Source organism: Takifugu rubripes, chromosome 1 (genome assembly GCF_901000725.2).
Source record: "Takifugu rubripes chromosome 1, fTakRub1.2, whole genome shotgun sequence".
Classification (NCBI taxonomy): domain Eukaryota; kingdom Metazoa; phylum Chordata; class Actinopteri; order Tetraodontiformes; family Tetraodontidae; genus Takifugu; species Takifugu rubripes.
Window position 1 is genome coordinate 9,419,719 of NC_042285.1, and position 72,089 is coordinate 9,491,807.

Genomic DNA, 72,089 nt, shown 5'->3' on the forward strand with positions numbered 1-72,089 from the left:
ATCAACGGTGTTTGCATGGAATTAGTCGTTTTTAATAAACCGTATTGGTGCTAATGCACACGACAAACATGTGTTAAAACCCTTTGACGTCTGTCTGGGTAACGGAGGCTTAAGGACTGCTTGGGCAACTTCCCATAAGACAACACGGAGTCGTACGGGTGTTTTTTTAAACACAGATGCTCTTTGTGGTTCACACAGAGTGGCCTCTGAGTCCTCAAGTCCTCCAATCCTTAAAAGTGATTCCCCCCCAAAAAAGTCTCCACCACAAAGACGCTGTAGCTATTGTAAAAGTGTGTTGTCCGCTCGTACCTATGGAAAAGTGATATTTTGGAATCTCTAAAGTGCTAGCTTCAAGTATTCAAGAGCAAAACGCAGTTTGGACACGCTGTACCTGAGCAAACCTATATAATGAGAATTATGCCTTCAGTAAGTGCAAACATTTATCCAAATGTTTACTTTTTACCTTTTGAGAATAAAAGTATGAATCTATAACCGTGTGGCTGAGGGCCTGGGTGTTTCTACAGACCCCTCAGTGGCGGTCCTTCTCGTTGGCGCGTACACACTGACGTCTTTCCAGAGCGGTGCTGCAATGCGCTTGTCTGTTTCGCAGACATCCCGCGCCCACGATGCCGGCTCCTCGCTTAGGTGCCAAGCGATTTTTATCACTGCGAAAACAGTCTCCTTCCAATCCCAGCCCTCTCAGGAGCCTATGAATACACTTTACACTCACGCAAAGGAAAACAGGTAACCTGAGAGCCAGCTTGGGGGCAGAAACTGAGCCCACAGGTGAAAAAAAAAAAAAAAAGGCAGCAGTGTGTCGCCACGGTGCATCGGAACGAGTGTGTGACTTGTGTGTGCACGTGCAGTGTTTATGCTCCGGTCGCAGTGCCACGCTTTCTCTGCAACCAGACTGCATCCATTGTTTAAATGTTCGCCCTCGTGTGTTCAGGAACATCGGCTGGGCGTGACCTTTTTCCCATAATGCCCTGTGACACATTCACACATTGACACGTGGAGGCGGCTCGGCATGGTCAGATGTTTTCCTTGTCAACCGCATGTCAGCAATCAGGCGCAAAACACTTTTCTCAAAGACAACATGGGTTGTTGAGGCAGGAGGCGACGCCATTACTTAATTTTCCAACCAGGACAACTGGGATTTGAACCCCAGAACATTTTCCTAATTAGCGAGGATGCTAATGAGTAATGTGGCTTTCCATTCTGCAGGATTTTCCAAACATTTTCAAGGTTTATCAAGAAGGATCTGATGTTACCATGTTTGCCAGACCCAACTATACATAACTTTGTTATTTCCAGAGCTGGCTAACCACGTCTTTAATGGTGAAAGTGGTAAAAAAAAAAAAAAAAGAAAAAAAAGAAAGGCTAATTGCAAAAAATGTTGAATACTCTCCTCATGGTCAGCGGGATGATGCCTCAATGCTGAAAGTCCCACTTTAAAGCAACTTAATTTAGGACTCCATAATACCATGTTGTCGCCAAATAATATAGATGCTCGCTCTGGGCAAAATGGTTATTTTAACACTCTGCTTCAGGAGAACGTTTTAGAACCATTTTCCCTCAACCGATTACAGCCAACCTCTGTGTTCACCAAGGGTTGGAACACAGAAATGATTCATCCTTACCCCAGTTGTTAGCACAGAAATAGTAACACTGCACATGGTAACAGATACAGTGTAGCAGTACAGTGATTGTGGTAAGATTTGCAATAACACTACAATAAACGCTGCTTTTGTGATCGCCTCCATGAGTGATCCTTTGTTTCAGGGTGCAGCGGACACTTGTTGAGCTTGGTGCTCAGCTTTGCTCCATTCTCCTCTCTGAAATTCTCAGCGTAATCACCTATTTAAGGTGCTTTGTTGCTTTCTTAGCCATCCTGCCCTCCTCGTCCCGGAGCTTTACCATTAGCTGTTTTTCCCTTTGCTGCTTATTATTCCTCTCCTTCATTCGCCACTACTTTTAATCACAGTTGTGCTTTAAATTAGTGTAGTTCATATGCCTGAAACAGTCACTTTGTGTAAATTGTACATGGATTTATATATTTCTGATGGTGATAATGAAATGCAGGATGAGGACTAATACTTTCAAAGGTAGTGTTATGCTGCTTCTATACCGGATCTCTTATGGACTATTGAGAAGAAAATATCCTCTGTACATATTTAGGGGGTTTAGAAATATTTGGTCAGTATGTATTTGGAGTTAAACCCAGATACGTAGTTTGTGTGTTCATATCAATCAATCAATCGATCAATCAATCAATCAATCAACCAATCAATCAATCAATCAATCAATCAATCATTTTTTTTATTTATATAGCATCTGTTACAATCAAAATTGTCTCCAGGCGCTTTCCAGAATCCCAGGGCCTGACCCCCAGCAAGCAACAGTGGCAAGGAAAAACTCATCATTAACAGGAAGAAACCTTGAGCAGGACCAGGCTCATGTAGGGGGACCCTCCTGCCAGCTTGGTAGAGAGAGGAGAGGAGAGGAGAGGAGAGGAGAGGAGAGGAGAGGAGAGGAGAGGAGAGGAGAGGAGAGGAGAGGAGAGGAGAGGAGAGGAGAGGAGAGCTGAGGAGAGAATAGGTAGAGCATGGAAATACATACAGAAATACATTATATTAAGTAAAGTAAGCTGGTAGAGTCGAGTTTAGTGGGTCAGTGGGGTCAGAGGTCAGTATGCAGCTCTGATGTCTAGATGCTGTAGATTTGATGACTTTATTTTTTTTTAAATGCCATTTTTCTTGAAAAAACAGATTTTTCTCAAATTCCTGGACAAAAAAAAATCAGAAGTAGACACAAACTTTTTAATGTAAAACTCACGACTGTTTTATGGCAGCTGAGAGTATTTTCTAATGGGTGGAATGATAAAAAAAAAGATACTGAATAATGTAAAAACAATAATTTTAAATCATTCTGATTTCAATATATAAGATACCTGTTCTGGAAATACAGAGGTACATTTGGGCAAGATACATGTTAATTGAGACAGCTCACGATTAGCATATTTATAATTTTAAAAAAAAGAAAATGTGTAGTGAAAAAAAAGGTGTTAAAAGTCAGATAAAAGTGAAAAAAGTGCGTCTGATTCAGGATTCAGGATGTTCCAATGTTCTGGCTCTGATATGATTGGAGGATTTTATGTCAAGTGTGTTGTAGCCTGTTGTGCCTTCTTTAAAGTTTTTAGTCATTTATTGCTGGTTAGAGGTGGAGAGAGTGGTGCATTTAAGAAAGATAAATGAAACGTGTGCTTATTTCTCAAAAGAAGATCATGTGTGCATTATATGATGCAATAAATGAACATCTCATCACTAAAAGGGGCCTGAAATCTGCTCAGATGACTTTAACATTCAGCAAATGTCTCATAAATCCATGCCATCATTTTCAAGGGTGATTTCCCTGTTTGTTTTAATCATATAACATGTGGAAAAGGAGACATTTTGGAAGAAAGCCACTGCTTCAACATGGAAACTTTGTCCTCAAACATCTTTCAGGTGTGACAGCCACCGTGGATTGAAGTCCAACTTCGGCCCGCCGAGAGCCTTCTCCTCATCAGTGTCTGTTTATTTAATTTGAGATTTTCACTTCTGCGCACACATGTATATGGTAATCCACAGTCATACGTCTCCATCACTCCATCCCTCCTTTCAGCAGCCCTGTTTATTTTAGATTTTTTTCTTCTTTTTTTCAGGAAAAACCTGCAGCGAAATGAAAATAAAGGTAGCTTTGCACTCATAATATTTAGAGTGGAGGGCAATTTATTTTCTTTTGATTAAATGCTGATTAATATGCAGTGTTGGGGAGGCTAATACTGCGGCTTTCATTTCCTCAGGATCCTGTGCTGAGTCAACTCTGCCTGCGAACGCACGGCAGATACCACAGCCTGGTTTGAATTAAAATAACTTTTCACTGTTGTTCTCTTTTCTGGCTTCTCTTGTGTCATTTTTTCCTCTTTCTCTGAGCTCATAATTGTTCATTTTCATGCCTTGAATATCCAGATCCTAACTGCTGCGCTTGGATTTAAATTGGATTCCTTTAAATCGGGCTGCATCACTGCGGTAGAGCGGCAGCCTTATTCTGTATACATAAAGATGGAGGGGGAAAGTCCATTGTTAACAGAAACACCAAGGATCTTGCATTTTTACCCTCCCGGGGCACTCTTAACCTGGTTAATTTTAGGGAAAAGCTGCCCAGCCACAAACATTTGTTATGTCTTAACACAAAGTCATTCATCATATATCCAGACAGTCGGATCTGACCAACATGTGAGGTTGCCAGTGTTTTCACCAACACAGGAATTTTTATTAAAATCTAATATCTTCTGTCAGTGTCCACCACTCTCTGTCCTGTCTGCCATGGTGATATATAAATATGGTATGTGGGGAAGAAAATAGCTTCACGGTCTGTTCATTCCCCAACCACCAAGTCACTGTTGGGATAATCCCATCTATCTATCTATCTATCTATCTATCTATCTATCTATCTGTCTATCTGTCTATCTGTCTATCTGTCTGTCTGTCTGTCTGTCTGTCTGTCTGTCTGTCTGTCTGCCTGCCTGCCTGCCTGCCTGCCTGCCTGCCTGTCGATATTTGTGTCAAAACAATCTTAACAAATGCATAATTTCTCCATAAAGAGCCACATATTTGATTGTTTGGTTTTAAGTTATTTCATTTCTGATGATCTCATTTTTGATTGCATATTGTGATAATTTCAGGACTGTTTGAGTCTGAATAATGCTGATAGGAAGGTTGAAGCTTGCAAGTCCTATATTGGAATTTGTGGGGGAATTTGTGTTTTCTGGTCGTTTGGCACACAAACCAGTGGGTGGGCACAGTGGCCAAGTCAGAACTGCACTCAAGCAACACAGACACATTATTAATTTATAAATATAGACACCACCTAAATATACAAGTAGCTTGTGCAAAGTGTCATGTTAAAGTCATCAGTGACACTAAAATATCAGAGAACACAGCAAAGACTTGCTGGTACTGTGTTAAAAACAATAGTTAGCAGTTCTTATGTTGCAGTTTCCATCAATAGCGCAAGTCCAACCAATGACCATCGTCACTTGAATCGGTCTTGTAAAGCTAAAAAATGCTTTGCCATATTTGACAGCTAATATTACAGCTAAAGGTCACACAACTCACTTTCCTTTTGTGTTAGTTGTAAAATGATAATTTTGACCACGGATGAAAATTAGGAGTTTAATTATCAAACATTCTGCTATGATTGGTTCAGCGTTTAAACAGGAAGTCTTTTAAAGGGCTACTGCAAAATAAAGCACAAAAATCTACTGGACTGAGTCATTCCATAGATTGGTCAAATCTTTATTTTCAATTCAATCATCTTTAATTAGGCTAAACATTTGGTGCTGGAGAAGACAAAAAAGTGCTTTAGAACACAAGGTCAAAGGAGTCTGCACTCCAACACAGTAACAATTACTCTAATGTCTCATTGCACGTGAACTCTCTTAGCTGCAAGGAGCACCTTAGAGTTGAAGGATAGGGAACTATGACTCACTTCAGTCGGTTTAGCTACGCAGGTTGACTTGTCACGTGAAAGGCCTCCTTGGAACAACTCCGTAACCGTGTTAGTGGCTGTTTAAACAGGCCTCAGAGAGATGCCCTCTCATTTCCTGCTGGAAAAGCTGATCAATCCTGGTTCTCATCACCTTGGAGCCGAGGGGGGAATGCAGATGTGGGTAGACCAGTTCAGCATTGAGTGAAAGGTGACATTAGCGAAGAAAAGACAGTGCTGATTGGTGTGGAAATACAGAATGGTCATTTGGTCAAAAACAGCAGATAACTACAACGTATAGGTACTTAGGCACTTCCTCAGTATTTTTGTTATTTTTAATGACATACAATAATTCTATTCTGATGGGTGGGACCACCTGTATGCTTCTGAAAAGTGTCTCCATCATTTTTGTAGTATGAAAAAAAAATGAACTAAATAATGTTAATTTCTAAATACAGCCACCATGTAGCCCATGCTGTCCTGAAGAATCTTGGACACTCTTTCCTCTCCAGTATATAAAAATAGTAGCTGCAGGATATAGAGGAAGAACTGACTCTGGATCTGCTTCCAAATCGACTCAGTCTTACCTCTTTAATTTGTCTTAGGGAGCTCTGTACAAGAGCTGGATGAATTGTGGGGGCTTACATCCATATATCAGCACATAACAAGAGACTCATTCTGATCCCGCTTCCCAGCAGTTGAAACAACACATTGTACCACTGGCTCTTGATTTCCACTGCTTGACGTTTTTCAAGTCCATCAGAAGCTGTTAGCCTGTAAGCAGGGCAGACCCCGGTAGCCAGCTCACTGCTGCTGCCTCTGACTCAGACCGCGCTCGGCTCCAATTTGTCCAGACATGGACCAGTGAGTGTGTCTGGGTATGTAGGTGTGTCCTGATATGCTAGATTTGTGGTGATGAAGCTGCATATTCCCGAAAAGCAGGTATATAAATAGCTGCCCCTAAATGTGATACAGCTCCCTCACAGTTTCATCTGTGCAATTAAGCATTAATTGAGACTGAGGCTGGATCCCCTTTTTTTAGTCCTCCCGGTGGCTGTTTTGATTGCTGATTGGGTCAATTTCCTCATTTGCGTAGCAACTCGTGAATGTGGTAACACTTTCTGGTCTGTACTGCTTAAAATCTTAATCCAAATGATTAACCACTACAGCCTATTAGCAACTATAAATGCCACTCTAGAGGTGGCTTTTTGTGTTTTTGATATTAAACGCATTTTGGTGTCAGCAAAGCAGCAGGAATGTGACCCTGTGTTAAAGGAGTCAACAAGCTTCTGATTAGCTTTATAGCTTCTCAGAACATTCCCCACAACTAAAAGATTATTTGTTTTTATCTAATCCAATCTCTCTGTACATGTGTACATGAGCTTTGAACAGGCTCCCAGGGGGGTTTGGGATACTTGAATTCCCTGTCCTTCCAGTTTGTTGATAGACTCAAAGGCAGTGCTCAAGATTCCAACGGTTTCAACTGAAGTGTCATAACTCACAATCATGCAGCAGCTTGATAGACATGCCAGCACAAATCAGAAACAAATGGAGGACTGGTGACAGGGGGCAACCTGTCACATAACCTGAAGAGCCGTGCTCAAGAGCGTGCAACACGGAGGTTTTGGAGCTGTCAGAGTGTTTGTCGGTGCATACCTCTCAGCCACAACATCATGTACCAGAGTGTCAAGTTCTGCCAACAAAACATAATTCTTCAGTGGCTCTGTCTGGCTGTCATTTCGCAAAGCCTGGAAGATTAGGAGAAATCACATCCATATGTGGGAAAACAAATATGAGGTAGGAGAGAAAGGCTTGGGACATGACTTCCACCTTCTGATGTGCCAGAAAACGATACTTTACGCCATTTTGGACACCTTCAGTCTGTTGTTGGCTTGCCTCTCCAACCGTCATGCTGTCATCCTCGTCCGTCGCCTTGTTTTTACTTCCTTTCACCTCGTCTCTGCCTTGAACCTCCGTCCACCCACTGCGTCACGCTGCTATTGTGCGAGTCTGAGCGATTTGTCTGACAGCCAAAATTGTAATGCTACACTGCTGACCTGCCAGAGTCAGCAGTCTGCAGTTATAGTTGGAGAAACATGTCTTGAAGCTGCCACGCTGAGTTTTTCGGGAGGCAAATGAACGCCGTGGAAAAAGCCGTAGTGGGATCTGTGGTCAGCACAGCTCAGATAAGACACCGTTTATAAATGATATGTTATGGTTGAACAAAGCCGGTCGCTGGCTGTCAAACTTCTAGCTACCTGTGCTCTCCTCTGCCACTCAGAAACCGATCCACCACGATAAAGTGTAAAAAGTAACATTAAACCACAACATTTGTAGAAAAACTGTGCTTTCATAGCCCTGCCAAAGGATTAAGATCACCACCAGATAAATCTTCCGTTGTTATATTTTACCGTATTGCTGCGATTGTGAACAGCTGTCGCTGAGTCCTACATTCCCACGCCGGCTGACTACTTGTGGTGCTTTTTTAGCAATGATCGGTTTTCCAGAAAAGGAGAAGGTATGTTCCTCGCTATATGTTACATTAACGTATGGAACCATGGAGCATTTGTGCAACTACTGTCCCTGCCAGCAGGGGGGGTCTGGAGCTCTCGTGCGAGTTTATTGTTCCACCATGTGTCTTGGAGTTTATTCCCAGTAGCAGTCAGCATGTAGACCTATCCATCACGACTCTTTCTGTTTGATCTATCAATATCTCCTTATTGGAGTTTCATTATTGGCGTCGACATTATATTAAGTGTCTATGCACACGATTCTCGCTGTGCTTTTGTGCTTTTTTTGCTGTGCTTTTTAAGTGGCCAGTTTTTTCCACTCTGATGCATCAGACTTTAAAAAGAGTACCAAATGTTCTGTGCTGATTTTAGACTCGCCCCCTGCAAAGTATTGTTTTGCCTCATACCGTTCTACATCATTTTCTGAGATAATATGATGGGAGTAATGGTGCACATCTATTGGTGTTTAGTGTATTTTGTGGTAAGAGACCATCCTGGAGAAATTATTTTCCATTTAAGTAAGGTTTATGCAAATAAGTACCCGTAGGTGTGAGAGATGGCTCAGTGGTGAGGAGGAGAGCACACCCGATCTTGATCTGGGAAGAACCAATTTTATACTAATTGAAAATATCAGATCAGAGTAGGATCCCATCTGAGGAGGTGAAACATCACAGAGCGGTATTTACAGGACACATCTCTTCATGCTCCTTTTGCAAACTTGATATGAACTTCACCAACAGCAGAAACCGCTAATAACGACTTTCACTTACACACACAGAGTTTTCATTTTTCCATGTGTGAAAACTGTGTTTGTCTGCCTCCTTCAATTTATCTAAACTGCTTCAAATAAGCGTTTTACAATGTGGGAGGTGCATTTCTTCTGCGCAGATATAACGAAGGAGCAGTTTCGGATTCAGACTGCTCCGACGTCAGTTTGGGTTTCTAAGGTTTTGGCACACGCTGATTTTTTTCCTCTCCTGCGGCGAGGGGTGCATGTTACGAGGCTGCTACCCTTCCCCATATATGTGGTTCTGTTTCTCATCCATAAATAATGGAAGAAATATGCACTCTAATGGACTTTGGGACCAGATGTTTGATTTTTTTTTTTTGCACTGGTTTTCTTTTTAAAGGGAAAATGTAAAGTGGATTGAAGGGCAAATTCAAATCAGGTCTGTTTTGATCTATTTGGCTTGGGTTCAGAGGGGAAGGCATGGGGAAAGGTCAGGGACATCATCTGGACTGCTCCTGGTGTTATGGAATAGTAGTTGAAATGAACCCGGCTGTTGTCTGGTGCTAAAGCAGGTGTCTGTCTGGTTTCATGGCTTCTTGGGTCTTTCCGGTGTCGCATTTTTGCTTGACTGACCTCAGTCCTGGATTAAACTCCAGCACTGTGGGCTTCATTAAACTCGCTCCAGGGGGCCGTGGTTAAGGCTTTTGCCCTGAGTGGTGATGCTTCCTGGATGTGCTTTACTCCGCTGTCGGCAGTTCCATATATTATTCTGGTTGGGATGAAATGATAAGTGAAGGAGGGCAGGAGGAGAAGAGCGCTCGGCGGCACGTCAGCAGTTCCAGGCGAGGACCTTGAGAGCACCGCAGAAGAATCATATTTGGTGTTCATATTGGTGTGATTCAGCAAGAAAGCAAGCGCGGGATGAATGATAGATGGGAGGAGGGGGCAGAGACGGGGAGAAGGTATGAGTCAGCAGCCAGATGGAGAAAAAGAGTAAGAAAGTGATGGAGGGGCCAGAGTAAAGATGGTGGAAACCTAAGTCAGTAATTGCACAGATGTTTTGACTGTATGTCAACGCTAGAAGAAGAATGTGTGGAAATGCAATGGACCATCTACTTTATGTAGCCTAAAAGCTTTTTTTTTTTTTTTTTTACCAACTAGTTGGTCTTTCCTGTAATGGCATTAGTAAGATTTATGTATGTTCATGACTGACATCTCGAAGCACGACGATATGTCATGTAAACAGAAGAGAAAAACGCTTGTGTGCCATGAAAAAGATGCAGCTTTTACACTTCTCCTCAGATGTTTTGCAGCATTCATTTGCCATCATTGAGGTCAACCCTCGGATCGTCCCGTGTGTGTTACCGTGGCTACGCTAACAAGCTACTACTTAGTTAGCCTTTAGTACTGAAAAATTCACATATTTCCTCAAAATGACAGCTAATTGAGAGAAAAGTTATGGTGGTCAGGTGACTGGAAGAATCTAAAGATGGATGCTGTTTCTCTTGAGCATAATATAATTTAAAAACATCCCTATGTTTAATTTTTACGCGCCCCCACCCCCCACCAACGGCCTGTTATTTCTGTCTTTACCTTTTGAGCCATACTGTTGACCACATCTTGCGCTAGCACCAGAGTTATGGTTTGCTAAGCTAAATTAAATACTGTACCTGTCAGGGCATTTGCAAGGACAGACAAATATAAAAAGCTGATATTGTGTTGCGGAGGTGTTTCACTTTTTAAGTTTTAAGTGACTGCTCTGTTTTTTGGACTACGGTCTTGTGGGATGTTTTTTATCACTGTGGGTTTCGTGCTGGCAGACTTCGCCTCACACGATTATGAAACCCAGCTGATGTGAGTGTTTATGCAGTTCATACAGGTTGATACAGGTTTATAGGACAAAAACAGCAACAAAACATTAGTAGTGACCTCAGCGGGGTTTAAACCATGGACGCCTCGTTCTGGCTATGTTTAGCAGGCAGCAGGAAGCAAAACAATCCCGGTGCTGTTTTTGGATTGCTGTGTTTTCTCGCGTTTCTGACACTGCACATTCCTATTGGACACTAGATTTTAACCCACTGTTTTTATGCAGTCTTGTGTTTCAAATTCTTCACCGGGTGTTAAGAATCTGCGATCCAAACAGTCTGATGATCAGCTGTAATACAATGTGTAGAGCTGTTAACTGTCAGATGTGCTGAACATTCTGAAGTTGTTACCCTCTATATTAACACTTGGGGCAGGGAAGGCTGCATTATTTTACCAGCATTGTTTTCAGCACCCGAAGAGCTGATGTTTCAGGGCTTTGACCACATTTTGAGCCATACATGTTATTGTTTGTTCAGCTCTGTCCCATGCTGATTTATTCTCTACAGTAAATATAACTCAGGATATAAAAGCGTTTGGCATAACGTACACATGTGTGTACCTGGATGATGTCCTGATGATCAAAATGTACAGTTTTTGATTTTTTTTCTTTTGCCTGCAGGCTGTTAAGACAGCAGTAGCAACGGTAGCAGTTTTGGCAAAGCCAGCAAGAAACATGTTCAGTATGGATCAGTTTACTTGTCTCTGCTCTGTTAGTAACTCTGTGGTTTCTCCACAGCAAAAAAGTTGTTGTAGTGACATTGCTGGAAAGCACATTTTTTCCATAGAGTCACATATAAACAACGCAGACAAATATGAAGTTTGGACTGTAGACAGTGAGGCAGAAGCTAACGTTAGCAAATTTTAATGTGATCAGGTGACACGTGTGTAGCAAATATTATAGGATACATTTATATTTGGCTTTGTTTACTGCCATCCAGTTACACATTAATTATACATAACTGTGTGACCATCTGTGTTGTTGTGAACCGTCATGTTATACAGCCTGCGCCGGGCTGAATGGACCAACATTGCCTGTGTATCTGTAGCCTGGAGAACGTCAGCTGGATGTCACCTCATCCATTTTTCCCACACAGCCTCAGGTGGCAGTTTCATTGGCAGCGGGGGACCACCCAGGACGTGTCGGGGTGACGGGGAAACACCAGCGCTAGGATGACTCCATCTGCTCGCGGTGACTCGACAGCACGCTGTTCACGGGGAATGAACTCAGTGTGTCAGCGGCTTTATGATCGCTGCAGTGAGACGGGCTCAGCGGGAGCCGCGCGCCTGTAACACCAGCGAGGCCATGATTTAACGGTGTGGCAGGGCAGGCTGGGTGCAAATCTGTTTTAAACAATTCTCTTCCTTCTCTGAATCCCACCTGATTTCCACTCGATAAAACACTGTTGATGTAACATCAATAAGCTGCTTTAACAGCATGTTTTGGCCTTTATGATGGAGCTCCTTGGTGGCCTGTGGTCATTAATCCAAAGTGTTGGAGGTCTACAAGGATCATTCTTACCAATCATTCTTACTGCATGTAGAAACTCTGTGCATCTGTGTGCGCGTCTGTGCGTGTGTGTGTATTCTTTTTGGATGCCACAGCATGAGGACAGAAGTGGCTGAACCACTTTTGTGCTGGAAAAATTAGTCTTTTATAGGTAAAAAATCTAAGTGTGTGTGAGTGTATATATATATATGCATATATAATATTTGTGGGTCTGATGTGTCATGCACTTGTCAACTGTCAAACATTATGTTAAATCCTCTCAAGGTAAACATGTGGCCCCCATCTTCTTCCCTTAATTTTGGACCTGGCAGATCTGCTGCTATACTTTATGAGCTGCAATAGAACCGGCAACTAAAATTATGACATAAAAAAATATATGCTGAATTGTGGTTGAAATGAGTAGAAAATCTAAATGTGCACATAAAGTGCAGCCACCTTTGAATTGTACTTAAGTAATTATAGTTAATTACAGACTATCAGAGTGTGTTGGTGCGTGCCCAGTTGTAATTGGGGTGCAGGTTGGCGCAGTGTGTGTCATTTTGTCCTAATCTCCTGAGCAATTCAGCCAGAAACAACCCCCTGAAGACCCTGCTTGACCCGGCACCCTGGCTGCAATTACCACACACACACACACAAACACACACAGACGCACACAGACACACACGCACACTCTGCCAAACCTGTCCAAATTCATCCTGTGCTAGACAGACACCAGGACCTCCGTGGGCGTGTGTTTCCAGAGGAGATGTGACCTTAATTGCTTAAGTCTTAAATTATCTTTAATTGTGCTCACTGTGTTGCTTTATGGTAATGGAGGGGGGTGGGGGGGTGCTCATGGTGAGCTATGGTTACAGCAGGAAACGGGCCAGTGAAAGAGCATGTTGTCACCTCCAGCTGAGTCCACACACACACACACACACACACACACACACACACACACACACACACACACAGAAACTGTAGACTGAATTGTCATTTTTGTCTTCTGGTGCTATTGTAGATTCAGAAGCAAGTGAAACATCACCATATTCCTTATATGAATATTACTTAATAGTGCGCACGTGCGCGCGTGTGTATGTGTGAACTCTGCTCTCCTATGAGAGTGTGTTTAAAAATGGCATCAGCTGTGTCGATAGCACGACACATTACTGGCCCAGCCCTAGTCCCTTTTCAATTCAATTTCTCTTTATTCATGTAGCATCGTTTACAATCAAAATTGAATCTAGGTGCTTTCCAGAATCCCATGGCCTGTTTACTCCAACATTCAGAGAAACCTTTATTACAGGGAATTTATTTAATTCGATTTTTAGAAAAACAACTGGCAATCTGTGTGGTTTGCATTTCCTCTCCACCTCAAAGGTCCTGAAAATGTATTTAAATAATGCTGATGCCATTTGGAGGAGCGGAGCAGCAGTTGGACTGTTTTGATCCTTCAGCTACTTATAAGGGATTCTGTTATTTTGAGTCAACGACTTAATTCCCATCAATTATCTGATCTGATGTTCAACTTAATTTAAAGATAACTGCAGTCACATGGCTCTGATTCAGGAACTAAAATTAAATATGTTTGGAGTCGAGTATAAGACTCGTTAATGTTTTTAGTCACATTCTTCGATGTTAATAAAATATATCCCGTTGAATGAATTTGTTAATTAATTTCATCATTGTTAAATGAATTATTTTCTAATTTTTCTTTTAGATAAGATGCAGGTTGTAGATATCCTCCTAGTTCATGATTACTGCCGCCGAGCAACTGTACATATGAAAAACAACTTAAAGAAACATGAATTCATTAGTTCAAGCTGTATTGTCAGAGCAGCAGTTCATACCGTGGTATGATAAACTCTCCGCACTTCCTTCTTCTGGGTTGGAAAGGCTCAAAATAAAGTAATGCTTTTATAAGTAAAGTGAACAAAGAGAGTGGACAAAATAAAGTTCAAGTTGCTATGACTGTGGTCAACACTTCCCCGTGACTCAACCTAAATGTCTGAACATCTGAAGCCTGGAGGCTGATCTCATCTAGCTGCTCTGAGAAGACCAGATCTTGTGATTAAAAAAACCCAAAATCTTGAGGGATATTGTCTGTCTGTGTGACCAGGTACAGATTTGAAGCAGAGCAGAGGGAGCAGAGATGCTGAGAGCCTGCGTTAACCCAGATGCTCGAGCTTGCTAGTACTGAGTGATTAGTGGGTGGAAAGCGGCTCTCTGCTGGGAGGACAAGATTCGTGCTGGATGACGGCCAGTCTGAACCTCCTGCCAGTCATTATCTTCTTGTCGCCTGCAGAGCTGCACATTTCTGCTTCAAGTCCACTCTGAGATTGATAACCGTCTCTGCGGTTGCTGGAAGGTGCTTTAAGTGTGTTTTTTCCCCCCTCTTTTCTGGGCCAGACAGCTGATTTAGGCCAGGATCCATCGAGTTACCCGGAGATGTCGTTAACGATAGGAAGCTACAGACAGTAATATTAAAATGACCTATTCGCATCCCCATAAAAAGGCTACCATTTTCTGGTTTAGCTTCAGCAGTCATCAGCATGCGAAAAAATGTTTTTTTTTTTTTTTCTGAAATGCTCTAAACCTCATAAAAATGTTTCCTGGGTTTCAAATGTGGGTGGATGCCTTTCTCCCAGTCTGCACTAACCTAGATTTAAATCCAGAACACTGAAGATTTGATGGCATTGCATCACCAAAAACACATGTTGCTGTTTCCCGTCAGTGACCACCAGAAGCCAGCGCTGACAGATCTTCACTCTGTTGCAAAGCGGAAATAGTTTGCCACAAAAACTCCACGCAGGTCCAACTTTTTCATTCACAAAGCTCGTTTATCCAGAGTGCAACAGTTTTAATGCCATTTTCCCTATTACTCCTCTTATCTGAGACGGGCTCTCGTCCTCTTATCTCCATTTCTTGTCAAACACAAATTAAAAATGTAGTTCCCTAAATCAAGGTTCAAATTTCATTAGTTTTTAACAAAAGAAATGTGATTATAGGTAAAACTAAATTCAAATAAGAGTATCAATAATATTCAGTCAGCAGAGATGCTTGCTGTCACGTGTCGGCCGATGTTGTCATGACAATCGCTGTTTATCCGCACGGTGGTGCAGCGGTCCCCTGTGCCTCCCTCCATCATCGTATCTTTTGATTCCTAGGGTCAAAGAGAGGTCGGGTGATGACACCGGGGCTTCAGGGCTTGACCACCATTTAACTGTCAGAGATCACATGATGCGTTCTTTGATGTAAACCTGCTTTCATCACTGTCTCATTAAAGCCCGATGTTTTGTGATATCATACTCAATATAGAAAGGAGTAAAAAGATCATAACATTATGCAAAATGCTCTCCTTCCATCATTGACTGGTATAAATAGGTGATTTTGGGTGAATTTGTGCTTTTTTAAGAAGCGGTTTAAAATGTGGCCCATTGCAGCTTCAATAATCATTTGAATTATTTATTTGAACAAGAATTTATGCAGGACTTCCTGTTTGAATGGACATCTGTCACAAATAAATTCCAAGAGAACAAAAATTAAATAGCTACACTTTCTCCAGGGTGCTGAGATGTTTATGGGATGGACCTGAAGCGTTGGTGCTGCTGGTGGAAAAAACTTTACATGTGCTCCAATCTGCTGCAGTAACTGTGGCACACTGTCAGAAATACACCCGTAAACTAACTGCACATTTCATGTATTTGGGCATTTAATGACACCGCATGATTTAGTAATTAAGTGTTCCTCTCTGAGTTGGGTGTATTTGCACATCAGGAGGGGGCCTCCTGCCTTTATGATTTCAGAAGGAAGCCTGAGTCTGTTAAAGGCCGTTTGTGCTGTGTGATTTGATTTGAATATGGCCACAGCTTTCCGCAGTAATGTCGGCAGGACATACATCTCAGAGTCATGGCAGCAAAAAGCAGCCGCGGCGAATGTTTGCTGAAATAGTTGATATTGACAAACATATGGGCAGGGGAGGTGCTTAATGAAAAATCTAGCACGCTGCCAGGTACATTTCTGTGGCTTTCCCAACTCTCTCTTGCTCGCTCGCTCTCTGTGGCGTGTGTGTATGTGCGTGCATGCTGACACACAAGCTGAATATTTAACAGATTTTGACTTATATCCTTAGACTTATGTGTGGTCTGTCTGTAAACTGGAAAACCTTCCACGTGCACGCACAACACAGCAAATGCTTGTTGTGTGTGCATGCACTTTATCCCTTTTCTTTCATCTTGACCAAGGCTAAGGCATGCTGTTCTTCCATATCACTCACTCACTTTCTACCGCTTGTTTCTCCACTGAGGGTCGCGGGGGGACTGGAGCCTATCCCAGCACAATGGGCGGAGGCAGGGTACACCCTGGACTGGACGCCAGTCAATCGCAGGGCTAACACATATAGACAAACAACCATTCTCTCTCACACTCACACCTACGGGCAATTTTAGAGTTTCCAATTAGCCTAATCCCCAATCATGCATGTCTTTGGACTGTGGGAGGAAGCCGGAGTACCTGGAGAGAACCCACGCAGGCACAGGGAGAACATACAAACTCCACACAGAAAGTCCCCAGCCTCAATCCCAACCAGGGATCGAACCCAGGGCCTTCTTGCCCGTTGTCCTTCCATATTTGTGTCAAAAAGCAAAGGGGAGAAATGTCAGTGAAATGTCAGTCATACCTGGACAGAAAACTCCGACTTCCCACTGAACCTCAGGTTGATGGTCCAGCGAGGTGGACGTTGCCCTTCTTTAAGATTTTTAGTGAGTCTACATAGGCAAGATATTACATTGCCCAATCGATTACATGAGGAAACATACAGATTTGGTTAAAATGATGCTGGTTTTAAAATAGCATTTATTTGTTTAACCATTGATTAGATGTACGCATCTATTAGAATGAGGAACCAATGTCTGACTGATGCTCATACTGTAATGATGGTACTCTTCTTCCTTGTCTTTGGTTGACTTTGTGATGGAAAAAAAGAAAAGCAACTGTTGCAAGTTTGGCCTGTTGTTTTGACCCTTCCTGCTGAAATAGCTGTCTTAAAGCCCGCCATTGATTCAGAGATGGAGAGTATAAGTCGGACATCCAGACGGGGAACACTGGCCCTGATTCCTCCACACAGTCTCAGATACCCCGATACATTTTCCTAAAGACCTTTGGTTTTTTGACCCCCATCAGTTGTTTCCACTGATCATTTTATTTTTTTCGTTGTTTGTTTGATGCATTCAAATGATTAAACCATGTTTGAGATGTGCTGATTGCTGAATTACCCTCATCTACAGCTCAGTTCTGGAGAAGCCCGTGAAATCCTGCAGAAAACAAGTTGCGTTGCTCAGCGCCGTTGATTAGAATGAAGAGCGAATCACAGTTTTGATGGTTGACCAGTTTGACTTTAATTCTGCCTCATCAGCCGTACGTCAGCAGAATTGATCAAGCATGCTGTGTGTGTATTTGCTCATTTTTGTTTGTTTAATTCTGTGTTTTACTTTAGGGAGTCCACCATTTTTTTCACTACATTTACATTTATAAGAAACAAATGAATGGAAATCTTTTTTCAGTTTTTTTTTTCTTTCCCCTCCTCTTTTTGGCGGGGGGAGTTTTATGGCTAGAAAAACAGAATTTGTGGTTTTGACGGTCGAGGTTTGATGCAAACGGCTTTGGAACCATTTATGCAACCTGGCGTCCAGGAGACTAAAGAAAATATTTTGCTTTCCACCCTTTTGAGCCTTTTAGCCTCTGCTAGGGGAAAAGGAGAGAGGAGCTCAAAAAAAAGTGTGGCTAGAAAAAAAAAAGTCTCCAAGGTCAAATGTCCTGAGTGGGATGGCTGCCAGATCTGCTCTGGAACCGCTTCGCGCAGACAGTTCAACACAGAACACACACAGGTGGATGAATAACGTACCGAAGTGTCGCAAAGGCGCATATACCTTCATACATAAAACAAAAATAAATAGATTGTTTGTGCACATGGAAGGCAAACAAGCGTGAAGCTCCCGGTCACAATCCCGCCTTTGTGTTCATGGGTTCATATTCTGGTTCCACTGTTTTCAGCTCACTGAGAATCTGTGATTAACCATGATGTCACACGTGCAAACGTGCAGCCTGCGGCCCCCTGTGTGCAATTAGAATGCATTAATGTAAAGGCCATTACTGTGGAGATCAGAGCCTGATTACGTGTGTGTTATTCACATGTGCCTCGCTCAGCTCCCACTCAGCCGTGCAGAGGTGGCGACAGGGTGGCCGCTTATTTGTTAACCTGCGGGTGGGGGGGCGCCGGGGATGGGGGGGACTTAAAGAGTGGAAAAGGCATTCAGACCCAAATTCATTGGTCCGGCAACATCGTTCTGATACAATTCTGTTTTATACAACATCAGATTACCTGAAATCTGATTGGCTGTTGACAACAGAATCCCTTTCCCTGCATGTCCATTCAACCCCCCCCCCCCCCTTAGATAGTTCAGACCTGAGGCGTCAGAAGTGATCAGAACACATTCGACCTAATTTGTCCAGTTGTTCTTAATAAAATTAGGTCAGATTTACAGAAACATGCTCCTAAAAATAAAAAGATTTTTCAGTGCGCAACCCAATTGGCCATGAAATCTAATGAAAGAAGTTGAATCCTGATTCATTTGAAAACAACGAATCAGCTGTGCAGGGTTTTTTAATGTTACATGAGTCCACATTAGCACCAGAAAAAGCAAAGCCTCCTTCAGTTCTGTTAGGTCCGACATCATTGTTTCCATTTTCAGTAGGTCGTTATTTTTTAAAGTTAGCAAATGTCTCCTTGTGATGACAGACAGGAGTCTCCTGGTTTTTGGGAGGTTTACTCACACCGCCACTGATGGAGAGCTCAGCATCGTAGAAGCTGGAACCAGCTGGCGCTGCAAAACAGCCGCGGCGTGCATGCGCATTGTTGATCCACCATGTTGTAATTTGCAGCCGCTCCCTCGGGGGATCGTCGAAGTGCCGCTGGTGACCTAAGAGGTGACCTCATCAGTGACATCACAGCCGATGGGGCTCCGCTTCGGCTCTCGGGCAAAACAGGAAGCCGTGATTGAGCACATGCGGGAGCACATCTGCGTGTGTGTGCCGCGCTTCTGTGTGTGGGCCGTGTCTATATTTAACGATGCGTGCATGTGCATATTTGGTGTTGGTTAGGTCATGCGCCTGTACCTGCTGCTGCAGCGCTGTTGTGTCGATTGTGGTCTGATTCTGAAAGCTGCCGACAGCCCTGCTGACCGTCCATTCTTTAAATACACAACAGACGAATTTGCAAAAAAAGTTAACTGAGGCAGAGTTAGAAGTGGGATGTCTAATTGTATTCCCGAATAGGCACTTTAAAGAGATTTTAAGGATAATTTTTAGAATTTTTGGGGGGCTAAATGTTATTCTTTCCAAACTGAAATAGTTTAAAGAAAGCATGCATGACTCGTGAATAAATCTTTACTTTCAAGCTTGATTGTTGTTATAATAAAGCTCCAAAGCCATCATCAAAAGTTGACTGTATTGTTGCCTAATCCTAATACTAAAAGATCACAGCATAATATGCTAATGTAACATGCTGTCATGTTAGATACGTGATCCTGAACTGTCAGTATGCTATACTATTCTATAGGTTTCTTCGTTGATTGATTATGTGAGAGCTTCCGTTAAGCACCTGAGGGGATGAGCTGAGCCCAACAGAAACCCGCCACACCCCCAATGCAGCAGTGACCCCGTCGACCCCTCGGGTCCTCAGCATGTCTGGCGATGACAGTCTGCCAGCCCTTTGAATCCCATTGTGAGGAGCGCGACTGCTGCAGGGCAAGCCCTTGTGGTTGAAGTGAGGGGTCAAAGGTCAGCAATCCAGCAGGGAGATGGTGATTAAACGGCGCCTTGATCTCCCTCTCTGATCCTGACCCCTCAGCTGGACACCAGGGCACAGCATTAGAAAAAAAATATTATATAGAGAGAAAACTTGTTTACAGTAGGATTAGCCAGTGTTTGAAAGGTGTTATTTTTCTTCTTTCGGAGTAGGGCTGGATTCCATCCTAATTATAGCAACATTTAATCTTAAAAATTATTTATGTCTTTCTTGTATTTTCTTTTTCCGGTGTTTATATCCTCTGAAATTGTTTCACCTTTATCGTTCTTCCCATCCAACTCTTCCGCACTTGTGCCGTTCTTACCACCCTCCCTCCCTGCAGCGGCCGTCTGCATATGAATAAACTGGTGTATGCTGTCGTTTGCCGTTAGCGCAAGATGAAATGAGGCGTGACCCTTCGGACCGAGCCCAGATACACAAGTTTACCCGCCTCCCACAGCAACACAAACCTCGGACAACAAACAGCGTGAGCCAAGAGAAAAAAACTGAGCTGTAGATACGGGTGGGGAGGAAAACTCATACGTGTTTGAAAGGAGTGCCAGCACCACTACCTGGGTGAATGTGGTCTATTTATCCTGCTGCATGCCTCCACTCGGCGCATCGCCGCTCCAGCACCGGGACTTGACCGCTGCCCTCAGTGATGCTGTGGTTTTGAAGATTTACACTTAATACTGAACTCCAAAGATGACTTATTTACTGCAGCTCTGCGTCTGAAGGAACTGCGGTCTTATTTGGCAAAGGGCTCGGCAGCAATTACTGGTGTTTCCCGATAAAAAATTGCGACAATTTCTGCTTCCACCTCCAGCAAACTCCAACAAGCTTTTGGCGGCAACAAATCAACTGACCGCTGCGCTTCCATCCGCAGGCCACCTAGGAGCAACAACCGCCCAGTACTCCTCTTCATACCAGACAGAAACACCTTCTTTCTTCACTCTTGATGCATTGCGTTACCTGCCACAAGTCCCTGATGCTCAGAAGCCACCGCCACCATCAAGTGTACACACATGCCCCTCGTTAGTCATTGTCAGACCTGATTGAAATAGCATTTTTCCATTAAAAAAACAAATTAAATATAAACTCAGGTGGTGGTGGCACCACCCACGGTCCACACGCTCTGACCTCCTTTGGTAAACAGGCAGGGCTTTTAGTCGGGGCGCTGGTGGTCCTACTGTGGTCCCACCTCGCACTGGGGCCACGCTGGCATCCATTTGAAATCCAAACCTGTTCGAGCAGAGGTGCTACACCCTTTTCAGGCCTGGCCCACAACCAGGAACCAGGAACCATAAATAAGTGGACAAACGGGAAAAAAAAAAAATCTAAATGACTACTGTGGCGAATTTCAAAATCAGTGCGTATCACAACAGAGGCAAAGCTAACAGAAAAGCTTCCTCACCCAGCCTATCAAAGAGACTATTCAAGGATCTGGCATGCAGCTCAAGGAAAAACAAAAACGATGCTCGATATGAGGGAAACCAGGGAAGCCAAATGGTTTTTAGCAAACATTCTTTTTTTCCTCATCTCCTTCAGCACCTAGTTACTCATCTCTACATTTGGAAGCAAACTGAACAAGTCAGCAACTCTTTTTTTTTTCTTTTCCAGGCTTTTGCATGACTTTGACTCTTGATATCCAGATGGAAAGGGTGGTGGGTGGGGCTGGGGAGACCTGCTGGATATGTGGCCCGGCTTTGTGTGATGCTTGCTTACATATGATACGAGCAGGGTCGCCTGCTCATTTTTAGCGGGCAGACACCTGTGGCCGACAAAGAGGCCCTTATAAGCCTTCTGCAGGATGCCACTGTCATTGAGTAGAGCCCCAGCTGCACGACAATCATGTTGCCTGCATGCAAACTATGAATGGCTGCCATGACAACACATCATGTGGTCCCTGATGCCATTTTTGCATGACAATCAAACATTGTATCTATCTATCTATCTGTCTGTCTGTCTGTCTGTCTGTCTGTCTGTCTGTCTGTCTGTGTATATATATATATATATATACATACATACATACATATACACACACACACACACACATACACACACACACACACATATACATAGAGCGAGACTCTTCACCCCACCCATGCTCAAATTATTCCTAATCGTTTCTATCTTGTCATCGCCTTTTCTTTTCTGCGCCATCTTGAGCTGGACATGGTTCAATCGGAAACAAAGGAGTTGTTGCACGCATCGGGCCGGAGCCCCCGCCTGGCCCTGTCCCACTGCCCTCCGCAACAACAAGCTCTTTCTAGCTGACAGTGCACAGCTGCACGCCCGTGCGTGCGTGCAGACTGAAACGTTTCATCACTTTCATTCTGAAGCGCAGGAGGCGGATCATGGTTAGATTTAAACGTTCGTTTTTCCTTCAGATTGAAATGTCCCCCCCCGCACAAAACCACCACCACCACCACCACCAAAAAAACCCACCACAAAACATTCATTTGCAGTGTGGTTTGTTTAGCGTTTAATCCTTTCCCCTGCAGAACCAAAAAGATTCTCCATATGATCAACTTTATATATATTAACTTTATATTTATATATTTAACAAGACTTCTTCTCTGCCCCACTTAAAAAGCAAAAAAACGCATTCCTGGTTATGGTGTTCATGCAGGTAGCACAGTCCTCTCATTTGATTCTGGCCTTTTTTACTCCAAGTTTCCTCCCACTGTTGATTTGTTTTTTTCTATTTTGATCATAATTATTTTAGTTTTCATTTATAGTTTTAAACCATTGCTTGAATTGAGTTACGTGACACATGTATGACTTGGAAGAAGGATGGCTGAATCCACTAAATAAAAAACCCTTACATTTTTGGAGAGGGTTGGACATAGTAGTGAGTCCAGGAACAACATAACGAGCAAAGTGCCCTTGCCTTTGCAAATGTGTGCACTCAGCTAATTGTCTTATATTGTTAAAAATAATAACTTAGTGGTTTACAATTGTTTTTGCTGAGTCATTTCTCAAAAGGGGACTCTTAACACTCTTCCTCACATAAAAAACAAAGAAACTCATCACAACACAAGTGCTGGAACAGTCAGAACAGCACATAAATTACTTTCAAACCAAAGTGGATCTGACCCTCCATGTTGGCACCAAGTTAAAGGAGACAAAGTTATGGAAAAGGAGTTAAACGGCAACACTGCCGATGAAATTGGGTGTTCAAGAGTGATAAAATTAAAATAAAAGAAGGAATGAGCCATTAAGGCTAATCATCCTCGCTTGGAAAGTTCTCCTGGCGGCGAATTCTTCCCAATCATCGAGCTCTAATGAAATGACTTTATGAGGCCACAGCATAATGAATATAGTGTTTAGGTGTGTAGATCCAGGCCGGGGCCGCGGTCCTCCAGAGGGAAGTGTACATTTCTGTGGCATCCTGAATTTATTTGAAATACCCTCTGTCTGCTCGTGTAAAATACACACGCAAGTGGGCATAGAAACCCTTTCTATCCCTCCATTTTCACGGGCCACTCTGGCCTAAATGGCCCTCCATATGTTAGGGAAACGAAGCATTAAAAATTCACTCTGCCTTCAGTCAATTTGTCTCGAGCTTTAGGAGGGAAAAAAGTACATTTTTCCATTTTAGGTATAGGTGTAGAATTCATGTCTCTTTAACTAGAGCTGTAATTAATGGCTCTTGAGTCTTAGCCAGGCTGCTCATTTTGCAGGTGACGCAGGCAGTTTGAGCAGTAGGAGCGATGAAAGCCCTGAAATTACATAAAATCCATCAGAGCACAATAAAATCTGCTGAAACCAGTTTGATTTTGTTCAATCAATCAATCAACTAATCAATCAACCAATCAATCAACCAATCAATCAATCAATCGATCAATCTTTATTTATATAGCGTCTGTTGTTGATGTTTGCAGTGTGTTAGAAAAAAAGGAGTCTCGCTAACAAAAGTTAAGCTATGCTATTTTTTTGGCTAACAACAGTATTTGTGTTGCTACTGGAGGCAATGCAAAAAGAAAAAAGTATTTTCTTCCTCCAACTTCAAAGTTGACAACATAACATGTGACAAGCTTTTGTGTTGCACCTGTGGCAAACAAACATAAATACTGAAGGGTTAATGGTCAGACATTTGGCGTGTTTAACAGATGTGGTGATGATAGGATAAAATAAATACGGCGTGTCTCCTCTCCCAACTGTTCCCTTGTCCTCCCCTCTGTGTCATCACTTTCCTTAAAACACACACACGGTCCCCTTGTGTCCACAATGTCCCGCTCCAGACTTCACTCATTTTGCTTCTGTTTGTTTTCTCCTAAATGCTTGTCTGAACACAACTCCTGTTCAGAAAAAAGTCACCACAGAATTTACACGATTCCCCCACCGTTGCCCTTGGTTACCACAACTTAATTTAAGCTCGTTGAATTCAGTGCAGCATGTGTTTTTTGTATCTTTAAAACCATGTCAATGTTGGACGGAGACAGTAAATAGGTCCTGTGGACTGACGCGTCTCCATCCTTTCATCTCTCACGCGTTCACCCCAGCCCCAAACGTCGGGCATGTGTTTGCAATAATGACCTGTGTCCACGCAGGGGTAAATACCACAGGCCGACATTCAATGGAGAACAGGTGAGCTGTAACCTGAGGTCATCAAGCTGTATCTCCGTTTCTGCCAGTGGCTCCTGAACCCGCTGATGGGTCAAATCATATTCAAGCTGCAGTTGCTCAGGTGCAATGCAACACGCGTAAACTGAGGCGCCACCATTCCAAATATTGGTGCTGAAAACTCCTGCTGTGCATTAGGTCAAATCCCAATGAAGCTGCTTTGCCACAGAGATAATTGAGTTGTTTGTGTACTGCTTGTAGGTACTGAAGGTTCAGTTTGTGGGCTTCATTTGAAGGTTGTTATCTGTCTAGAGATCAAAACTGTACAAAGCAGCAGAAGATAACAAAAATGGATGGTCCCATTTGGACACAAGGGATGTTTAAATCCCACTAACCAACAGATCAGCTGCCTCAAGATATTGGCAGTATCTTGCTTTAAGGTGATGAAGTAAATGTGGTTTTGTAAAGATTGTTAAGTGAAGTGACTCACTCAACATATATTGTCTGATTTTCTTTTTTTTTGTCTTTTATTTGTGATGGTACTCAGTAATCATTTTTTGGTACGTTGGGAGAAGTGAGCTGTTTTGTATTCATATTACAGTATGAACCCTTTTAATGTTTTGGATTCAAAATGATGCAAAAATCCCTCTTTCTTTTAGCCCTCACAATTCTGAAAGACGAGTGGATCGTGCACTCCATCCTCCTCCATCTGTGTCTCATTCAACCAAGATGGAATATTGCAGCTTTCCTACAGATACAACAGCTCTGGTTACTGTCCAAGTATCGCCGCCCCTCTCAGAGAGGATCTACATATTCTCACTCCATGATCTTTAGATAAAACCACCAGGGACATGTTTCAAATCAAAAGGTGTGTTTTCGTTCACAACAACAGGTAATCTATTCAAGCTGTCACAAAGAAATCTGTGCTACAACAAGCACCTGGATGAGTTGAAATGTCTTGTAAATGTCTTCTACTACTCTTCTTCACCCTGTGCGGCAGAAAGAGAAGGAGCTAAAGGCGTTCTCTGACTTGGTTCTGCCCCAGCCATGTCAGACTGAATCTGTAAAGCTAACATTGGGCAGCAGATATCTGAAGCTAGCGTCTGTGGGCTTTGACATCCTGTAATACACCTAATTGCCACCAGACATTACATCCACGTCTGTGGTGGGAAAAAAAATTAAAAGTCCTCCACAACCACCTGCTCTGTGCTCTGTTTAGCTTTAAAAATGTGGGGGGAAAGCGGGGTGAGAGGTCTTTGCTGTGCTTTTCTGACACCCGAGCTGAGGATCAGAGAACTGGAACGTCAGTCGAAATTTGAATTTGAGGCACATACGGATAGTTAAGGAGTATCCCCCTGTGCATTGTGTTGTAAGGATGCTTTTCTAATTCATGTGTTTTTGCAAGAGCGATGAAAGAAGGGGAGAAACAGGGCAAAGGTAGTATGGCGGCATAACCATAATTAGGTGATTTCTAAGTTTCGCAGCCATGTTCTGTAACACAGAGGAAACTTTTAATGAATGCTATGGCGAGAGGAGCGTTCAGATTTTCTATCCACCGCATCAGGTGTAGCCATGATTTTAACAGGGTTTATTTTTAGCTGTTTTGTTCATTTTCCCTGACCGGCATCCCGCGTGGGCTGTTTATTAGTTCCTCCCGTCCCTCAAACCTCCAAGATGAAAGATACGGAAACATTTCTTGAGAGTGTAATGATGAAATGACTTCATCGGGGTGGATCCTCTCACACCATTATCAGAAACAAGCCAAACTCCTCACTTTCTGTTAGCAGGTCAGCAAATCTCCATGTCTGCTGAGTGTGCGAGTGAGGAAATGGTGCATGTGTCCTATAATGGACTGGAGACCTGCTGGTTGCTCTCCTGCCTCTTTCCCAGAGAGTGCCGGGATAGAGTCCTGCAGATTAATGTTAGCTTGCATTAAGATGGACAGTTGGATTAAGTTGAATCTCCCTGTTTTAATCACTGCAGACATTAAACTACACACAAATGCACATGCTTGAAATAAGCTGTGGAAGGTGAAGTAGGAGCAACTGAGCATTAACCACCATTAACTGGTAACATGTTTACATTGACTTTTAACGCATTTTCAAAAATTTGCATCAAATAGAAAACAGAAACCACAAATTTTAATGATGTTCCAACACCTCTATGCTAGCTCGAGGTGATTTTGGATGAACGACTTTGCTGTTGGCTGCTGTGGATCCGAGGAGAGGGAACTTCAAGGCTCCTTCCTCCGTTTTAAGATTTACAGCCCTAATCAGAAGTTGGCCTTTGGTTGGAAATGTAGCGTGAATGATGTGATGAAACTGTCCCCACTCCGATGCTGTGATTTATCACGCAGTTCTGGGGTCGACGTAGAGCAGGAAAAAAAACCCTTCTGAGCCTGTCTTGTGTAGCCTCGGCCCTCCGCATTTGTCACAAAAACAAATAAATGCAAACTGGCATATTCTGCATGTTGCACCAATCTGTCACCGCCGGGATGATGCATCGGGTCACCAACCGTTCATCAACATGGATGATTATGTTTTGTGTGTAGCCGCATTTATAAATATTTTGCCGGGGCTCCAGCGGTTGTAGCTACGGCGGTTACACACAGTCCAGGCCTTCCTGAGATGAACCCAAGCATGTCCTGTGTGTCACTGTCTATACACGCTGAGAGGAAGCATGAACAACTGCAGTTTGGCACTTCCCCGGGGGGGCCTCAGCTGTGGTGGCGAGTCTCTGCACTGGAGAGCCTACGCTGCCCTTCCTCACGAAGTTTAGACATTTCCTGACTCCCCATTAAAGACATTATTGGACGCAGCAGAGAGGCCATAGCCAATCATCCCTTCGTGACATTTTGACAGCCCGATGAGGCAAAAGAAAAGCAGAGTTTCCCCAAAAGCCAGTTTCCCACATGCACACTAGTCCTGAGAAGGTCAGGAGTCTGTCTGGATCAGCGGTTTTAAGGTGGATGTCAACAGTTTCAGTAGTTTTGGTTCCCTTGGTTCATGTAAGGGGGAGCTCCATGTGTGAACACAGCACCAAAATAACTTCCTCCCCCTGCTACAACCTGATACCAGAAGAGTCGTCCTGATCTGGATCTGAACGTGCAGGCTCGTGCGAATAGACTCCACATTAGATCCTTGTACTGTCACGGCTGTTGTTATTTATATCTGCCACCTCCACTCATGTGATGATCTTGGTGACGAAGCTGTGACGATTGGCTCCTCTCTCCTCCCCCATTCGTCCACACACATCTCAACCTGACCCCCACCTCCTCCTCACTGCTCCTGTGTTCCATGCCCACCCAAGTCCCAGCAGTGAGCATCCCCCCCCCCCCAGTGGAAACAGGCCTGGTCTGGTTACCCACCGTGGAGATGATGGATTGACGGCTCACTTACGGGAAAGGCCGGGGGCCTTCGAGTAAACAAGTGCAGAGCTGCATTAAATATGAAGGAGGGAAAGGAAAACACGCGCTACCTTTCGGCGGCGACCGATTCGACAGGTATGCGGTTTACTCACGCACGTTAAAAGCCCAGTACTGACATGCTACCTTTTAAAGGCTGCATGTTTATGTGTTTCTCTCAGGCCAATTCTCATCTAAATAAAGTAAATGTGGCTCTGTTATTTGTAATTGCTTTTCCAAATCAGCTGATTACATTAAGATCGTATCGGGTTTAAAACAAGACTGCTACCTTTTAAAGAGCCCTGGGTGCTCTGATAGCAGTGAGAGGTTTTATCAGAATCCTGCATCAACTCTCTTCCAGGAGGACAACTAAGCAATGATGCATGGCGAGTCAAATCAACACGGAAACGGGGCTCAGTCTCTGCCCTCCTGAACGCACTATAAAAGCCATTTTGATCATTATCCTGCCATGAGGAACGCATGCCGGCATTACTCCTGGATTGGTCCTGATGGCTGTAATTTCATCTGCTCCAAAAAATCGGATCCTGACAAATTCATTTCTGCTTCATTTCTGCAGAAAGCCGAGGCAACGTTGACGCCGAGGCAGACAAAATGAGATAATTTAAGAGGTTGTAAATGATGATTGATCCAAAGCTCCACCAGTCTGGCTCTTCCACAGACAGGAAAAGCTGCCTAAAGAAAAACTGCTGTAACGTTTCAGTCATATAAATAAGAGGAAATTAATTAAATGCCGGGCGGGTGGTTTGGCGCCATGGAAAGAATACACAATTTAGTGACTTGAGCCAAGGAGCCGAATGGACGAAATGAAGGTGATCAGTCATATTTTGCTGCTTTTTGACGTTAAGCATATGCTTTTTTTCAGAGAGGTCAGCTAAGCAATTTAGACAAATTGGGCAAAATTGCAAAGGTAAACACGAGGAAAGGTCTTGTAGTGTTTCGTTCACTCCCTTTTTCTTTCCTTCGCTCTCATTTGCAGACATTATTTTGTTTGGTAAATCCCTTACCTGGATTTTCTGTGACGGTGCGACTGAAACGACTCCGCCGGGGCTATCGGAGGGCAGCGCCGCGTTTTATTGCTTCACTGCCCCCAAGTCCACGAGCAAAAGGGAATGACGTGTTATTTGTGTTCTCCTACACAGGCCGCACTGAAACTCCCTTTAGGTCGGGATTTATAGATGGGAAGTGTCTTTAAAAAAGAAAAGTTCTTTTTTAATGGCATGTCCATTCAGAAAGCAACTTGACTTTAAGTGGGGTTTAGCCTTGTCGCGACAGGGCGGTTTATGTTCCACCAGCAGCCCTCCAAACATCAAATTAACTCCACTTTCAAATTTGACTGTGGATCTTACTATTGTTTTTCCCCAAAAAAGAAAAAGATACATGAACGAGTTGTTTCTTTTCTATGTATTTTCATGTTGCGCAAATAACGGTGAGCTGAATCACTGCCTAATGAACCAGAGTGCTGAAAAGTGAGAGCGGGCAGCAGGGTGACGCCTGGGATGGATTGCAGAAATAAGTGAAACAAATAAGTGTTGCTAAGGCACCAAAAATGGAACGTGGCTGCTTTTCTTTTAAAAAATCTCTCTTTTCTCTGAAACCTGCTGGAATTCCTCATCTGTCTCCACTTTCACTGGACAGCTTCATCGAGGCAAGTGCGTCACGCCTGACAACTTTTCATGCCGCCACATGAACTTAGGGTATTATTAACATAATGATTATGGCCACGCGTTTGGTTAGAGGATAACCATCATTAAGTGTGGAGCTCCTAACCGTCCGCTTTGCTGTCATCTGTTTATCTAATGACTCTTTCACAGCGCAGACAACATGCTTGATTCGTTATGCCTAAACAAGCAGAGCTCTGCCATAACCAGAATCATCTAATTGCCTGTCCCCTCCTTGGTTAAAAACAAGTCTCACTGGAAAATTGCCTTAAGTGGCGTAAATTAATAAGAGTTTCACATTAGACACTGACTCATAAGAAGCCTTCTGCTACGTTAACTGCCAGCAGGTCATTTGGGCATCAACAGCGAGATTCTTGCTTTTTATTTGGTGAGTTTACTGTCTTTCAGTCTACCTTTTTGTCTTTTGGTAGTAGCCAATTATGATTGTGATGACCAAAGCTAATACTTGAAGAACATGCTAGGAGCCTGAAATTGGTCACAAACCGAAAACTGTTTGTTAGTATTTTCTCTGTTCATCGTCAGTTATTCCTGTGTTGTTCCGTACCCTGAGTTTAATAAAGAACTAAAATGGCAGTAGAACAAAAGTGCTTCCAGTAGGTTAGCATTGCTGGCTGCCAATAAGGCTCTAATTCCCTCTATTTCATTCCTCAGACTACTTAGCTAAAATGAAGTGAATTTCGATCACAGCTGCAGCCAGCTGACCTGTCGCCAGCCAGCTGCGACACTAATCCATTTTCTACATGTATGCAACGGTTCATTCAGTTCAGCTGTTTATGAAAAGAGGAGAATCATCTGTGAATTATGCTAAAGAGCATGCTAACTTCTAACTGCTGACTACAGCTGATCGAGTAGCAGAGCTGGGCATATGGAATCTGCAGCTCTGTGTTATTAACAATCACAACTGTCATGTTGCCTTTGGTTTGCCTGGGGCGTTTGCCAAACCTGGGGGTATTTCTAAAAAACATTTCCAAGTATTTTTATAACGTGCCTGCCTACCTCAGGTTGCATGCACCGTCATGTTAGACAGCCTGACAGGAGCATCCAGACGCCGTCATGACTTCAGCTCTGGGGCTGGCTCTGGAGATGACTTCATTAAGTTTGCGTCCATGGTGCCGCATTCCACAACACTGCCCTTTGACCCTCGTGCTGTGTCCACCAAAGACTTGTGTCTCCAGGCAGAAAGGAAGACATTAACACGTGCGGTAAACTATCAGCTCTGTCAAGATCATTATGAAATCACAGAGTGAAGAACAGTTTGGTGTCGTGAGTCTGCTGGGAGTTAGATGAAAGATTTGGTGTGTGTGTGTTTCTGTAATACTGATTATAGGTGACATATCTTCATTTTTTGTACATTCTTGACATTAACCGTCAACTTGTGCTCTATGTGCTGAAGCGTTTATGATTGTAACCTAAACCGTGAATGTTCATAACCTACACTCCATCACGCCAGCAGGGCGTCATTGAGCGCTCCTGTTATATGCCTTCACATCAACTCCACGGTCTTTGTCTTTGTCTTCATGCTGCTTTTACTGATCCTGGTCCGGGGTAGCAGGACCAGGACCAGGAAAGTAGCGACTCTGTTTTGTCTTAGCTCCTCACCCATCATCTCCAAGGCTGCGCCTGCTTGTATTCCTGATCTTGTCCTTTCGGACATTACTCAAAGACCAGAAATGTGAGGGTTTGACCACAGACTGACCGACCTCCGTGAGGTTTAGATGCAAACCTGGTGAGGTGCATGTCGAGCTCTGGGGTCTGGTGATGCTGCGGGTGTGATTCAGCCTCCAGAAATGTAACCTTAATCCCAAAAGGCAAACAAATATTGCAAACAGAGGATTCATATGGTTGCTGTTAAGCTGATGTTGCCGACACCTGTCAGAATTTGCAATTTCACGAAGCAGCATCAAATTTTAACTGAGTCATCTAATAGGATCCAGCGCTGGAGTGGACACCAGACATCAGATCTTCTCAACAGTAGTCCAAACATCTGTCTTTCATCACGTTCCCTCTGTCTGCCACCTGGCTGAAGGAGACGCAGCGCTGGTGCTAATATTACCATCAGATGCTGCCTTAACTCTGAGGAATTGTGTTTCATCCAATTATTTGGGTTTTTTTTTACATTAAAATGAAATCATTTTCCATGGGGAAGGATATCAACTAATGCAAAAGTTGGTAAAAACATGTCAGAGAAACATTGTTGCACCAACTGAGGGGGTCCAGCGTCATTTACATGTTGTTACGTCAGCCGATGCTGCAACTCCAGAGGAATTGGTGATCAGCCAACGCAGCTAACAGGACTTCAGGCGACCATTTTAAATTAAAATTAAAAGTTAAAATTAAAAATTTAAATTAAAAGAAGCGCCGTTTTGTCTCGTCTTGCATTACAGAATGAACCAGTCCTCAAAAAAGTGATCGCCTTGGCAGACTGCAGCAAATATTAACTTTCACCAAAGTTTCCATTTGCAAACCTTAAGCCGAGATGAGGTGGCGGCCATCACTGTCTCCACTGCCTCTGTCCTGTTTGATCTATTTTCCTGACTCCAGCTTGCGTCTCTATCACCTTTGACAGACAAAAGCTGCTCTCCCCCATCAGAATTTTGGGCCAGGCCTCCAAAACTAAAACCCATAAGCCCCGTAATATGGTAATTTGTAGCGGCTGGGTTGAGGAACGTAGATTTATCAATAACGATTCAAACCGGGCTCATATTAAGCTTTAAATTTGGTCTTTTGGAGGCAGATGTGGGGTGCAATGGGGGGGTTAGGTGAAACAGAGGTTATTCAATAAGGGACTGGTTGTTATTCTAAAGGTGAACTTATAGGCTGCCGGTGAGCAGCCACTGACAGCCTCGTAGGCTGACACTCCGTGTCTCTCCCAGGGGGGAAATGGCTGCATGACACGCATGCAAACATACATACATACATGTGTATATGCACACATTCAGTCAGGCTCACCGGGGTTTGTTTAAGTTTCCTACCACGAGCTTCACCTCTTTATCAGTTTGGAGGTCTCGTCTTTCATCTGACAGCCTGGCTGGAAAAATCCCCCAGTTGCTGATGGTCATTTCTGTATCATTCTGGACTGGTAAATGTGCTCAGTTTAGCCTTGGAGGCCTGACTTATGCAGGCTCAGTCCGGTTGTGACTGTGCTTATATAGTGAATTAGAGTCAATGCAGAGGTGTAGTTAATCACTCCCTCCTTCTGCTTCACTTTGTTAATTCAGGAACCCTGAAATTACCTGTGCCTAATGAACCCATTAATTATACGCTCTCTACTCTGTTTTTAATTACTCATGTACTGACCCGCAAATCAACACTTCTGTCCTGTAGCCAAGAGCACCACGTTATGTGGCGTTACTCATAACAGCCACTTCGCCATCAACGTGAGGGAGAAGATGAATGGCGCACTGGAGCGGGGGCCCGCTGCACGGCCTTGTGTCTGCTTTGTTTCCAGTGTGTTTAACAACACTTTCTGGCAGTATTTGTTGGTTGGGGGGTTGTTTATGTGCGCCTGGTGACAGCTGAGAAATGTGTCTGGGTGTCAGGACCGCAATCTGGAGATGCTGCAACCTCCAGACCCCTGAGTGATTTGTGAGGGCCGGTCAGGTTAGATGGATCTCGCCCTGGGCACAAGTGGGAATGTTTTTCCAATTTGTATATTTTCAAAGGCAGAAAGCAAACGGCTGTGTGTTAATTAGTTGACTCAAAGTGCTTCACGGTGTGGCGCATCACATCAGCCGCGAGGCCCCGCGAAGCCTCGCCAGGCGTGTGTGCCAGGGGTTTCTGCTACGGCTGCACCGCTCGGAGCCGATTTCATTTCGGCTTTGTAATGAGAGTCAGATGCAGTCGTGTTTACAGCGGGGCTGCGTCGGGCACATGTGGTCTAATTAGCTGCAAATTGGCTTGCTCCAGAGTTTTTCTTCTCAGCTCCCGTAAGTGGCTGATTAAACTCCCGTCATGGGGAAATGCATCAGAGCAGGCTTAGACAAGTAACTGTGCTCTCAGTGAAAATTAAAAATGATTAAATGAAGAAAGTGGACCAGCTCTGTGATATAGCTGAGCAACTGAGATCTGAGCCTGTGAAGGAGTCTACTAACAATCACTCAGACTAATGCAGCATCTATGCTATTGCTGCTTCTTAGCTCGCTCTCACTATATTTATCTGACATATTTTGGCAGCATGGAATTAGCTATTATATCTGAATCAATCTGGAAACTGACAAAATCTCTCGTGCCATTTTGGGATTTTGCTTACGATATTCAGGGAGCTTTTTTTATGACTCCAGTGCATTACTCTTCCTGTCATTGTCTTCCTGATTGCCTGATTCGCTTCATATGTTCCTTGTTCATTTTCCCATTTCAGAAGATTGAAGTTTTTCTGCCTTTTTCTCTCTCCCCTCCTCATTTTTTCATCATTTTTAAAAAAAATCTTTGCTTACCTGTCTGCTTGCTCTCATTGGTCAACCCAGGTAGCTTCCAGGCATCGTGTTCAGTATTTATGCTAACAAATCTTCCTCTTGTCACACAACAGAAGAGGACACCTGCAGCAAGTGCAAAATGGGGCATCAGATGGTTGACTGTACCAGCATCTGAGTAGTCTTCTTGTCTTCTGTCTTTTAATAGCAGAAGAGATGATGTTAAGTATGCTAAATGTTGCAAATGTTCCCCATAATGGATCTTCTGATGTCATCCGGAGTTAGAGGCCTTAACGGCTCAATAAAAAAGTCTATTTGCATGTGAATGAACAAGTCTGACTCAGCCGGGATCTCTACTACTGCTAATTTACGAGTGCTCTTTCTCAGCCGTTTGCCCCTGCTAGTGGCAATAAAGCAGGAATTTAACTGCTGGGAGTGACACATCTAAAGATGACCTGTGACTCTACTTCTGAATGGAGGGAAAGGAAACGGGGGTGTCCTTCCATTGTTCAATTAATCCTCACCCAGGACTACAAGGCTTCTTTCATCCATAAGGCTTGTCAGGCTTTTATTGGGCTCCCCCCAAACTATGGCCCCCAAAAGTCAAAATGAAACTTGGAAGAGGTCAGATGTCGGATGCGTAGGACCGGGAGAACAATGGAGGAAGAGGGACAGGAAGTGTCGGGGAAGGGGGGTCAGGACAAGAAAGTGGGAGGGATGGGAGATGGAAGAGGATGAAATCCCGCCTCATACACAGCAAACATGAACTTGGAAGTAAAAGTTCTGAGTAATTTAAGACACCTGGCCCGACTCATCAAAACACCTTCAACAAGGAGCCTAGAGCTGAGGAGGCCATCACCCATCTGTCTGCTTCTCAGCAAAGACGTGACGGAAGTTTTATTTTAAACAATATAATTTTGGTATTTCAGCTATTATTATTATTAGCTTTGTTGTTTCAAGGTATGCGAGTGTATACGTACTTTCAAGATTGTCCATGTGTAAAATATCCTAGCAGTGTTTATTGCTGTCTGGCGTTAAATGTTAAATTGGGTGTGAATTTTGAACTTTAAATCAATTAATTTTTTTGCAAATATGAACCAAAGCTAACACCTAGGCCATTTCAGAAGTGTTTCCATGATTTCCAACCTCTATCATACTTTTAAGAGAACTTTTTGAGCAACGAAACACAAAATAAATTGCAGAGAAATGTGTCGTAATTCTGTTGGACTGGATAACCAGTTGGGTAATTACATTAATTGATACTGAGGTGATTACATATTCATGCCTGACCATGAATGGAATTGTGGGGTGTTTCCTTTCCAATGCTGCATTTCCCACCGCACATTCCAATTTTCCTTCCAGCCTTAGTCCAGTTGCCAAGCCGCTATGGAGCCCCAAAGCCGCTGTTTCCCATCATAACCAGATGTATAACCGTGCATTCCCATGGTAGGGTGGCGGTGCACGTGCTCACGCTCGTCACAGTGTGTTATATGCTGTAGTGAGAGCCCATATTAGTCTGCTGGCCAGCCGGGAACTCTGGTGCCATTTCACCTGCGGTTGACAGTGGGCTGACTGGGTGCTCACAAAGTAGTCCTGGGGACAAGCACCTATAAGACACCCACCCACACACACACACACACACACACACACACACACACACCATCCACACTAGTGATACTGCCAGTCAGTCTGTGGAAGGTCAGATTAGAGGAGGTGCGGAACACTCATGTGTCCGTGGAGAAAGACACACTGTAGTTACCATGGACGGGTTATTATCCCGGGTTTCCTGCCTCTAAGCTTCAAGTAGGACAGTTTTCTTTTTGGTTTTCCTCTGCCTGCATCCCAGCAGTCTGGCTCGACCGCGGCGACCACCTTTCATTTGGGATGCGCCACCAGCCAGCTGCATATCCAGGCACATGATGCTCTGGTGGGCTGAAAGGGTGTGAAGTGGACGCAGGTGTCAGATGTGGCCTGGGACAGACCGGTGTACACCTGCGCTCGCTGCTCAGTTTCATGTGGCCTGCAGCGGTCAGCTGAGGAATTCAAACCAGAACCACAAATGGATCAGACACCCAGCCAGGTGACATAAAACCCACCAGAGTGGTTCCTGTTCTGTGTGCTCGCCTAAGTTCTTAGTTTACCATTTCACCTTTTCAAAGCGCTACATTTTGTTTCCAATTGCTTGACTACTTCAGTCTTTCACTGTTGTTTTGAAAACCACTGATGCTAATTCATCATGTGGGCTCACAGCGTGTATGATAGCAACTCATAATTGGACTTGTTGGTTCTTAAAAGGATACAAAGACCTGTTCTTCTGAGTCCCACATGAACCGCCCTGTAATACTGTAGATTCTGAAGGACTAGATAAATGGAAGTTCCAGGTTCGATATCCTGCAGCTTATCAGTCTGAGTTTCAGATTCAACAGTTGAATATTTTCTTTTGGGTGATTGTAGCATTTCTTTCAAGCATAGTAATAGCATAAAATGTATTCCCGACATGGAAGTTTCCTTTTAAGTCAACAGATGCTCTACAGACAGGGCAGGCTGGTAAAACAAATTATTTTCTGAATTTATTCAGCAATCAGCCCCCAGAATCCAGTGGGACTGGATGCGGTTTTCTCTGGACTTGCTTGTAGCTGGTCACAACTGTCAGTTAGGTCCTTTTTTTTTCCCACTACTGGACGTCAACATGTGATTGAGCCCATTTTTCCAGCTTTCCCAGCCTGCTGAATAGGCTTTAGTTAGACTGAAATGTATAAATAAAAGCAAATTCACAACAATCTCCATGTTTCAGTGGCCTTAATAAAGTGATTTTGACACCTTTCTGTGGGTGGGGGACTTCTGGGGAAAACTGGCAACTCTGGAAGCTTGAAATTGTCAGCAAAATCAATGTAAACACAAACTATAATACAGAGCAGGAAGGAAATGTTAGTGTTTTCAGAATTCAACCTGTCACAAGCATTTTAAAATGAAGAGCACATTAGCTACTCCTGTGCCTCCTTTTCACTGTTTTAGCGGTGCTATCATTAGCATGTGCACGTCCCCGTGACTCTGAAAGGGATAAAGCTGGCAAGAAGACGAAGACCTTGCAGATGCAGGTTTGCACATTTTGCTAACTGGGCAGTATTTTTGCCCAATACTCTCAGCCACAGAGCAGCCAGTGAAGTCCAGATATGCTAAATATCTCCTGTTGCGTGACTTTCTGTCTTAACGGAAAGACATGCTTCACCAATATGTATTTATAGACAAAGAAAGCCACAAAACTGTGACCAAGTTAGTGCTGGTGAACAATAGTTAATATTTGGGTGTTGAGGCATAACCAGACATTTCTTCTTCAATCTAAATGGTGTTTGTATAAGTAAAAAAATGGTTGGAGAGATTATGTTTGGTGCCACATTGTGGCTCCAAAAGCTCCTGACCAGCTGATTAAAGCTTAGGTGATGAAATTGATGAAAGACAACAGTGAACAAAGACAGCAGTTGAAAAAGAGGCGTCTGAATGGGGCAAATGGTGTTAAAAGGATGCTGCTAATAGTTGTTATTCTACAACGTTTTGCTGCCAGTGGAAATGGCCACCACTGCGTCTAAAAAGTGAGTCATCTGTACTGCTGAGAACCCCTCCCTCCCCCCAAAAAGTGGAAATTTGATCTAATGGGATCACCAAACCGCAGGTTTCCTGTTCGATCAGAAGCTACGTTAATGTGAACAGAGATGGTGGCCAAACTTCAGAAATGAACCAAGCATCCGCCTGATCCTCTAGATGAATTTGGCTCGCCGCGTCTTTGTCTTCCACCCTCAGTGGACTGTTTAGCCTCATTTAGATAATAACAGAGATTCCAACCACGCTCATGATCAACTCCGGGGGAAATGTGGACAAACGGTCTGTTGCACTTTGCTAAGAATTGGAAATGGGAAACACGTGAAGGGCTAAACTCCGCTCATTTCTCAATAATCTCTGTGGGACCTTGCACCCCAGCACATATCCTGGGTCGCACTTGTAATGCTTTAGGAGGGAAAACCCAGCCATGGCGCACAGTTCAGCATGATTAGCTGTGCTGATTGATTTGATCTCAATGATTTGCTCTCTTCTAATCCGCTCCTTTCGAGTCCACTCCTCTGGGTAAATACACTTAAATCAGCTGCATTCTTACAGTGAAAATTCTCTTGCACATGTTACAAAGGCCTGACTGAATCCACAGCTCAGCCCACACACTTTTTCCAGTGGTTTTTGGCCTTGGCAGACCTTTTACCAGCTCCAGCTACATGCCAGCGTCCAGACTGGGCCTAATATGAGAAGGTGATGTGCATAATTTGTTATATATGTATTGCTTCAAATCTGAAACGTAAACACAGTAAAAACGACGTGCCCACTGGCCTCAAAACCACAAAAAATAACAGTTCAGTTAAGCACTCCGGCTGCTCGCATCTGATTAAGGCAAACTCTGTATTTTTCTTCTTTTTTATATTCGCCCAAATGGTCAGAGGATTTCCATAAACACCTCAGAGAAATGTGGTGCAGAAGATGCAGTTTATATAATCAAATAGCCTGACTCCTGCACGTTAGCTCATGCTGTCTTACTTTTCGAAGTGCGTCTTAATAAAAATTGAGGTTCAGCAAAACTTTCACCTGCTAAGAATGATCTAATGGCACCGGAAGCCGAATCGGTCCACAGCTCGATTAGCCTTCAATTTTGCGGGATTGCTCCGTTGCGCGCAGGGCCTGACCGAAAGAATAACTCTAAATACCTCAATGTCTGCGTCTGCTCGCTGTAAAAACATAGTCAGAGTGCAAAGATGTACAGTGTGGTCACCGCCCGGTGCACAGACGGGCGATGTAATTGGAAGGATCAGTGGAAAAGGGGGGGACGTGCAAGGAAGCAGAGCAATTGGGGAGGGTGGTAAGTCATTGTAAGGACCTGAGGAAGTGGGTGGCAGCAGGTGAGAGTTATATTTTACTCATAAATCGTACTTTTTCTTGAAATCGAAGATTTAAACAATAACAACGCTAAGAGCGTGACTGCAGAGGCGACGGCCTCTGGGTTGTGTGTATTTGCATATTCTGACAGGGTGCAATACTTCATCATGGTGACCGAGCCTGAAAGATGCAGACGGTCATTGAGGATCACCTGTTTCAGCTCACCTCCCTCCTCCTGTGGTCATCAAGACAGCCCAAACAGGCGCTGCCAGACAGGCCCTCTGAAATCATGCTGTACTTGTTCAGCCAAAGAAGGCCGTTTCCAAGACATCCGCGGGATTAAGCACCATCTCTGTCAGCCATCCCAGCCAGAACCGGTCCAAAGTGCTGCTTCCTTTCAGACATGTTTTTTTTTTTTCTATCTGTCACATTTGAACATGTGTGCTTTAAAATTGAAAAGACTGCTCAGAGTTTATGGAAGTAATTCTTTATTATAAATGTTCTTCTCAGAAACAGGTTGTGTAAGAGTTTTGACTGTGCCCGCCGCCAAAAGTAAGAATACTAACAAAAAAAACAATGACAAGGAAGAAGGTAAACATGGAAGGAGCTGAGACAGTGTGGTATTCTTAGAGAAATAAAACTTTGCTCATGTTTTTTTTGTTCCAATCTATAGCTGTATCTATGAACACATCAATGTGTTAATAACTATTAACTAAACAGCACGCGTTGTGTTGTGATACTTTTGTTACACTAGTCAGTAGCTAATACTTACACTGGTAAAATACAACACCAGGCAGGCAGTTGCAGTGTTTCTGGTTGTGTGTTGTGTACATGTTGGATGCTATAAACGAGAGAAGTGGTGTCTGCTGGTGAGGCTAATGCTCCTCTTCTACTGTGTTCTGTGTCATACTGTGATCTAGGTTTAGCCAGATGTGATAATTCATGGAAAGAACTAGCATGAGCGAGCAGGAGGAGAGCTTCCTGCAGTGGGAGAGTGATGAGTTCTGCCTCTGCAGTTTCTCATAAAGTATGAAAAGTCCTGGCCCGGACCAATGTACTTCTTGTTCTCGCCACCTCAAGAACTCGATGACATTTCTTGGATGTGACAGCATTTGTACCAGCCTTTTGGCGAGATAATCTGCACTACTACCGTGCTTCCCATGATTCACTCGTCAATAACAGGGACACTGAAGTGTAACATGAACTGTTGACTTTTTCCAAAAATCCTGTAACTTCTTCAACAACTATACTGCATCAGGTCCTGAAAAACCACCATAAAACAGCATTTTGCCAAAAGTTCCTGGTCCTGCTGTTAAAAACAGCTTTGCTAATCATTCATGCATGAACTGCTAACCCTGTCTAGGTCATCCACCGCGCCCACATGATGCCATATCTCAAGACTCCCAGAGTCGTTTTATGATTGCCAGTAAATCACCGACTGTACCTGGTTCAAATATCTGCTCATTTCTTTCAGGTAGCGGCAGTTTTCAAAACTGGACGTGTAGTGTTTTGGAATGAAACCCGTAAAACTGTCAGTGAGAGTGAACTGCAGAATAGCAGAATGATAAAAAGCAGGTCTGTTTGAAGTTACAGAGAGGAAGTGGATGATAGAGGGAAGATGAGCTCATGAAAACTGAGAAAGAACATACGCTGGTATGAGATGATTCATGTGTGCGCAGAGCTCCCTCTGGCCTGACGGGTGCAGTAATGCCAGTCCAAAAGAATAATCTGCATTTATGGCTTAACACCCAAATACACAAATATGTGTTTTAGTCCCAAATACAGATCCATGAAACTGTTATTTTAAAGGCGGAAGCCAGATAGTATCAGCTACCGCAGAAAAACAATAACAAGCTGGGAAATTAAGCAAACTAGTAAAACGTTTATTGCATGCAAAAGTTCCGATATTGCGTCTGCTTCAGAAAAGCGGCCCATTCAACCTCCAGCTCCCAGCTGACGCCTGGGTTACACTCCGTGACCATCGGTGTGTGTGCCTGCGCGGTGGGTGAGTGTTGAAAAGCAGGATTGTTAACCCTGGTGTATGATGCCAAATGTTTCTATAAAGGAACTTTTGAGGGTCTTATCGGCTACTTGGCCAGTGTGTCTCAGCCTGCGGTGAGTGTGTGTGTGTGTGTGTTCCTTTTGATGGCACAGCATGAGGACAGAAGCAGTTGAACCACCATATTATTATTATTAGTAGTAGTAGTAGAAGTAGTAGTAGCAGTCGTAGTATTGTTGTTGTTACAATAATTATTATCACCACTTGAAGCTTCCAAAGTATTAAGAATGTACTGTGCATTAATCAAAAAAGACCTCAACACATTTGACATGATGCAGCAAAATAAGAATATAAACTGGGTTATTGGAAATCTAATAAACTACTTAATACTTGTCGTGGCAACAATTAACTTAATTAACTGGACCCTCAGCTGCTAACAGGCTGTTGAACTTCTGAACCACGGAGCTCAGAGAACTCAACAAACAAGGCAGCGATTGAGCGGAACTGACGCTGACGTGCTTCACCTTCACTTAGCTTAACGGACACTTGACCGGGGTCCCTGGGGCTAATTCAAGGGAGGGGAGCCGGTGTTTACCGCTGTTTGGCCGTCAATCTGCACGGCTCCTGCAGGTTTCACCCTGAGCTCCCAGAATGGCTCTCTAAACCAAACAGTGGGGGCCTACAGCTCTAGTTGTTGATGTTTACTCTGCCGGGACCTCGCCTCAGATCCATAGCAACGCAGATACCATTTTGGAGATTGGGGGAAAAATATTTTCCCAAGCAGACTGACTGAGAACAAAATAAACAACCCGGTTTAGGAGTGCACACGGCATCGAAAGAATCCCACCTCAGTCAGGCACATTTCCCCGAGAGATGATAGGAAAGACAGGAAAATGTGGAGATCCCAGGAGAGAGAGCCAAACTGTGCTAAAGGTAAGTACAAACTTCCTCCAAGGGGACGATGACAATTCAAACAGCATTGATACATATCTCTGAAATATTTAAAAACTGATTTACCTCTAAATTGTTCTTTCAGCCAAAAAACTATCAACTGAAAGTGCACCGTGGCCCTAATGCTAAGTTAGCTACATGCCAGACAGGTAGCTAGCTAACTTTAGTGCAGAGGGTGTGAATCCAAAAGATGTATTGCATGTATGGATTGCAGCTCTAGGCTCAGGTCATAATCCAACACCTCAGGGGTCCAGGTCACAGGTCCACAGGCATTAATCACATTAATGATGGCCCAACAAAACCTCCACAACAGGTTTTGATCAACATAATCACACCTGACTTTCATCCTAGTGGAAGGTGTCACCCTCGATAGCCAATGCTGAGAGATGTCTCTGGGATGAACTGCCTCACACCACCGAGGGAGGCAACACAATGGTTCATCCAAGTTGCAGACTCCCTGATTGTTTTCCCATCTCCATGTGGCAACATTACATCAATCTACATATGAATAAACATGTCGACGGGGAGCGTTCCCTCCAACTTTGTCCTCCTCTTGTGAGGTCCATGTGGATCACAGCCTCCAGCGTGGCTACCTGATTCTGATTGGTGCGGTCAGAATCGGATGTGTATTCTAAAACAGATTTGCTTTTTTGTTGCTAACCAGTGAGGGTTTGCATCGCTTTTTTCAACGTGTCCTGCTGTCTGTTAAACAAGTTTGACCACAGACCAAAACCGCCGGTCTATCTAATCTCTTTCAGTCGTGTTTCCTTTAGGATATGAGGGCCGTGTCTGCGTGGTGTCTCTGACCTTCCTTTGGCACCTCCCCAGAGTCCCATTCTCTCCTCCATTCTCCTGTCTTTCCTTTGCTTTCCTCCTCTTTACTTCACTGCATTTTCTCTAGAGCAAAGCTTCGAAATTTTTAAATATTTATCCACCCTTCATCTTTGCCACAGGCCCTCAGTCCAAAATCATGCCCCTCGTTTCACACAGCAGGAGCTTGATCCCATTTTCACCGGTTCGGACCCTCCAAACCTCAGGCCCTTATAATCCCTCAATCCAGAACGATGATGTCAGAATTTAGAAAAAGTGAAAGAAGACACATTGGTGGTAGAACAACAACATACTTGGCAAATATGAGGGTGAGAAGCTCAGCGGGAGGGTGTAGTGGCAGATATAAACGATGCGGTGCTTGTTTGTGTCAGTAGGCTGTTGTGTCTCTTGCCTTTTTCTGTCAAACAGAAGAAAATAGTGTTGCTTTTTATTGTTGTGGCTGTTGGCACCCTGGGTGTGATTGAGACTGATGGGGGGGATTATTCTGTCACAAAATGCCATCCTGTATTTTTTACTCATAAAAAAAAATCAGGGCAAATGTATTTCCAGATGTTCTGAAGGAATCCTCTGTTGTCTTGTCATTTTGACCACACGTGGATGCAGATTGCGACAGATATTGTGACGTCTCAATACTCGACAGCAGCAGACAGATTTTTGGACAATTGCTGATTTTTTTCCGTCCTTTTTTTCGGTCCACAAAAACAGCGAGCATGAGCTGTCATTACACTTACAGGCGTTTAAACAGTGTACTTGCAGGCACATTTGTAAAAAGAACATCCATCTGAGAACATTTTAGGCAACCTGTCAGGAATCTGTGTAATTGTGTAATTGAAACTGGTTGAGGGATGCTTGGAGGGAGGTATAATTGACTTCCACCAAGCGCAAGAATCCCATTTCTACCTTGACACTAAGAAAAATAAAAAGATGCAAACAGTAGATGAAATCTACTGTGACAACAGGACTCTTGCCTGTGCTGCAGCCCACCACCAGAGGGCCACAAAGCTGCTTCACTTTAAGTCGCTCTTATTGTCATGCCTCTCTACGCCTCAGTAAACAACGTACAACATTATCTCTTCTTTATAACATTTGTCGCTAGAGCTGCTGTAGCGTCGAATGGCAAGCCTCTGTGTCCCGCTGCTGCCAGGCCTCCTTCCACGCAGACACGTGAGAGCGAAACAGCAGGTCAGTTTTTATGGCTCTGCGCTAACGAGCCCCCAGCTCTGTCCGACACGAAGTTAAAAAACAGCCGATGATTAATGATCACCGCGACGAGCCCGAGCGCACCAAATGCAGTGTTCCTGTAAGTGCTCCCCCTGCCAAAGTCGTCACCCTCACACTTATTGTAATCATTATGGGGGGGGGGGGGGAATTAGCGGGGGGAACAGTAATGGGTTAATTGCACTACAATTGGCGGGTGTAGAAATGCAGGCCTTTTAAATGATCTTCCTCCATCATGTGACACATTTCTATTATTTCCCTCCTTGCCCTGCTGCCTGCCTTGACAGAGACTCCATGCTGGGAGGGAAAATGGGGGGATAATTGGGTTCATCCATCTCTCGAAGCCTCTCACACCTCTCCTCGCTCTCCTAAAACTCGTCTTGACTCCCTCTGTTTGTTTTTCAATCTCGCTAACTTTTGGGCCCTCTCCTCCTCTCTGTTTTTGCAGAGTCTGCTAATATTTTCTCTCTATTTTTTCAGTGTTTACCTACTGTACGGAGTTAAGTCACCTGTTTCTCTTCTGATTCCTGTAAACCATGATCCAGCATGATCCAGACATCTCATTAGACAAAAATTTGACTATAAATTCCACATATATCACTTTTTGTACCATTAGCTTTAACAGCCACATTTGCTTTTTATATTGTATGTCTGTACCCCTTAAAATCATGGAAACAATTTCATTATAATGTCTTAAAGTTCAGAATCTGTATTTAGGAAAGGGATTTATTGCTGTGATAGTTATATTTCATAGGACTGTTGCAGGGATTGACTCTTCCAAACCTCTCAAAATCACTCCTATAAAGACAGAATCTTCTCAAATCTACCATTTCCCTGATGCATTATTCAGTCACTTTCAGGCCCCTTCTGCCCTTTTTTTCTCTTCTCTTTTGGTTCCCTCCATCTGTCTGCAGTGACAGGGAGGATTATGGGATCTGTATAATGTGCCATGAGACGCGTGACCCCGCGATGCCCCATGAGGATGCCAACGCTTGTCCCGCAGAGCATGTCAGAGACCTGGCAGAGATGATTCATAGAGCCTCTGCAATCACACCAGACCTACATTCACTGAACCTATTAGGCTCCACACGTACTTGAAGTGTCCTGTCTAATTTCCCAGCAACCATGAGGAGGTGTAGAGAGAGAGAGAGTGTGGGGCTGATGGGACAGTCTGCAGAACAGAAAAGCATAAAATTGTTTTTTAGGTTGTCCCGTGTCTACGCATTTGGCCTGTGAACACATCACAGCAGGTGGAGGTCTGCAGCTTTGTGTCATCATTATATTAAAACTGTGGTTATGATGGAGAGAACCAGGCTCTGCCTGCAGAGAGAAGCAAAAAAACACCCACTTAGGTGCCCGTTTCAGCACGAGAAGCACAATGAAAACATTCAACTGTGCTCCCCAAGATTGTTTTTGGCCAGGGAATCCCTCAAGGAGGAAACGCAAGCCCACCTCTATACCACTTGCTTTAACGTATGTATTTTTTTCCTGTCTGCGGCTGAAAATGTGCAGCACGCCAAATATCTTTTCACATCCAATAATATTTATTTAATTAAAACTCTGCCTTATAGGATGTAGTTGCGACCGAGCGCAGCCACATTGTGACAGGGAAAGGCAGCTAATTGTTTGACATCTATTATTGACACAGTATTTAATGTTTCGCCGGCGTTAGCGATGGTGACGACGGCGGAAAATCGACCTGAGTTGGGGGATTTTTCAGTCAGCCCGCGTCCCGAGCAGCGCTGCGGTCAGACCTCAGTCCATAGAAAGTGATCATTAGTTTATCTTAGCTGACCACTCAGCAGAGAAATCTGCAGAAGTTCCAGTAAGTGGGGCTTCAGACACTAAGGAGAGGGTTTAATTTCACTGGCAACCACCGGCGAGTCGGCCAAAATCTGCTCTTTCCTGCTACTTTTCTGTACCTGCTTCACATCTATCAGCCTCTAATCCAACAGTCTCACTAGCAAAATAAAGAGGTTCATTATACAGCATGTGCTTCAGCTAAGCTAACGAGTAATTTTAAAAATAGATGGTTTAAGCTCGAGGATGGACGACTGATGAGGACGGACGCACGACTGAGTGGAGACATTTTTCTAAAACAACAGCATCGTCTTGATTTCTTTAAATTGTGGAGAGGCTATTTATTTTGTTGCTTGCGTCGATGGCAGTCCAATAGTAGCTCTGGTATTTTGATGATGTAATTGGCGTCAGACCCAGTCTGATCCACCCTGAGTCGCCTGGAGCCTCATTACCTGTCTGCCGGCCCGTAGGTGTAGTCCATTTGACTGTAACGGCATCTCCTCCATCAGCTGCCTGCTATTCAGGATTAATGAGCGCCAATGAAAGCAGTCTTCCTCCCCCTCCTCCTCCTCGTCACCCCTCGCTCTTCCTGCCCAGCCAAAGCAAAGGCCGGCTGTAGGCCTCATTATTAGTAGCAACGGCCGGGACCCGGGGCCTGTCTGTGCAAACACGCACAGAGACGGAGCCGGGAAGGGTGGCGGGGTGGCGGTGGGGAGGGGAGGGGGCGGGGGTAACCGACTCACAGAGAGATGAGGTTTCAACAAACGTCAGCCAGCGTCGGCCCTGTTTGGATGGCAAATTATTGCTGGCTGATGCTCTATTATTTTACAACCAAAGATTGCTGTCGAGAGAAAGGTGCAAGGGGAGGGGGTGGTGGGGAGGGCTGTGAAACAGGGAGGAGGGGAGAGGGCCGGGGAAATCTTGGAAGGGTGCCTGAGGGGAAGAAAGGTTTAGTGAATGCCATAATAATCTTTAAAAATATTACTGGAGCAACCGCAACTTCGGCTAAGAATAGGCTGGGGAGAGCAAAGCTTCTCCATCCCCTGTAGAGAGAAGAAGAAGGAAGGAGAGGAAGATAGGAGAGGAGGAGGGAGGGAGGAGAGGGGGCATCAACACCTGTGGTAAATTTAACTTTGCCGCCATCTTGATTGTTTCTGCTATTGTCTCGCCTTCCGAGCTTCCAAACACACCAACATGTGCTGCCATTGTCCCTCCTTGAGATGGGTCCAGCATGGCCGCCACCCCCTGAGAGTGTGCAGCCTCTGCCCTCGACCCCTCACGTTCCTGCAGATGTTGCCGCTCTCCTTCAGGTGGCTCCGGTCGCTATCGGCTAAAAACAGGCTGATGTTTTCCAGGCGCGTTGCTGTATAACACGCTTGCTTGAAGGCCATCGTGATAATTGAGACATACATGCTGGATAACTCCCCGCTGCACCGTTTCATCACCTCGCCCGCGTGTTTGCGGCCGTTGGGATTTTAATGCATTTCTACATGTGGGTCTTTTATTGTCCTCACTTTCACAAGAGGCATTTAAAGTCATCTGGCTGACAGCAGAAACTGGTTTTGCAGTCAGACTGTCTTGAATTTTAGTGCTTTCTGTACACTAGTTTAATAATTGAACACACTCCTCCACTCTGGGTGACAGGAGCAAAAACGTAAAGACGTAAGTTATAATGGGCTCGTCGGCCATCTGAATTAAAATGCAACATTATATGGCACGGCCAAGGTTAGCCTCTGTTAGCTGCGGCGCTGTTACAGCCACTTTTCAAGCTTCTCAATTGAGGTAATAAATTGAGTCTGATGGCTAATTTTAGGTGTAACCCAATACCGCCGGCTAAACTACGAGCCAGAGGGGACCATTTAATCAAAATGTGTCTGGCAAGGCCAAAATAGAAACAAGCTGAGAAAAAAAGAAGGAGAAATTTCAGGGTAAACATCTATTTTACAGACGTTTATTTAACAGGATACCGCATCTCCTGTCAATCAAGCACTAAAAAACACAGTTTGATTGAATGAGTTATATTCAAATAGTGAAAATTATACGTTTCTGCCCATTTATTAAGCCGGATGGTTAGTTCAGTCAGGAATTCATTCAAAACTGCGAGCTGTGAACTTTTCGTGTCAGGCACATATTTCCAGGAGGTGTAATGTTGCACGGCGGGAGGCACGCCGCTGCAATTAATGTATTGTTTTACCCAATGTGATGGAAACACTGGAATGATTAGTGAGGACTGTGGCATGGAGACCAGGGTCATTGGGGGGCGGTTAGTTACCAGAGCATCTAGTCACTGCTGAGCTTGACTAAAAGAGAACGAGACTGTGTCCTGAGATTCCGCCGTGTTGGCAGTATTGTTGCTGGCAGTTGGAATGTTGAAGGTTTTAATGTCAGAGTTACTGGAAGTGTGTTCGAAAAATGTTTCTAGGTTTAATTTTTGGTACAGCTTCAATACATCTTCATGATATTTGCTCCTCTCAGGAGAAACAGGCATCCATCAGTCTAGTAAACCAGTATATGTCAGTGAGGCCTGATTATATATCATTCTCCTCACTATTTAGTTTCATGGCTGCCTATATTGTACAAAAAATAACCACTCTCGCGCTGTGGGACATGAATTCTTCCTTTTAATGGTGATTGTTAATAGTTAGCAACCAAAAGATTGACTGCTTTATACCACCACACACTCCATACACCAACAGTCATCCAGACATTTGACATAAATATAGAATAACACGTTGTCAATGCAGATTGCCTCTGGAGCCAGAGTTGAGCGACTCAGACAGAGCCCTTCCTCCACATGCACTAATGTGCCTGGTTGTAAATAACCCGATTTCAATAGAGTTTGGTGTAATTAAAACATTCAGCTATGGTGAGACTTGATAAGGCTCCTCCATGGCTCCGCCTCAGCTTCCTCTGCTTAGTGAAGCCCTAAAAGTTTAAGACCTGAATTATTGTGTGACATATATTTTGCAGGCACTCAGGTTTTCATGGTTACTGTTCATTGTGATGGAAAACTGTCCTGTATATGCTGTTGTCAATCAGTATGCTAACACGGCACCTAAAAGCAGGAATATTGAGTCAGTAAACTAAAATTGGATTTTCAACAGAAGACAAAAGCATGTTAACAAAGTCTTCAAAGTATGACTAAAACACCCAGATAAAGTGACTGAATGTCACTCGTCTTGCGTGCATATGGAACGAGACCTTTGATCGGTAAATAAAAAAGAGAGATAAATCTGCGACATTGTCCAGTGCCGTGTCAAATTAGGTCTCTGTTGCTAACATGCTACAGTAGCTCGCTTCTGACTATTGTGACTAACTAACAAAAAAACAGAGAGTGTTTTTAAAGATGTGATTTTAGCATCACATTGATCACGCCCCTATGAAATGTCAAATCAACCTGCATAAGAACAGACTCAATTAGACACACTGAATTACAGATTAGAAATAAAGATCTATTAAAGTCTATTGAGTGGGACCTTTGTGTAGTCTTCCACATAATCACCGCTGCTCCTTCTATGTATTTCCAATTGAATCCAGGAGGGCAGGATGAAAATATACGGAGGTCACACTTTAAAATATACTGTGTCATAGTGAATGTGTGTTTTAACTGGACATTGATCATGTGAGAACTTACAAATTAGCCCAATTACCGTTTAAAAGTGGGCAATAAATTGTGTGAGTGCCGCGCAGAGATATACGCATCAGCTGCAAACCTGTAAAACCCATTAACTCTAATTGCAACGCACAAACATAAATTAACATTCACAGCGTATTAACTCTGCCGTACATTCAAATTTCATTTTAAAATACAGAACAGGCGAGTCAGGAGCGGTGAACGATGTGGACCACAGAGCCCCTCTAACTACACCGCACACTCCCGGTCAGCACCCGGGCCACTATGTCACCCCATGTGGAAACACAATATGACAGTAATTATATTTTGCATACCCTCATGGAACAATCATATTATTACCAGGTTCTTTTGGCTAAATAGCAAGAGCGGCAAAGCAAACAAGAGGAGGCTGCGTGAGAAAACATTTCTGTGGCAACGAAAATTAGCTGGCACCAAGTGTTCATAATTAGGTTTTTATTTTCTCCCTAAACATGTGTAATTGCTTCCACAGGTGTGTGTGTGAGTGTGTCTCAGTGTGCCACACCACCATTGTCGCACCAGAGGTGCCGAGTGTTTCTTTAAGTCTCCAGTAGTCAAGATGACTGCTGTCAGAGCACAGTGCATATGTCTGCCATTATATTTGGGACGGGAAATTATTTAAGTAGACAGCATATTGGGCTCTCCTGAGAATATCACCTGAATTATTTTTCATATGGATCATTCAATTTGCACGTGAAACAGAAGCTCAACGGCCGCTCCACGGATGCTTTAAAACGACCGTAAACTTGTGATTACTGGGAGTAATCAGATGATAATCAGATCTGTTTACATGTACTGCAGACATGATATAAGCACAAAACTCTGCTTTGCATGTTTTAGTCTATTTAAAGGAATTATTTTACTCTACTAATGTATGTATGTGTGTGTGTGTGCGTGTGTGTGTGTGTGTGCGCGCGCAAACTTTAAACTGTTTATTTCTGGTCTAGACTTGTTGGACGGTTGATGCTTTTGGTTTTAGCGTTTGCTGATGTTCCAGCTAATAATTCTGAGTAATTGGCGACATTCTGGAGCCGATAAATCTGATGAACAGGTGCCCGTGCAGAGAGAGATCATCAGAACACAACAGGAAGGGCGGGTTTATCCAATATCAATCTGGGGGCGACAGGACGACCTGCAAACTGCACACGTACCTTTTGTGAGACTGTTTCAGCTTTGTGCCTTGTTGGTTCACCCTATTGTGCCAATTCTCCTGGAAAAGCTCATGAAACTATTGGACGGAAACAAATCAAAGTGACATGAGTGACACACACTGCAGCCAACAGGCCGCAGGCTGGAGTCTCTCAGGCTGTGGTGAGTTTCTGGCATCTCCTGCCATGTAAAAGCGGCAGTAGTCTCAGTAGCTCCCAATGCAGTTTTAATTGATTTCTCATAGGAGTGCGGTTGATTCTTGTCATACAAATGGAGACTTTCTGATTTGGAGATCTCTTATTTATCCATGGAGTCTGTGATTATTTCAATTTTGTGGCTTTTGTAATTGGTGGATATCCAGCTGATATTTATTTAGGAGGAAAACATTACCTTGAAACTGTGAATGCTGCCCAGGCCTATGAGGTTGACCTGGGTGGGGTTTAATACAGTGGCAGCTTTGTGGTCAAAGCCAGCGTGTATACATATGTATGTTTCATATACAGTATGAGATATTTATTATTATTCCAGCATCTTCTAAGCACCAAGTTTTTCCTGCCAACCACAGAGAATGGGCTGCCGGCCAAGGTGATGCATATCCATGTTAGCTCCGCTATGTTAGCACAGTGATTTGGACCCTCCGTCCTCTCCAGGACAGCCTGCGTGCCTCTCAGACAGCCACCGGGCTGCGAGATTCTGGATGACAACATCAAAAGGTGCCAGGCATGAGCTGCAGGAAACAAGTAATATATTAGATCCTGAAAAGCAGAATTCTGTCAGGAGCTATGTATTATTTTGAGTGAGATCGAGGGGTAACCTGATAACGCGGGGTTGTGTAGGCTGATGTTTTGTCTTTGCTGTAGTTTTCCAAACAGGATGCTGCACTAATGCGTGATCTTGTACGCTGATTTTAATGGAAATAAATCCACTTGTTATCAAATTGAGTCACGTTCACCCAAGAGAGGGCCAGAGAAGTCAGTACCAGGTACTGCGGAATTGGCTGGATCCTCACCCTGAGCTTTGGGCTGCACAATTTCTCCACTTTCCCAAGAACTCTTTTCTGCTCGGCTGCTCTTTGTTTGCACTCCGTTCGCCGTGACGTATGTTTGTCTGTCTTGACCACAGAGGACAGGATTGTAAGATTATACATCATTTTCCACTTAACCTTCAAGGATGTTTCCACCTGCAGACCCAGAGCCCTGCCTAGCCCTGATTTGACAGAATCTCTGTAATTAACTGAGCGTATATATGCTCTCATTCCCAATCTAATACCCTGAACACCACGTTGGCCCCAATTCCCCCGCTGGCTTTGAAATAATCTGTACTTGAAAACTTTTTTTTATCAGGAAAAGAACAGGCGAGAAGATGCTGCCAGTTGCTAAAGGCAAACAGAACCTTGCCTGTCCTCCACCGCTCACCCGCACATCATAACCAAATTAAACATTTTTTTATTGACTTACTGTGTGCTGGAGTTGGTGAACGGCTTCCCAAACCAAACATGCTGGGACACATGGCCAGACCAGGCCGGTATCGGCATTTCAGTCAGTGCTGCCTTCCTTATACAGGAACTTGAAATGTTAAGTAAAGAAATATTATAAGAGCGAGGCTGAAAGGGGAGCTGTGTGTTTGGATGTGCATGTATGTAGACTAATGTTGCTGTGTGATTTGGACATGCACCTCGAAGAACACCTAAGTGTGTACCTACGGCCAAATGTCTTTATACGGCTCCATGACGACGGTGCGCGTGCGTCCAACAAAGGAGACTATTTTGATGGGGCTGGTCAGGGAAGGTGTGCTGGACTCATAATGACATAAAAAACAAACAGTGGTGAATGGGCACATGGTCCCCCCGTAACCACAAGACCCTTAACGGGAAGAGCCTGTCCAGCAGTGCAGGAAGACCCAGGCGCCAAGGAGTTAAAGAAACACCTACTGTGCTCGGCTGTATGTGAGTGACATGTTCTGCGGATCGGCAGGACGTGTAGAAATATCTGGTGGGGAGATACGGACCCTCAAAGCTAGTAGGGTAAACAAAAAACAACCACCACAAGTCCAGGCCAACGTGTACAAGAACATGCTAAATACACGTCTTCATACCCAGTCACTGAAATGCACACTCAGTCATGCATGGGGGGGCAGCAGCAACAATATTATCCTGCCATTCACTGTTGCTAGGGTGATTGATGAAGATGAAGAAAGGCTAAGCCGTGGCAGTTTGCACCAGCCTCTCCTCATCCCAGCAGCTCGTATGAAATAACAACGTGCAGACACACTGGTGTGAGACTGAGCAACAAACCAGACGTGGCTGGTGGAGTCCTCAGCAAAGTGTTGGACATGTTGGAGCACAAGCTAGTCACAACCATCTTGGTTAGCCATTGTCATTTTTAATCATATTTTCCTAATTCAGATGCATATTCACATTTGTGCATCCAAGGTGTACAGCATTTAGCTTCAGTTTAAAAAAAATATTAGTTATTTCAGTTTGTTTTTGTTTCAGTTTGTCTTAATTTTTTTTCTGTTGCTTAAGATTAACTTGTGTTTTTGTCCAGTAGCAGTGACTTTTCTCATTTGCTTACTAAATTTTTTAGCCACAATAATATATATATATATATATATATATATATATATATATATATATATATATATATATATATATTGTAACGCTTTTATAAAGTGAGCAAAGTTATATTTTACTCTAATGTCTGTATCTATTTAAACTTTTTTAGTTGTTGAATTTGTAGTTCTACTATATTGTTTCAAATGAGGTGAATTAATGGGCAGGGCTACTGTGGTGAATTAAGTTTTAACAACTTTTACCTCAATGTTTACAGGAAATCTGACGAGAATCTTGATGAGAATCAACAAAAAACAGTTGAATCTTGAGCTTGGATCTGCCATCTGAGGTGAGAGACAGCAGAGAGCCACCGCTGCTCCGTTCATTCAAAGGACGTTGACACATTTGCTGCTATGAGCCTTCCACCTCCTCCTCCTGCTCGTTAACCTGCAGCCCATTCGATCGTTATTACGGTTGCATGGACGTGCAGATAACAGCTGGAATGAAAACAGACGTCACTAATTTCATCATAATACAAATAAATGTAATGCTGGAGTTCATTTCTGGTGAACATTACAGTGAACGTGGAGCAGCTCTTGATTGATATTTTCTGTTGTTCCAGGGATCTTGAAGTCATTAAGTCTCAAACATCATCCCCGCTGCTCCGACCGTGCTCCTCCGTCCTCTTGGATTTGGTTCTGATATCAAGACTCTCGCACTGCATGGGAATACCCAAGGTCAGCCCGTGAACCCCAACTGGATCCACAGAACGTGTTTGGATAGGTGCACGTCAGAGCCTGAGACACGGACAGTTTGATGGGAACCATCATATATATTGCATTCTTCGGGAGATAGTGGCTCAGTACTGTGTGTGATGTGGACAAATATCTCAGGCCTGGATCTGCTCTGGGGTCAGAATTTCATTCCAAAGTGTATAAAGATTTGTATCTCTTGGCAGTGCCTCTCTTTCAATTCAATAATTGTATAATTTGTGCATGTTAATAATAACAGCCTGTTGCATGGTCCACCAAAAACAAGAACAGGACAGTAAAAAGAGAGCAACCTTTTGCATTCCTGCCAATTCCTACACAAAACAAGGTTGCGAGATCTACGTCACTGAGCTGCGGAAGTGTTTCGCTCGGCTTAGTCCGAGCAGATTCTCAGCTAGTCATTAGCAGATGTTGCTCTGCCAGTTTTAGCATCCTTCACAGAATCCACAAGGTCGGAACGCATCACTTTCCCAAAGACGTTTTTCCAGCAGAGATTCAAACTCGCAACTCTGAAGCCACATCCTTGGCCATGGACCCATTAGGCCACCGCTCATGTTCTCCATTCCCTCCGCTGTGTTCCAGCTTCGGACCAGTCAGCCAAAAAATGAAGCCACTGTGACAGTAACTGGCAACGGAGAGCAGCAGTCCTGCGGCCGTCGGAGGATCAGCACATACGGCATCTGATCCCACTGAGCGTGAGATATGTCCCACTGCCTCCAGCTGCTGTTTGATCCCAATTTATTGCTCTGTGTTTTGGGTTGTTGGTCTAACCCAGACCTCACTAGACCTCCAATTGGATGGCTCTGTTTAAATCTGTAAACTCAGAAAAGCTCAAGATTTCTGTGCTTTTGGACCAAAACCTTTTGGCCTTGTCTCCACGGTGAAATGGAGGGAAATTTGTGGTTACAAAGGATGCTGCTCCCGAGGAGATTGTCATTTAGAAGTAAAAAGGTTCCCTTTTCAAGAAAAAAATAATCCTCTCATAGTCCTTCAGCATTTGCATGAAAGTAACAAAGCGACTCTGCAGATTTATTCTGTAAAAATAAATAAATCAGGGTTCTCATTAAAGAACTGCTTCTCTATAAAATGAAATTTGCACAGGATTAGCACAAACATTAAAAAATTAGCCTGCTGCTTCTTGCTATAATTACTGAGAAAGAGGCACCGAATTCCCCATTCGTAAGAGCAAGTGTCTCAGCAAGGCGCTGTATCGTTTGGAAAATCTAAATCTCGGATGCTGATGTTCTGTCCCAGACATCACTCATCTGTGTTAGCGTCCATGTAGCTCACACCTTCAGCCACAGGTTCCCCAGATGCTGCAGTTATGAACAGAAAGAGGAACAAACCACTGATGAGTCACCGGCCTAATGGACCGCGGCTGGAAACCCAATCTGGGCTGCGTCTGTCTTGAGAGCGCAGGTTCAGTGCAAACATTGTCATAACTACAACCTGAGGCCTCCCCGACCAGGACCTCGTGTTCTATCTCCTATGCCAAGAGCCGGGGGGGAGGCAGAGTCTTTGTTTTATCTGGAGCGAACGAGATACATGAATAATGTCGAAATCTGCTGAAGGGAGAATGCAGTGGATGAGAAAAAGAGTCTTGAATGTAGAAGCAGGTTGCACATTTTTGGACAAAGTGCAGTTGCATTGTTTTATCCTTGGTTATCCAACACAGAAAGGTCTCAGACATCACTCAGCACTTGTCATCTGAAGTGTAACCGAGCGTGTCAAAGCTGACAGTCCACACAAATAGGAGTGCTCGTCCACAGCGGCGACCAAAAGTTGTTTAAAAAGAAATTCTCTTTGCATTTTCATCCATCGGCACTTGCAGGAACACTTAAGGGACTGAGAATTAAGTTTTCAGCTGCAGGACACTTTGGCTTCGTTGTAAAACACCCAGAGGTTGGTGCAGACCACAGAAACACGCTGACAGGAATAACTATCCATATTAGAAAGTGAAAATGAGAAGTTGCCGAAGCAAAACTCTGTTTTTCTGTCTGCAGCGCACGACCCAAGTGAGAACATGAATGTGGAAAATGTGCTATGTGATTGTGATAAAAATGACACCTTCACTTTTCTGTTTCTGTTGTCACACAAGAGCAGTTTTGCAGCCAAACACTGTATTCAGAAAGCTAACACTCCATTTTTAAACCAGCCTGAAGTGCAAATGTACGTGACGACTGGCTGCAGACACAAACATGGCAACACCATGAGAGCGGATGCATCGTTTTAATGTCTTTCCCTAAAGAAACAATTCATTCTTATTAATTCCCAGGCTGATGAAGATCATCATCATCATCAAGTTCTGTACAACAAACAAGCTCATGTGCATGGTATGACATCATCATCCTAAATTTCAGGACCTGGCACGGGGAGCTTTCCTGTTTCTGATTATGTTATAAACATGTATTCATGTAGAATTTCTTTGGATTTAGCGACATTTGGTTGGATTTCTCCTTCTTGCTCTCTCATCCATTATTTACAAGCCAGTTAAATTCTTGTCAGACAAGTCAATATTTAATAGCCCCAGGAAAGATAAGGGGACATTTTTATGGCGCAGCCACAGTTTTACAGGAGTGTGAGTGTTGGAGAACCATTTCTGGATGGCAGTGATGGCAGCAAAATTGGTGAGAGCTCCCAAGAAACAGGCCATAACTTTTTAAAGTCTCATGGCCTTTTTACGGAAACTCGCTATAGAAGATATACAATATTAATCGTCTAGCTATGAGTGTGGTTGCCTGTGGATTTGGGGGGGGGGGTTCTAAAATAAAAATGAAAAATAAGTGTTATTGTGTGTAGCCCTCTGCTAGTAAAACCATAGTTTGAACTGAGTGAGTATCTTAAAAATAAATCAAAACAGTTCCTCAAAAAGGGGCTGCTGCAATGTCAAATGGATGCAACCCCAGAGCGCTGATGGAAGAACGATTTAACAATAAGGTTATTGAAATGTTAGCGTAACGCCACGACAACACGCAACGATGATTCAGCACCACAGACAGATCCAAGATAATTCCTGGGTCGACAAAAGTTTAAGGTTTAGAAAGAAACTTTGGCACAATTCTGAGAGACGTCTTTGTGTTGCAAGATTTTAGGCTGTCTACAACAAGTAACATGTTACGAAGATTAATCACGTTTTTACTCTGGATTCATTTGGATGCAGGTAGAACCCATGACACTCTCATGACAGAAGGCGACATTTACACTTCACAAAAGTTTACTGGAACCTGTATATATATTCTGGATAAACACCAGAAGAAGATGGTGGTGGTGATAGAGGTAGCAATCCCAAGTGATAGCAACATCGGGAAGAAGGAACACGAGAAGCTGGAGAAGTACCAAAGGCTGAAGGATATATCAGATATCCACTGTGTAAACCCTCGTCTTTGACAATATCATCCGGGCTTCTTTTTTTAAATGTGCTAGAGATCGGCGTTAAATGCATTTTTAACTGAACGTATCATGCAAAATCATTCAGCTGGACGATTTGAAAATTTAAAACTCTCCTCAGTTCACCAGTATAAAAGAGTGGAAAAAAACATAATCAGCACCAATTTGAGTCAACCGTGCCATTCTTTGGTTGAAAACACTCTCAGAGGTGTGTTGGAAACAGGGACAGGCAGCCATTCCCCAGTGGTCGGCTGTACTGGTGGGTGACCTCCTGTCCTGCATGCTAACGGTGTCAGTGGGACACAGAGGCCTCTGTGCAGCGCCAGCACACTGGCCTGTTGTGACTGGGCTGGCTGGAACAGAGGCCCTGTATGGCCGTCCATGAGTGGCACGCGTGTTCTGCTGCTAAATATAGCAGCAACAATGGCAGAGGGAAATACCTGTTAAAAAAAGTGATGATATCAGTTTACGACTGAATAAACCCTGAAAGGCTTTTTTTTTTTTTAACTGATGGCAGAAAAGTGGAAAACTAAGAAGGACCGTGACTTATTTCGACTATTTTTGTGTAGATTAAGGTGTCATTTAAGACACAGTGGAAGCTTTTGAAAGCTCTTTTAATTCCACCAGCGTAAGAAAATGTTAGTGTTTTAGTAACATTTTCAGGTTCAGGTTTAAATATGGACTAATAAACTGAATAGTATGTTGAGCCTCTTCTATGGAACATTTACTGATGGAAAGAAATGGTGGTTATAGCTCTGAAAACACACTCTGTACTCGCTGCACCGCTCCCCGACCGACCCAGCAGCTGAGAGATGGTGATTAAAAATGATGGCCGTCAATAAGGACTGCTGCTCCGGGGCCTCATCCTGGGGGGGCGTACGTTAAGAAAGTGACGTGTTTCTTGATGAGAGGATCTGTCCGTGGCAGGAAAAGTGTGGATGGCCTGCACAACCTGAGGCAGCCAACTGTGGATTCAGAATGACCTTCTTTCTCTCCAGAGGCCATCATTCACCCAGCAGGTCTGGTCGCGAAAGAGATGCAGTTTTCCTCTTTTCCTTTTAAACTAGATGTAAAGAGTAGGAGAGATAAATGTTCCTTTCCATAAGTAATGGCTGAATGTAGGGAACGTAATAAAACTTTAAATGACAAATAGCATGATAGCTAACTGGATAAGAGCACATAACACAATGTAAATGACACCACAGAGGACTACTTTTTACTCATTTGTTAGTATTAAACTGCCGACACGTTTGTATTTTGCTTTGAAATACCCTTTTTAAATGACTGACTACACCTTAAAATTCAGTCTACTAGAGCTCCTCTCAAGTCTATTTTTATACGAGGAGATTTATTTACACTTGAGCCTCTCAGGGAACTCTCAACCCTCTTCAGCCTCTTAAGCACCTTGTTATCTCTGTTTGGCGTGTTTGGCCGACAGTGTCAGAGCTGGACGGTGTGTGGCTCGTCTTGTTCCGGCGTGTTTGCTTTTCACCTCTGGATTGAAGGGAAGATGGATGGCTGTATGAGTGCCGATAACTCTGTTTTTGTTTCAATTTTTGCCTGCCATTAGCAACTAGGCACGCTAACATCCCCTGTGATCCTTTCTTTATCTCAAATCGAGTGGAAACTCTCAGGCGGTGGAGCCGTCAGGAGTGACCACTTCTGTGTTCAGTCCAGCCATGATGGACAGCTTTTGGTGTTACCCAGCAGTTCTCTGCAGCCCGGATTCTCTGGAGTTGCTGCTGGATCACTCTGAGCTAATTTGCCTGAGCAGCCAAGGAAACCAGAACATGAACACATTTTGTTGTTTCACATATAAATCAATTAGGATTAGAAACAGATTTTAGATTAATGCATCTAATGTTGAAACAAACTGTGTTTCAAGGGTGTAGAAAGTCCTTGGGGGTTTAAGTTGTGAGCTTGTCTGCATCAGAGTTCCAATAGCTTGAAAGCCAGCTGGAATTTTTCCTTGCAGCTTCCAGGGAACTCGCAATATTCACAATCCAGCTACCCAGAACTACCAAACATGCTTCTATTGCACAACAAACACTGAAAACTTCAACCATTTGGACCAACTTGAAGTTGAACGCACTATTAGCATCATGACAAGCTGACAGAACACAGAACGGTTTTATTCTCCAGAGTTATTAAGTGGACTGATGAATTGGAGATTTGACCATTTCTGGATGTTGATCGTGAACATAAGGTGGCAACAGTGTCAGAGTAAGCGCGCAAGTTCAGCAAGTAGCCAACCTCTTCATTACTGACGTGTATTGACATGCCAATATGTGGCATTTTAAAACAGTAAGAAAAATTTCAAAACGTGCAGCACGCTTATTTGAGAGTCCTTTATATAATATTTTGCACCTCCTTCAGCATGCTAGAGTATCAATTACTGCATATTTTAAGAGCGTGGTGGTAGGTAAAGCCCAAAGAACAAATATTTGGTGTATCCGAGCCAATCATTAGAGGGAACAGCCGACCTGTGTAGGTGTCCTTCAGTGAATCTCAGCACTATGTAAATACTTGTGGGAAGAGATGTTTACTTGAATCTCCATTTGACACGCACTCCGGCATCCAAGGTCTGATTCAAATATGTTGGCTCTGAGAACTTGCGTCGAGGGTGTGTACGTGTACGTGTTCGTGTGTGTGTGTGTGTGTGTGTGCATGAATGAGTGTGTGCTTATTTGTTGAAAATACTGAATTCATATGCTCCTCCCTGCTGTTTAAATGGCAAATATTAGTGTGTAACAGTCTGTTAATGAATTATTTTCACACATAGAAGTTAAGTTATCAAGGTTTCACATGGATGGGACTTCATCCATTTTGTCCTGTTGAACGCTATTCCTTTCTTTTTTATCTGTCCTAAAATATGGCATCCCATAATTTCCAAGAGAAGGTTCAGGAACAAGCAAATTAAACAAAAATGCAAATTACTGCAGGACAGATCTGTATATCTGACAATTTCCTTAAGGTCGCTGTGAATAAAAAGCAAAGTGAAGCGTTTCCAATGCAAATGTGAAACCCAAGTGTTGTCCTTCCCAGCGGGACGTCTGCAGGAGGAAACCGACCTCTGCTCCGGGAGCTGTGTCAGCCTAATAATACCGCTGTATCCGAAGATGGATATGAGATGGTGTTTTCTTTGTCCGGGTCTCTGAACCTCTCTCACCACAAATCCAGACCATAAACTCAGCATGCCTGAGCATCATCTGATCGGAGCAACTTTTTTGAATTGAATAGCCTAATGGAAGCAGCTTGTTGCTCTGTATCAGTTCCTGCTTAAATCTTGACTTTTCTGACATCATTGAGAAACAAAACAGCACCCAGAACTGAAGAAGCCTTCTGGATAGAAGGCGAAGCATCTTCAAAAGAGAAGAAAAACAGTCCAGTTGACACAAAAAACTGCAACTGCACCCAGACATGCAACGTCAAGCTAGCCTTGCTCTTAGCTTAGCTTTGCGCACGAAGTGATCCTCTCAACACAAAGGTATCCCCTGATCTAAAGATTTTTTTTTATATCTTTGCAGCCTGTTTATCTACTGTTGTTGTTTTAAGATGCTCTTATCACTGAGGTACACCTTCCTGCATATGCACATCAGTCCCAAAGTCAGTCTAAACACACACCCAGCTCAATTTAAAGCAACGGAATGGCTACTGTACAGTCAGCACCATCAACTTTCACACTCTGACACCCGTCTGAGGCCATGTTTGACAACGTGAAAGCTGTTTGATTTCAAAATATTTTCCCAATAATTCAGAGACAGATGTGCTCGTGAGCCTCTAGATTTGATTTCATGCTGAAATAAAAGACAACCCCCACCCGCTCATAAAATGCACCGGTAAGCAACGTCTGCTGTGGTACGTTATTTTGCACATGGAAGGAGGGGATTGCTTTCAGATTGTTATCAAGGATTGTCCAAAGACTACACATGCCTTCACTGCTATACTGGGGTCTTGGCACGTCAGTTTATTTGCACAGTTCTCTGTCCACCTCAGCAGACTTATGGAGTCAGTCACCATATTACATTTCTGTTACATGTATGCCAGTAAAAATCTCGCATCCATGTCATTTCGTGGATCCTGATTTGGCATTTCACTTTTGCGGCTCAGGTTGTTTCTGGTGTTCATGCCCAAGGACTTGTCTTGAGGTCCTACCAAAACACACTTCAGTAAATGAAACTAGAGGCATTAGTCATTCAAGATATTTAACAAGATGCTGGGTCAAACTTTCTTTCCCACATGTTCTTCATCATAAGGTCTCGGCTATTTTAAGGTGGACATCGGGATTTTCAAAAGCAGATTTTCTTGTAGAATAAGATCCCAACTACAGTTTTAACCTGGCGGTGCTGATCTTAGTTGTCAGGACTGGTATCTCTGTGGTGGCTCTGGTTATCAGGTGAGTATCACACAGGTGTTATAAAATGTGTTGTACTTCAGAGATTGGCAGTGGAGGAGTTGAAATAATTAATCTATTAGACCTAAATCTGGGGGAGGGATGAAGATGCTATTTCAGTCAGTACGTTTACGTGACACTTGAAAAAATGAATTATTGCCTTAATCCAACTATACCTGGATAAGTGAAGACACATAGTATCAAAGTCTTCCATATCCGACTAACACAACCACGTAATGCGTTGGAAATCAACTTTCTCTGACATGTATACGCCTTAATAAGGGTTAAATTAGATAATGCATGTGCACATGCTCGACAACCCCCGTGCTGGCACAGTATCCACAACAAAAACATCTGTTAAAATCACCATGACCACGAGCGATAGTGTGCATGTTATCTACACAATAAGTACACTATGTCTGAGATGAAGAGTGTAGTACGATTATCCAACTTCCTGTTGTTCAATTTGCCGGTCTGCTGCTTGACGCCAGTTGTTTTTATGAGAATAATCTGCCTGTAATAATCATTCAGTGTGAAGAAAAACCAGACTCAGACTAACGTCAAGTTAGCTGTGTTCTTCTTTAGCGCCATACTTAAACACAACGTAACAAAAAGTTTCCCTCTGACCTGTATTTTCTGATGTGGACTCTCTCCAGCTTATACACACATACTCTGGGATCATGCCAACTGAAACTAAATTCCTTTTATTATACAGAGTTTCAGGCCTTTGTTGTCCATTTCTGTGAATAATTTAAATAGCTCTCTGCTGAGGTACATGAATAAATGCTACTGGTTGCAAAATCAACAGCTTTTATTGCTTAAACTAAACTGCCCGCATCATCTTTCCTTATTTCTTTTCCTCTCTCCTAGATGTGCCTAAACAACATAACAGCAATAGCCAGACAAACCTATAAAAGGCGTAAATGTTGAAAAATGGTAAAACAATATTCTCCAGCCTTGAAAAGCCGTAGCACAGTTTGATCATCGGATATGAGAGATGCACAATTCCAGAGACTCTTCTGGCAAGCATCTTGCATATTATTAGGTGTAGGTAGTGCACATGTAAGAGTTTGATGGCAACAGCTTGCTAGGTTTACAAGGTGTGATGTAATCTGATAACCAATGTGAGCTCTTGGAGGTTTGGATTCGGTGAGATGCTACTAAAGCAGAACCAAAAAAACCCAACTTCCTTCCTCAGTTTTAAAGACTCCAGTCTTTTAAACTCCAGTGCCCAACATGCCCCCCCCCCCACACCACCACCACCTTGATGTGAGTTACGAGGATGGATATCTGGGTGACTGACGTGGATAAATGCGGTTAAAACGCAGCAAGGCAGAAGAGGCCAGAGTTCTCAAAAGCAGATGCTTGAGGAGCACAGTGGCAGATGTTGAAGTCACACAATTATGGCACAATAAAGGAAGCTGAACTATGCAGACATTTTGAATTGGATATGTCATAAAAGTGGGTTTGTGCACTGCGGGGGTACTTGAAGTACAACAAGTGCTGATGCTTCTTGCAGCTGTTCCATTGGAGCTCTCTGCACGTCTCACTTCTGGGAAAAACATTTTTCCCTCCAACGGTGAGGTCTAAAACATACCAGTACTACAGACTGCTAGGTCAGGAGCACATTGGCCCCCTGGGATTATTTTGAGAAGTGATTTTTATTTTTTCCGCCTCCACTCCATTTGTCTCAGGCACCCAATTTTTGATGGAAGGTAGCTGTTAATCATGACGTGGGGTGGTCGGCAAAAGAAAAGAAGAGCAGTTCACCAAGAACAGAGTAATTATATCATTAAGACTTATCAGTCTCATGTTCTCCTTACAGACAAATGGACAGAGTATTAGCTCCTCACATGGCTGCTTAACAGCATTCAGACAGACCACAACCTAGTTAAAATGTACCTCTTTAAAGCAAAACTAATGGGTTTTCTTTACAGCCAGTCGTTATCTCGAGTATTACATTCGACTATGATATTTTTATGAGTAGTTTTACCATAGACTTAATTTACAAATGAATCTGAGGTATAAAGAAGATGGGATCAGCCTGTTCTCATCTTTCCAATGACACAGCAAATACCAGTGGTCTCTGGTTCCTCTCAGGTTTTCCTGTTGGTCGAGTGCTTAAGAGAATACATCGCCCACCCAAGACAACACGGGATTTTAGTTTCATGTCTGATTAACTTAACGTCTTTATAGTCCATGATACAAAATGTGTTCTCTATATGATATGGTTGAGTGTGCTACAACAAGCAGACTTTATTTAAATATAAAATATGCAGCTGACCATTTCAATTCATGCTAAGCTTTGAAACATTTCCATTAAGACTTGATAACCCCACCTTAGTCCCCCCCACCTTAGCCTAACTCTCCCCTCCGTATTGGATCCTCTCTTGTTAAAAAGGTTTGGAGCAGCACTTGTGCTGTGGAGCACCCTGCATCCCTCGGTGATGACTATCCAGGGGAGGCCTCATAGATCCACTGCTGGAACATTTATTAGTTGTGTTACCAAAAAAGGCATTATTGTAGAAGTGGACCAACTCTAGATTCATAAAAGGCCAACAGAAATTAATTCAATTCATTTTTAAACCTATCCCTCCTCCTTTAACGGCTTGCCGTTCCACTATGTGTTTTTCAGTATCCATTTGTAGCAGAAACGGCAGGTTTTCGTGTAAGCCTGGTAGTGGTTTTCTCCTTAACTATAACAAGCAATGCCCGAGCAAAAACCTAATGGAAAAAGACCAATGCCAAATGTAAAGGCCGAAAGCTTCAAAATGGTCTAGTTTCCCAAGGACAATGAACGTAGAAGTGCCTGAGATAGGATAGGAAGTGCTAAACCTAACCAAACAAAGCTGCAAAAACAGGACTACCAGTAAGTCTTACCTCAGGAGAGAATAATGGAAAAACAGAAGTGGGTTACTCTTAAAGGCATAATCATCATTTTATCCCAACTGTCCACATAATCTGGAATCATCTGGGATGTTTGATGTGGTTCACACATCATATATACAATAACTTCTCTTGACAAGAGGGGGCAGTTTCGACAGAAATCCCTGCAAATTATTAGGCCTTTGTGCAGTAATATAGGGTTACTAGAAGGAACTTTTAAATATATCACAAAAGAATATGAAGTGTCAGACGTGCAGAGCCTAAGGAGCAACATGCAGGGTAATCCACCCTGCCTCTAGATAGATGTTGAAAAGAATTTTCTTGACAGCATGATTGTTTGGAGGATTGTCATTTGTCTTGCTTCTGGTTTGGCAAACCTGCCGACCAGCTTACGTAGCCCCTGACGCCCACGTTGTCGCTACAACAACCCATGCAACACGCATGCAACCCACGCAACAGTCTAAAGTTTCTGCTCTGACCAGACATGAAAGAACAGACTACTATTGTGGCTCAGGGAGGCTGGGAAAGAGCAGGCAGGGATAAATAACACCACTGTCCGAGAAGAAGCGGAGGTCTTCAAGGATTCTACTCGGACCATCCAAATCGCCCCCGTTGTGGAGGCAAATTCTGTCGCAATGAATCAAAGCGACAGGCTCCAATGCTACACGGTAACTCTGGTTACAAGTTGCTTTTAACTGTGTGAAGTCTGTCGCCACCTATTTTTATGATGGGGTATAGAAATTGTACGATGACTAAATTATTGTGTCAACGTTTGCTGCATGTTACACCACGCCTAATGTGAGATGCTTTCATTTTAGCTCAATAATCAGAGCTGATCGGGTCACAGCTCACATCTACTCCTGGCATTCTCCTATCTGACTCATTCAGCTTGGATTTGGACAATTAGCACAGATGAAAGCAACTAGTATGAAACCCTTTGATATGTTTACTCTTGATTGGAGTTTTGCTGTCAATTAGACTTGGAAAATAATGTTTCCATTATTCTGATAGAGAGAGAGCTTTTGTGTAACTCTGGAGGGCTTTTCAATGTGATGTGTTGTTATTTCGGTGTTTGACAGTTCAATAATTCACGTTTTGATTCAAAAGATTTGTCAATGCAACATGTTTCCACTTTGCCTCTTTTTGAATCTGTTAAAGCTTTTAGGCACCTGGCCCTTGTAATTTGGAGCCAGATTTAGGGCCAGCTTCTCAGTGATCAGCTTGAAAGGCATTAATTTTATCAAAATATTTGCTCAACAGAATATTGTTTTTCAGACAAAGACATTTTTAAATGGAATAATGCAACTTCTCTGTAGAGAGGTAATTTAATTGCACCACAGATGAGAACCAAGCCGAGGTATAACCTTGGGTTTAGGGCATAAAGGTTGCACAGCGCAGACTGAATCAGATTGTTGACATGCCAAACACAGAACAAGAAAATTGGGGAGTGAGTAATTAGACTTATCCAATTTTCCTTCAAGGGGAAATAGGTTTTGACTTGAGAGTGGTGAGTAATGGAGGTGAACCACTGCGCGGAAAATGGATCAGTAAAATATGAGAATCTTTCCTTCAAGGCTGTTGCCATGCCCTTCAATATGCTCCACTGGCACTGGTCACACCAACATTCATCTGAGGCATCATTCTTGGTCTCCAATTAAATATTTCCATAACAAGGATTAAGACAATTGGAAGTTAATGAACATTAGATGTATCTCGTAACCCACAAAAGGCTACCTTCTTAGGACTTATCATGCTGTAATTCAGGAGCTGTAATGAACTAATCCTTTTCCAGCCTCACTGAATTAGAGTTGTATCTCAGAAATGGTGACTTGCTGGCAGAAAAAGGAAAGTGGTCACAATATTTGAAGGTTTATTTGTTTGCAAGGTGAGTTGGGATGTGATTAACCAACCCAAGACTAAAGACTTAAACCAAGACAAGACTAAATAAATACCAAGGGTCTACATCAGATATATTAATGTCTGGTGGGATGACTTGTAGCAACAGAGTACCGTATTTTCACGACCATAAGGCGCACCGTATTAAAAGGCGCAGTCTCAGTTTTGGATGCTATTTCTGGATTTAAAACCTACACAAGGCACACCGTATTATTAGGAGCATGCTGAAACATACAGTAAAAAATGACAACGGAAGTAAAACAGTGAGTTTCGACACATTTATTGAACAAAATATTCATTCTTCCGCCACAAAACCATCAAAGTTTTCATCTTCTGCATCTGAATTAAACAGCTGCACTATTTCAATGTCCAACATCCCGGATTCCTCTTCTAAATCATCTGAATCTGACTCACCGATGGGTTCCGGTTCAGCGTTGATTTTGTGAAAGCGCTTACAATACATGAAGACGGTATCATAGCCCATGCATCTACAATCCACCCGCATATGGTGGCATAACTTGCCCGCCGCTGCCTCATAGTCTTTGTGAAGGAGTGTTCGCCTTCCGTCATCCAGCGCTCTGTCCGTTTCCGTGGCAGTGGAGAACCACGGTGAACGACGACTTCTCATGCCCCGTTGTGCGTATCGCCACCGTGCTGGTCCCTTTTTCTCCACTTTGTGGGTCAAAGGGATGTCAAAAGTCAGAGGGATCTCATCCATGTTGGTGATGTGGCTGCTTATCTTGCTTATCTGTGGCTGTTATCTTGTCGCAGTGGTAGGTGTGGAAGATGGCCACCCTCTCCTGGTAATCCGCGGGCAGCCGCTGCGCAACAGTTGTCCTCGCGCGTATGGAGAGATGCCGTCATAAAGCGAATACACTAAGATTGCCTGATTGTCATTTTCAGCCGCATATTCGATGGCAGTTTAAAGTAAGCCTCATTCATACGCGTCTCGCTTGACCGGCGCCATTTTAGGGGATCCTTACGCGTAGGTGTGCCGCTAATCGATTGGCGGAGCATTTACCGTAGTGCACCACCAAAGGCGCACAGCAGATTTTGGAACTCAATCCACACACAAGGCGCACCATATTATAAGGCACACCGTCGATTTTTGAGAAAATCTCAGTGTTTTAGGTGCGCCTTATAGTCGTGAAAATACGGTAATTCTGTCCATTCCCCCCTTATACTCTGTTGTCCCAGACACATAGGCAGCTTGTGTCAGTCTCAGTGGTGGAGGGTGGGGTAATTTGTCCATTTGCTGGATCCTGACAAAGTTCTAAAAGCCTGGGAGCCACGGGGGCCAAATGTCCTCAAGGCACCCACACTCCAGCGTGAGTGCCAAGGCACTGCCTCGGCCCTGTCTGGAGGTTTCCACAGTGGCCAGGATGAAGAGTCAGCAGGCTAATCGTGAATGGTTGAGCATGTATGTGGTGCAAAAGGTAAAATCCGACCCAACTTGTCCCACAGATACGACGTGATGGAGAAAAAATGACCTCAGCCATTGGTCTGAACTCTGGGATTTGATGTTAAACATGGTTTTAGGAATATAATGGTTCTTCAGCTGTTTTTCCACCATAGAAGAAGAAGAAAAATACCAAAAGGTTATTTGTGAGCAAATGCTGTAATGTATTTAAACTAAGCGCTGCGATGCAGTCCTGTACCTTGTGAAAGTTGCTTGAATAAGTCTGTGGGCAACAAAACAGCATATTTAATGGGAATATGTTGAGAATTGTCACATTTGATAGTTAAGGTAGCTGACATGAATATAACCACAATGGTAGATGAGTTTAAAAATCTAAGAAGTAATTTCAAAAGGAAATAGAAACATTTGAGGAAAAAGTATATGTATAGCAGACAGACCCGGGGGAAAAAATGACGTGTTTATCAATAATGCTTGTCAGCCAAATTTTCTAAAAACATTTTCTATGCTAATATGCAGATATTTGCGCTCCAGGACCATGTTGCAATCTGCACGTTCACCAGTAGATACTGCCAAATCGTCCTCACATGACCTCAACCGTGGTCTGTAACATTAAACAGACCATGTTTTCCTACATCTGCTGACAAATGACTTTCTTTAATCTGTTGTTTGATTTATACTGGTATATAAAATGTGCTTTCATATTGAGGAAACTGTACTTCCCACAAGCTGGGATGGGACGAGAGCCTACCACAGCATCCAGACATGATGTGGAATTAAGCATCTTAACCACACTGAGCTGGCCGAATCAGAGAGGGTCCACTGGGATTACGTGAACCTGGGTATTTAGCCACTGCGGAGTCACAAAACGGCAGAGGCGACCGTGCTATGGTGTACGGTTGGCGATAAAACCCTTTAACCAGAGGCAAATCAAAGCACGAGGCTCTGTGCAGCTCACTGTGGTCTTGGCCTGTGAGAGAAAGTGGACAGAGCCGACACTGAGGGAATTTACTGTTTCCGCGTGTTTATATGAAACAGCAGTCTCAATTTGATAATCAGGGATTACATGTTGCTGTGGGAATCCCGTGGAATGTTAATGGCAGTGCGGCCAGCATCCATTGTCTTATTGAAATAGTTCTTCCAGTCTGCTGAAAGTCATGGAAGATTAAACAATCCGCTCATCTCTTTATGAACATCGGTGGAAACAGTGATTACAGAGTGGATTAGTCCAGCAATAACATGCTGCTCAAAAGTGGCAATGCAGAGAGAAATGCGGCATTCTTTTGCAGGGTGGTTTGGTTGTTGCCTTTATTTCATTTCCCTGGCTTTGTCTCCATGATTTGTTTTCCGATGCCAACCAAATCTAACTAGCAGAGGCACCAATATGGGTGATATGACCGTCTGCGCCACTGCCACCCAGCAAATGTGGCATAGTCCCACAGACTGAATCATGGACCCCGAAACATTTTCAAAAGCTATAATCATGTAATCATGTATTTAGGGAATTTTTGTCTTCAAGTGTGTATATTTAGAAATCAATAGTTTCTGGGTTATTTCAGTGGTTTGCAGCAGAGTTCAAACGCAGAACCTTTCAACATCTATTTTGTCCATCAAATGTTGAAATAAATGCCGTGTCGTCTCTTTTTTGTCCCCCAACCTCATCAGGAACAACCGGTGGTACCAACTGAAGACTTGAACATTCATTATGTTCCACCGTTTTACTGCTCAAGACAAACAGGCTTCTCAGGTGGTCTGAAAAATGAGCTCCGGCTCATCCGCTGTGTGACGTAGGATGGCTGTCCAAAGTAAAAAAAAGTGAAATTAATATTAGATAAGATAGGCGTTCCAAACCCAGTGGGCCCAGGGAACTGACGTCAAAGAAGTAAAAGCTGTTGTCCGACCAAAGATTGGACCTTTATTTTCCATCCTCCTTCAACTTTAATCACAGTTGACTGGATTCCCAATGCAGCTGTCACAGGAAGTTCCTGTCTGTTACGATGTGCTCGACAACTTAATATAACTTGTGTCCAAAAAAGACCAACTGCTTATTTTCGTCTCAAAGTGGCACATGAAGCTTCCTAGAATTCCACACCTGCCACTGCATCCAAGTCAAGCGTGCAGCAGACCCCCCACACGTCTACCCGGATCCAGAAATGTCCGCTGGAATCCACAAGCATGGAAACAGATTGGCCAACATCAACAAAAAAACACACCGTGCTCTCAGTATAGTCTTTTTGTCTCTTTAAAGTCTCTAAAACCCCAATTATATCTCTTTTTGGAAGAGTGAATGTTTCTTATCTTAGTTATTTCAAGACTCAAGCCTTAATGAGACAGCAGCGACCAGGACATCTTGTTTTCTTTATCATTCCTCGCAGCACTGACCATCCCTCAACCCTAATCCCTCTTGACCCACCCACAGCTGGTTAGCAGATCGTCACGGGCAACCTTTCACCCCTCATCCCACACTGCTGCCATCCCCAACAATTATCGGCAATTGGTCAGTCATTTTCTCAGACCACTGAAATTGCCATGTCATCAAAGTGAGCAGGCGATAAAATGTAAACGCTTCCATTTGCAGATCAGAGGGCGAAGAGGTGTGCACCCTTGCACATGTGGGTAAACAGCTTCATATGTGCACTCCCGAACTCTCACACCCAGAGAAACGGTGCACACACACGCCAGGCTGATGCAGGTCACCTCAAAATATCATGAAGTTGCCAGTAACTTTCCTGATACTGCGTTTCATTATGGAGATTTAGCTTGGCTGGTGAATTCTGCAGACAGAACTTTAAATATGAGAACTTCCACTGGAGTGAAGCACAGAAGCGGACTGCAGCCCAATTAAACCCTCATACACGCTTTCCATCACCAGATCCAGATTTATGACTCTTTCCAAACAATACAGATCCTCCAACATTAGAGTGATTTGTTGCCACGAAGCCGTGACTCGTGTGAATGAGGGAAAAAGTGAGATGGACAGGATGGAAGAAACTTTAATAGAGAGGTTAATGGCTGGTATTCGGTGACTCCAGCTTGACAGCGATGATTAGTCGAGTGGTGAAACAACAGCGCTTACAGGAAGCTGCTGAACCTCCGCCAGGCCTGGAGGATCTACCGAGATTGATGTCAGACATCCGCGGCGAGAGCTCTCGCAGGAGAGAGTCGGGCGCTAAAGACTTTATGTCCTGGTTGTGAAATAAAAGTGTGTGTGGAGGACTAGTGCAACTGACTTTTAATGCTGTAGTCCCACTGATGTCAGACGTATGGCTGAAATATTATATGGATTTAGAGAATCCTGAAAAATCTCTCCTCTTTAGAAATCGATCCAAGATCTGAAAATCAAATCAGCGTTGGATGGATGGATGGATGGATGGATGGATGGATGGATGGATGGATGGATGGATAGATGGATGGATGGAGGACATCGGGAAAGTGGCCGCAAATGGAAACAAAAGCAATGAGATCATGACTACTGGCTTGGTTAATTTGTTTCCATCACTCATTACAAACATTAGCTCTTTTATTCATGTCCAAGCTAGCTTCACTTTGGCATTTCCCATCTCTGTGGACAATTTCTGTCTTTCACATACAATGTTGTCCACATCTTACCCAGAGGTTCAGGTGCTCTGGCTCCAACAGGATTTGGACTCTTGTCCAGCAGCTCCCCCTGCATTTTTCTTGTGTATTCACATAAATTTCCTACCATCCTAGTGACATGTTAACCCCCGTTCACGTCCGCCTCAGTCAGCGGAGCCTCGATGCTTTTTCATTGACGCTGCGCGTACATGTGAGTCAGTTTTCCGTCTTCTTAGTCACACAATTTCACACATTAAACTTTAAATCAAGCAGTTTCCAGTGGGTGGAGTGAAAAACAGTTTGTTGCTTCCAAAACATTGAATTAGAGCTACCCAGGCAAAGTAGTAAGAATAAATATAAACAATATAAAATAATTATAAATGCAAAAGGTGATTCATGGGGCTTTGGATGCTGCATGTTTATATTTAAATTAAAAACATAATTTACGATTGAAAGAATCAAAACAACCATATACTTTCTGTGCACCTGCCAAATGTCAAAGTACATCCTGAGAGGTTTGTTCTCGAGATTTGACTTACTGATTAAGCAGGAATAAGACTCAGCGGTTGTCATGGCACTGGTTTATTTACTTATTTGTGCGGACAGACACACGCACTGCAGTGAGGTCCCAGTTAGTCTGGGACTTGTCTGTGT

At 43.5% G+C, this 72,089-nt stretch overlaps 1 long non-coding RNA gene across 1 annotated transcript; it reads left to right on the forward strand.

Annotated features, from left to right (window-relative positions):
* The first annotated feature begins 27,881 nt into the window (after positions 1-27,881).
* Positions 27,882-54,155, forward strand: LOC115252003 (uncharacterized). The gene is made up of 3 exons (XR_003890453.1): positions 27,882-28,035; positions 53,388-53,459; positions 53,733-54,155. It is a non-coding gene; the product is annotated as an uncharacterized lncRNA (long non-coding RNA).
* The last annotated feature ends 17,934 nt before the right edge of the window (positions 54,156-72,089 follow it).